The 72,089-nt window shown below is 43.9% G+C and overlaps 1 protein-coding gene across 1 annotated transcript; it reads left to right on the forward strand.

Annotated features, from left to right (window-relative positions):
• The first annotated feature begins 11,383 nt into the window (after positions 1-11,383).
• On the forward strand, positions 11,384-37,287 carry ISX (intestine specific homeobox). Its single transcript, XM_075087397.1, has 5 exons — positions 11,384-11,768; positions 18,110-18,352; positions 30,773-30,924; positions 35,386-35,502; positions 36,149-37,287. The coding sequence occupies exons 1-5, from the start codon at positions 11,606-11,608 to the stop codon at positions 36,383-36,385; spliced, it is 912 nt and encodes a 303-aa protein (XP_074943498.1). The 5' UTR covers positions 11,384-11,605; the 3' UTR covers positions 36,386-37,287.
• Positions 37,288-72,089: the final 34,802 nt, after the last annotated feature.

The raw sequence follows: 72,089 nt of genomic DNA on the forward strand, positions 1-72,089 counted from the left end.
GGAAGATGCTTGATCACGGCATTCAAATTCCTTGGCAGTAGAGTTTTGTTTATTTAGTGCAATTTCTAATATACCAATGCAGAATATGTAAAGGGATCTAGACATACTTCCTGTGTCACTATTGTTAGTCAAGTGACAGATTACATGTATTGTTAACTGAGCAGTGATTTAAAGGTGACAGATTTGCAGATGTAAAAATAATGTGAGTTTGCACTCCATATTCTTCACAGTTCCTCAAAGGAGTAAAAGAAAATTATTATTTAAAATAGGAAGTGATGGGTAATTATAAACTGATACTTAACTTCATCTCACCTCTACCATTAGTGTACTAGCACGTAAACAAAATTTAGAAAAGTATTTACAAAAAGAAAACACCGAAGCTGACAGTGACTGTCTTGTGTATTCACATACTCATGTCAACAGTATAGGGATGGCAATTAGTATGTCGTCTCTGCAGGGAAGTTCCTGTGGATAAAGCACATATAAGGCTGTACCTGACTTTGCAGAGCTAGAGAAACAAATCTACATGATGCCCAGGACAGATTAATGCACAGGCATGTGCCTGGGGCTCCAGCTCCACTTTGATGGCAACAACATCTCTGTTTTCATTATTGAGGAATGCTTTTAGCCCTCCTGGCCATGAAGGAAAGCTGGAAATGCCAACCTGCGTGTCACCGATAGAGCAACATCTGCATGAATCTGCTGTCAGCGTCCAGCAGAGGGAAGGACTGTACCTAAAGCTAAAGGGAAATTACAGGCACTTTTTTTTTCTAAATAAATAAAGGAGACAGAGGAGATTTTTCATTTTTTAAAATGTTGTTTTCATGAATTTCATAAAAAGAGCACTGACAATCTGAAAATGTTTTCATTTTTCAAAACTTGCTCTCATAATAATGCAATTAAATGGAACATTTCAGCCAATTAGTTTTATTTTCGGCAACGTAAACAGCAAATAAGCTTCAGTATTCAGTCAGAAAGGAAACTCACTGCCCCTGTTACATTACCACTAGTGTAGGCAGGGGTGGGGGAGGGGGAGAGACCCTGCACCAGCTAACCCTAACAGCCCTCACCCATCCTTGACCAGTTGTCTCTTTGGCTAAGCAAGCGGACTTCTCAGTGCCTTGCTTTGACCATGCACACCTCAGCTGCTCTACACTCTGTTGAGGTGAGGAGGTAAATTTTCATTTTTTCCTCAGGGTGGGCCATGGAAACATTTACTGGATCAGAAAACAGCACTACTTTGTAGCCCTTTTTCAGTGCCTCGCCAGCAGTGACTGACAGCTCATCGCCAAAGGAGGCTGAATGAGCCAGGAACAAAACAGAGAGAGGAGCGATTTACCTAGCAGCTCCTGCATAGAAGGATTAGCCACAAAACCCCTCTCTCCTCTGGGCTGAAAAATGCACTTTCATCCCTCTCAGACGTTGTCTGAAACAGGCAAACCTCCTCTGCCTCCTCCTCCTCTGCAGCAGACTGCAGTGGCATGTGCCACGGCCACCATGGCTTTAGTACCTTCTGGTTGTTACAGAGGACACAGACAATGGACCAAAATGAGCTGAGGAAAGGGGGTTGGGGCCACGGCTGAGGAAGAAAGAGTTCACGCAAATGAGTCACTTTTCAATTAATTAATCGGTTCTGCCTGTAAGACAGGTCCTCCCACCTTCTGCAGGAGTCCAACCATTTATAAAAGCTTTTAGTACGTCCTAAAGAGCATCTGTCTCTTAATGTATGAGCAGAAGCAATCTCAAGTCTGGCATTGCCTTAGCTTTCCAGTACTTGACTCTGCAGCCTCAGCTAATAATGTTCTTCAGACGGACTTTCCAGTATGTGATTTTATGGACAAAAAGCAGACAGTGCAATTGAAGAGAGGCCAGGTTGGCACACAACTACAGAAAAGTTGCTTTCCTACTACAAACTGCAAGGGAAAATAGAAAAAAAAAAACCCCATAATATAGCCAAACAATTTCCATAGTCTGTGGCAGCAGCACATCAGAAAATATAGAAATATGTTTAAAATGTCTGTGGTCATAAAACATGGGATAGCTTCCTGCAAATTTATTTGAAATACATGAAAGCGGCTATGTTAGGTGTCACCCAGGGGAACCACACCAGAGCTTTTCTGCCCCAAAGGCACAGGCAGCTTTAGCAGCTGGAGCTAACCTTTGGCTCAAGAGTGTGTAGTTGTGGGCCAGACCACAGAAAGACCTGCAGTCAGCTGCAGGTCAGAACTGTCCGTTTCCCTGAAGTCTGAGTTCTCGTGCCAATACGCGAGTGGAAATACCATGACTCAGAGAGCGCCTTAAGAAGGAAAAACACCCAAACCATACTTCTGCCCTGTATTCGGATGATTTATTCCTGTATGCATCTCGCCCCCCAGCAGAACCCCACATGCCCATGTAGCTTTGGAGATGTCCTGCCCTTAACCAAACCCTAATGGTGACTTGCTACTCCCCTCCAAAGAGCCTGTAATTCCCTGAGCCACAAGAGCCTCTCTCTTCCCCTGCATCTGCCACTTCAGCACTTAGCCCTTCTCTGGAGGGAGGCAGCAAGGAAGCTCTTAATGGGTCCCCATGGGACATCACAGGGAAGTCCAGGAGTGAGGAATAGCATCAGGCACATAATTCATGGCCTGCCTCAGGCAGAAGGGGGCAAACAACAAGATCAGCAACAACAACCTAAAAGCTCTTCTCTCTAGAGTGGATTAATAGGAGCTCCCACTGGAGCCTATTAAACAAAACAAAATGCTGAAAGCCTAGGAATATTGTGCACTTCATCATTTTCTCAGGATTCCCAGGGAGAGGATGGGGAAAGTTACAATGCTACCAAAGTGGAGGGAAGGAGCCTGGGAGAGGGCTGGCTCAGGAGCGGAGAGTACTGCCAGGAGAGAGGGGCTCATATCTCCTCAGAAAGTGGGTGAACATCTCCTTTGTGTGCCTGCAGGTGATATTTTTCCTTCTCTAGTCTGTACACAGATATCTTGTGCTCTCCCAAGATTTTGCAGGGTCTCCATGGACTGTTTGTTTGTTTTGCCATTCTGCCATCTGGCCAGCCTGACACGACTGTCCCTGGCAGAGGTTGAAATTGTCATGTATTGTCTAAATTTGGAAGTGACATTTTCCCCAAGTTTTGTAAGCAGAACTAACAAACCACTACAGTGCAATCTCTTACTCTCTCTTCATGGAGTTTGACCTGAATTTTAGCACTGACAAAGATGATAGGTTGACAGCACAGGTTGCAAGGATAATATCTCGAGTCTGCTCTGCTGATGTATCTTGCTCCTGCCCAGTATCTTCTCCTGCTAGCAAGACTTTTTTTCTACTTCTCCCACTCCTCTGTCAACAAAGAGTTTATTCTTCTCTTGGGATTCCCTTTGTATGCTCTCCTGCCATTCCTGTTCAGAACCTGAAAGAGAAATTCGATAATACAAACCATCCCAGTTCATCCTGAAATAATACTTCAGGTTTTGTCAGGCAAGATGCTGTTTGGCCCAGCAGGGCCTGGATCAGGATCAGTTCATTCCCTACACTGTGTGAGGTAAGTAGCATTTAGAGTATTTGACAGGAAAAAAAATGAATGATTGTCACTTTTCCTGTTATTAATTTTTTTAAAACTGCATGTCCAGGTGCTGCGAAGTCTGAAGTCTAAAGAAGGCAGGACAACTCTCAGCTTCTCTTGTGCTTTCTAGAATAAGTCACCTGAAAATAAGGTCTTTAGTGACCAACTTTTAACTGATTTTAATTTACTGGTTTTGTTTATAGATACTGTATGCTCTCTACAGCTTCCTGAGGAGGGAAAGTGGAAAGGGAGTTGCTGATCTCTTCTCCCTGGTATCCAGTGATAGGACACAAAGGAATGGTTCAAAGCTACAGCAGGGGACATTTGGGCTGGACATTAGGAAACACTTCTTTAACCGAGTGGGTGGTCAAACACTGGAACAGGCTTCCTGGAGAGGTGGTCAATGCCTCAAGCCTATCAATGTTTAAGAGGCATTTGGACAATATCCTTAATAACCTACTTTAACTTGGTGAGCCCTGAATTGGTCAGGCAGTTGGACTAGATGATCCTTGTAGATCCTTTCCAACTGAACTATTCTATTCTATTCTATTTTATTAATTTAATTTAATTTAATTTAATTTAATTTAATTTAATTTCATTTCATTTCATTTCATTTCATTTCATTTCATTTCTGTAATTCTTTCCCACCCTGCAAAGCTGGAGAAGCCCATATATGCAAAAAATCAAGGTTGTTCTTGGATTGCAAATCACGGGATTTACTGTGTCAAGTAACTGCAGGAGAATCTTTGCATGGAAATCAGGTGGATAAGAGTACCACTTAGCATTCTGTGACATCTTTTCACCATGCACCATGGGGATGACTCGAAGTGGAAGACAAGGATGAAACAATTTTCACTTCCCCACCCAAGCTGTTGCAGCCCCGGCATGGTGTCCCACAGGACGTGCTGCCCTCTCCTGCTTGGCTTTGAGAGGCAGAAATGGTTCAAGGAGTGATGACCTAATACTGGTCATTGAACATTGGATTAATTACCAGTAACTAAAGCACTGTTTCACAATACTGATTGCAAAGCCTATCATGTGAAAGGTGTGGACTGGTTAAAATCCATGCAGACTTTCAGAGCCAATTGGGAACTTTATGACACAGTAAAGCTTTTTTCTTGTGGAAATCAGAGCAATTTTAGAGAAAGTTAAGGTTGGCAAACCTGTACACACTGAAATCTGTGACCATCCCAGATGGATAAAAGCCCTGGTAAGTATGCAATACAGAATTCATTATTCCCACATAAATCATCTATGCAATAACTGCTTTCTTGGATACCTCACAGACTAGACTGCTGGATTTGAGAAAAATAGCTATGCAAATAGTGAAAAAGCCTTTGAAAAAAGTGGGTGTAAAAATATAATATGACTAGGTTGTTAACTATGCCTCCTGTTAATCAGAACAGACAGCAGACTTAGAAAAAGCATACAAAATATAACTTTTCCTGAATGTTTGTCAGCAAACAACTGATTTTTCCAGTTGCATCTAGAGGACCAGAAAACTGGGTCAGTGGCAAGCACATACATTTGCTCTGCACACGCAGAGCACTACACCACCAGAATGGTGGTGTTTGGATTCACTATTCATTTAAAAGAAAAACAAACAACAACAAAAAAAAACCCCACACACATACAAAAACAACCAACCAAAGATTATGAAATTCTTGAAACTTGTTGTTCCAATCATTTTAAAAAGGTACTTTTTCCATGTTTGAGATTACTTCTTTATTTAAAAATATATTAATTATGGTGAAAAAATAATTGAAAGCAATACAAAGCATTTTATTTTTATTAAAATGAAATGTTTTTCTTGATCTGAGGCCAATAAGCTGAAAAAAACCCTTTTTTGCAGTCCTTGAGAGTTTGACTTTTTCTTCTGATTTGGTGTAGGAGCATCTCTTGAAATCTTAGAATACCCCCAGTACAAGAAGGCAACTTCCCATGAAACTGTATCCAGAAGGTGAATGACTCTAGACCAGTCATCTCAGGAATGAGACAATGGTTGGCAGCTCCACCCCATTTAGTATAGCCTAAACGTTTCCCATACAGCCAGGACACTGATGGTCATCCTCACTGACTTCCTACTGCTAGGCTTACTTGGTTTGTGTGTGCTTTTTGTCATATAAGCACATTGAAAAAGCTGTCTATCAAAAAAAAAAAACCCAGCCCACTGCACACACAGTTAAGAACACATGACAAAAAAGGTCAGTCTCACATTCTCAATATGTGCATTCCATGGTCAATTTGAAGGCTGGGCAGGGTATTGTATTCTAGACACCTAACTTTCAGAAAATTAATATCTACACTACTTCTTGAGGCTTTCTCTCTTGAAAATGTAGACACAAGTGCCTCCCGAGGGAGGTTAGGAACACCTCTCTCAGGCATTTACCTGAGACTAGCTTGAACTTCCCATTTGGAAGTGCCAGCCTCCTCCCCATTGGCAAATGAGACAGTTTTCCATGTCACTGTTTAAAATATTAACTCCTGCCTGGCATCTCCATAATGGAAAATGCAGTGAAGGCCTAATTCTTTAATTGCAGATACTGCTACAAAACAACAGCAGTTCAGCATAGCACTAGCGATTCACGGGAGGATTCAGTGCCTTCTCCACATCTAGGTGATGAAGAACCATTCTGGGACACAAGAAGTTCACTTTCATGCATCACTATGTACACTTATTCACTACCAAACCTCAACCAATTTGAAATATTGAGCTAGAGGTCATGGATTTTCTGTTTTACCCTGTTATAAATTCCTGGAGCTTTTCTTTTTTTCCCCTGAAAAATTGTTTTTATTTCTGTACATGTAGCCTTTACAGCCTTCTTCAGTAGGTGGGGAGAGAACTGTCGTTCTTCCTATGTTTGCAAGGATGGGCTACATCAAGCACTTCTTTATTTTTAACTTTCTGTCAGCTGGACAGCAGATGGATCAAAGCCAGTTTATAGCCGTGCCGGACAGTTCTCCATGGGAATTGCCACTCAGAGGCCTGAATTGCTATGAAGAGGACAACCTTTGATCTCTCCAGCCCTACCCACATATAACAGCTCCTGCTCTGTTTGAAGCAAAGAGCCAGGCTCCCCATCATGGATTAACTAAAGATTTTTCATAGAAAAACCTCTACAAAGGTCTTGAGAGGCCTGGCAGGGGAGAGGAAGCATTATGAAATATAAGAATGGATTAAACAGAGGGTGAAGTTGCTAAAAACCACCTCTAAGCTGTGTAATCGGTGACCTGAACTCAAACTGAGTGTGTGCTTCCTCTCTTGCAGTCCTGCTGCTGCTGTTGTTATTATTTTTGGCCTGGGAGAAATATCTTTCTGAGTCCATTTCACCTTGATGGATTATGATGCCATTTTAAATGTCAATTGATAATAATTGTGCCATAAAGGAAACCATAATAAATGTTATCCGTTTAAACCTACAGTGTCCCTTTTATTAATTTTCTAAATTATGAGCTCGTTGAGAAATCTACGGAGACAACAGGGCTAATAAATCTGAGGTTAAAATTACTCCAGAAGGCAGGCTGCATGGGCTTTCTGCTAGATCATTGCCAGCTGTTGAACTTTGAGAAGATCAGAGCAACTCAGCTGTCACTGGGGAGATTGTCAGAGTCCAGTAAGGCATAAAGGACGGAAAACAACCCACAAGGACATGAGGCTCCAGAGGTGATGTGGGCAATTTGCAGCTGGACTGTTGCTGGCAACTGCTGGTGCACCTATGCACCAGAGCCCCTGACTGCCTGAGCTCATAGCCTTGCTCTCAACAGCTCACTGAGCACAAGCCCTTGGAGATGAGGTGTTGTGAGCTGCAGCATCCATGCTGTACATAACACTGGACAGCTCTGACTGTAAGTCACATACAAAACTGGGAGCTTAAAGATGTTTCAGAGGCATCGGGTGGAATGTCATCCCATTATCGTCTTTATCCAGAGGAAGAGACCAGTGGGGCAGGAACAGTCATGCTTCCTGACTGATAGCATAAATACAATTATTCTTCTTCTTCAAGACAAGCAATATAGGACAAAAAATTCCCCAGTAATGATCCCAAGTTGATTTCAAGTCCCCACATCCAGCATTTTTCTCTTTCTGAAAGCGCACCATATTTTAAAAACCTCACAGGCTTTACAGACCTCTAGATTTGCCTGGCACAGGCAGGACAAGTTGAGAAAATCAACACAGCATGATTTTGTTCTAGACAGCTGCCTTCTGGTGTAAAGAGTTGCTTTCAGAGCTCAGCAACCCCAGGGGAAGATTTGTTTCCTGCCTCAAGAAATTTATAGACTAAATTAGACAGGTAGCACAATAATTGTAACAAATGAGAATCATCTGCATTTCCAGGTCAAGCAGAAATGTAAAAATATCCCCAAACTACCCTACAAAAGCCATCATATTACAGCTTGGCAGAAAAATAACTTCTTCATCCTTTGGTAACTTAAAAGTAAATCAGTTCTTGTTTTGAACATAAATAATTTGTTACATTTCAGCAACTTGATCATTTTAAAAAGGGGGTCAACTGAACTATTTTAATTTGCAAAATGTTAATTTGTGTTTCAAGCTTCTATTTTTTGCCACTCATCTTTATTTTAACATAATACAAAGCAAAGAAATTCCAAACTAGTAGTTATTCCAAAGAAAGTACTTAATGTTTTTAGTTAATGAAATAGTATTTATCACTATTTTTCCATTTTTGTATTTAAAAAATTAAAATGTTCAAGTCTTTTAGTATTACTTAAACATTTTGATATCAAATTGTATTTTTTACAAAGAAACTTTTGTACACAAAACGTGGAATTTATGCATCATTACACTGCTGCTCTCAAATCCCCCCTTTCAAGAGTTGTCACTTATCCACCCTGTTTCCTACTTTACTGATTGTTGTGCTTTTCTATATAGAAGAACAAAAATATATTCCTTAGTTGGCATTGCCTTCAGTTTTAATAACAAGAACAATACAATAAGATGGAACAAAAATAAAGCCTTCACAAGGAAGCTTTCAAGCTGTAAATTTGCATGTGCACATCTCATTTAAACGCACACAGAAAATCAGCTTGTCCCTGTGAGCAGCAAGGAGGTTTAAAGTCACAGACTAGGACAGAATAGTTATACAAACATGCACGGTTTGATTTTCTGACATGGGACTACAGTGTTGTCTCAGCAGGTGCCTACGCAGAGCGAGTTGGTGGCGGTAGAGACAGGCAGCATATACCCTCTGAATATGGAGCTACTCTGGTTTCACTTACATCAATGTGATCATTTAATAAAGGTATTTCACTGAGATGAAAACTTGGAGTGTGCCTGTCTCAGGTCTCTTTTCTTCAGAAAATTTTTAGTGCAGAGGCACAGGGATTTCTTTGGGAGCTGGTGTGAGCATTCATAGAGACATAAGTGCTGGAATGTTGCATTTCTTGCTTTCAAAATGGTGTGTATTTAACTCAACAAAAATGGAGCAAGAGCAAAAAGGAGGGATAGGAGTTGTACTTTTTGCCCTGAAAGTCTCTAGGCTAAATTACCCAGCCAGTGACCTTCAAAGGTACGAGTCCTCTCATAAGGAGGGTTAGGGCCTATCAGACTTCCCAGTGAAATCCTCCTCCACCTCCCCCTGCAGCAAGAAATGAGCTCCTTGGACACAAAGAGGCTTTAATAAACCAAAGCCAAATCTTTCCACAGCAAAGGAAAATGTGTCTTTTCTTGGGCTTCACTTGGCAACTGAAGCAGACAAATCCATGGGCTCCACTCCTTCACCTACATAGAGCCTTTGGAAAAATGGACAGCAGGGGAGGCTTAAAAAACAGAGGCTCCTGGTCCCTAGAGCTCGTTGCCCTGTGCCTGAAAGCTTTCAGACAAACGGTAGCACAGTGAACATCAGATTGTCCAGGCACTGTCATAAATGCTAAATGAATACACTGGAGGTTGAGTCAAGGACGTTCAACTCATGACATCTGGGAAGTGAGTAAGATTTGAAGCCATTGCTTTATAGGAAGCCAGTAAAAGCAAGAAGAGTGGCCCTTTTTTTAGTGCCTTAGGCAAGTTGAGTAGGGAAAGTAAGGCATTTGTAAAAGAATGCGTCGAGTTTCTCCTTGTACTTTTCATGGGTTTTGAACCAGGAATCACAAGGAAAAGGGGAACCGTGTTATTAAACAGGCAGTTTTCATCCAGGGTGTAGATTCAAAGCATCTGTCTTTCCCTTCCCTCTGCATACTGATTGCACACTCACCTCTTCTCAGCCCATAAATTACCCAATCTCCCATTCTGCCTAAGCAGGGAAGGGGAAGACATCCCTCTTTGTGTGTCCAGCCAGAATTACGGGCACCGGCAGCAAAGCAGGAGAGGACAGCTTGGCCAGAGTGGCATCCCCCTGCGCACATAGATTGAAACAGAAAGGTATCCTCTTCTTGTGGAGAGGGCCACAAGACCTTTTGCACCCACAGAGCAGCTGCCACCTCATCATACACCAGGAAGGTGCGAGATCCTCCTTTACACAAACAGGTCCATTGAGCCACTAGGCAGAGGGATGCAAAGGGAACAAAGACAAGCACTTCCCAGTCTCTGCCCCATGCATTTCATCAGTGTGAAAGACACTCGCCTGTCTACCCTGTTGCCTGGGGAGAAGTGTGATTAATAAAATCAGATAATTAAATATTCTTCATCATGACTGGCTACATCATTTTTTACCTCTTTCATTGTTTCTTCCCCCACCGCCCCCACTGCTTTTCCAGTATCTCAAATCTCGAAAAAGCCGAAAGTCTTTCATCTTATCAGGTGTTGTTTATTGCCCCCTGGTTACACAGTAATTTTGGTTTCTGCTCCATGAAGAGGTCATATGATGGGATATCAGCTCAAGAACTGTCAGTTCATTGGACAAATAAGGCAGGGCCTGCCAATACAATTATAAGAGCCAGATAAGGAAGCCGCGGAGGAGAACCAGCAGGAGAGGGAGACGAAACTATAGCAATTTAAAAGGTGAGGGGCAATCCCAGAACAAGGCAAGAAATGCCAGTGGGGGCAGGGAAAGGGGAAGGAATGGGAGTGTATCTAACCACACATTCTTCCCAAAAGAAAAAGTAATGAGAAGATAGAAGTGGCTCAGGAGAGGAATCACTGGCATTCATCCACACTATCTGGCAAATCTTCTCCCCCTGTGGTGGATGCCTGACTGGGAGGCAAAGGAGGGTGGTGGTGATTATCAAACTAGCTTGCCTCATGGCTTAGGAGAGAAAGAAAATAATGTTTTACCTTTAGGAGTACAGGTAGGGGGTAGAGGGCACTAATTCCTATTCCTACGCATGTTGCAAGGGGCATCTCTTTTTCTCTTGTGACTGATAAGATGGGATGATGTTGAAAAGCACCTGTTTGGAAAGTTCAAAGGGTTTCCAAAGTAGAAGAAAAGAGAATCTGAACCAAAGCTGATGGCTGGGGCAGATGGCTGAAGAATAACCTGGGAATTGCTGGTGAGGGAGGTTTCCATGTGTGACACCTCATTGTATGTGAGAGAAGTTTACAGGGTGTCTCTCTTGCTAGTGAGTGGCACAAGGGACAAGTATTCATCCTGCCAATGATTTTCTTAACTCCATAATAGTACAAATCCAGTGGGCTTGTCACAGATTTCAGCCTGAAAGAAGAAATGGAGCATAATTGCCACACAGACAGGATTTATGAACAGCAAGCAACCCTTCCTAGGGCATTTTTTTGCCCAGATCTGTGAGGGGCACACCTCCTCCCACGAAAGCCATGCAATTGTTCAGAGCTCCGTAAATCTGTACTGGCTGGCGGGTGTTTGGCAGTGGGTGGGGTTGGTAAGACTTTTCACCCCCACTTCTAATTCTGTCTTCCCCAGACACGGGAGTGCAGGTCTTGGTCCCAAGCTGATAAGCAGAGAGGAGCAGGCACGTGTACTCACTCGTGGGTCACCTTTGTTTCTCCTCCCGGTACTCCTGCAGGTCAGCCAGGCACGGGTGGGGAGAGACACACACCTTCCCAGCTGCATGTTTCTTGGGGTGCATTGAGAGCTGGGAGAGCAGGAGAGGACTCTGCCCCGTGGCCACTTTGGCAGGAAGATGACAGACCCCCAGGCATGTGCCAGCCAGGGGAAGCCCAGCCTGTCCTTTTCCATTGAGGAAATCTTAAAGAAACCTTCTGCCCTAAGCAGTGAAACGAGGAAGAGAAGTAACTACGCTGAGAGACCTCCAGCCCTAAAAGCAGGGTCATCACTGGCTGTTGGTAAGTACCTGTTATATCACTTAATGAAAGTGCTCCTTTCTTTTTAACCCCTAGAGCTATCCCATTTCATTATGTAGAATTTTTACTCTTTAGCTTTTGTAGGAATCTGGGATTTCCCTAATCAGGCGCAAATCATTCATTATATGTATAGAAATAATAATTAAAAAATACTTTGCTTTCAACCTTGCAGTATACTGGGGTCTGTTGCCAGTCCTTGGTGAGATTTTGTACATTATGAAGCCCCAGCATCACTGGAGAGGTGGGTGTGCAACCTAAAGAGCTATTACAGGTAGCTCTCTTCAGTAATGGTGAGAAGTGCTTATCGTAAACAAATACAACATTCTGGTCTCTTTCGCTTTAAAAAAACAATACTCTTGTTAATTTAAAAAAAAAAAAAACAAAACACAACAACAAAAACACCTGTCATAAGGAAGGGCAGGCATTCAAACTCAGGAAGCTAGCCTGAATCTGCTGCAACTTAATGAAGTTTTTGGAGCTTCACTTATATCAAGAGCTGACTATTGTCTGGAATTACAGCCAAATCTCACACCAGTACTATTTTCTGATAAATCTGACCACTCTCCCTCAAGCAGGAGAAATGATCTGTAAGGGTAATGGTAGCTAAGGAGTGTTAGTACTCAATTGCTGTAACAAGAAAAGAGAAAGCATTTGCGTTTAATCATTTCTCCTTATGATCAGGGACACTAGGTCCTTTCATGAACTAAATAAAACCAGCTAGTAGAAACTAGCATGACTTCAGTCTTAGCAAATCAGCAAGTGTATGAGCCTTTTTGACTTGTTTCCTCAGTTTAGTTACTTTGGCCTTGAGTAAACTTTTACCTCCACAGAAACTCTCTTCTTTTTTCCTTAAACAAAGACCAATGGCCAACATTTTCTGGATTTAGTATTTCTTCTTCTTTTTTAATCTACATCTTCCATGAAAAGGAGATGTTTTCTGTATACAAACACATCCACTTAACTGAAAAGTGACCTGTAGTTTTGGCAGAAAATTTTCACTCACCTCTTTCTCAACTGCTTTCAACAAAGCTTAATGCTACACTTTATTTCTTGTAACACAGAGAGATCTTTCAATGGATCAGGATTCCATTTCCCAGGACACTGTATGAACCACACAGTCATAAGGGAGAGACTTTTTCCCAAAACCTGACAGTCCAAGTAACCATTCCTTATTCGCATAGTTTCAGCTCTTTTTATGTCCAGACTGAATACTGATCTGCACGGGAAAGCAAACAAATTGGGAAGGAAACTAGAGTGAAGTGAGCACCACACTCACTAGTGTAAAGTTAGTCACCAGTTGGGCTCAAGCCCAGTCCCACTAACGCTGCCTCTCAGCCATGCTTTGCACAAGATTCGCACTTTGTTGTTCATATCAGGCACAGGGTAAGGCCACTGTCTCTGTACAGAGCTTGTTTCCTGACCATGGGGCAGAGCCAGCTCACAACATATGTCACAGCCGTTGGACACCCAGGCATTGGGGCTGAGTATACAGCCACTGCCTTTGTGCCACCACCAGCAGCTTTCCAAGGAAACTTGTGTTTGGGGGAGAGGGATAGCATGCTGCTGAATTTTCACAGAACCATAGGATAACTGAGGTTGGATGGGACCTCCTGAGGTCATCTGGAAGTCCAGCCTGCTGCTCAAAGAAAGGGCAGCTTTAGAGATAGATGACGTTGCTCAAGGCTATAGCTAGTGTTGCTTCATTATTTCATCACTGGTACTGTTGGAGGACTGCCGCATTTAGAAGTTTCCTAAAGCTGCACGTGCAGCAGAACTAACAACAGCAGAATCAGGCCATACTTTAAATACTGAAACAAGCAAGAGCTTGGTGGTTTGTAGGGGTGGACAAGAACACAGCTGTTGCTGGTGCATGGGGCTTGCTTGCCAAAGGCGCCCAGGTGCCAGCTTGTCAAGGTGGGGAAATGCCAGCATGAGCTCTGTGGGAGCGAGCTTCTGTGAGCTGAAAGTCCTTTCCAGAGTGCCCATGGCAGTCACTTTGTGCCACAGGATCCAAAGTGAGACAGATAACACCACTGAAAATTAAGTCAGAACATGGACCACAGAACTGCATTTCAACAACATGAGTCTCTTCTCTGGGAACAGAGAAGCATGGCAGAGACAGGACCTTTTATATTAAGTCTATTTCATGATATGATATGTTGAAGCCTTGTTTCACTGTGTGTCTCGGCTAAGCATGCCGCTCCAAGCACAAGGTCTGGCAAATCAGTATGCAGGATGCGGTGGGTTCCTAGGATTGCATTACTGCACTGCCAGTACCGCCTCATCCCAAATTGCTCCACCTGAGAGTACAGTCACTTTTTCACCTTGAAAGCAATGCAGGCAGGACAGCCAGGCCTTGCCTTTGACTTCGTTTCGTCACCTTGCCAGAGAGAGATTGTACTATAGCAAGAGGATATAGTGACTCTTCTCTCCCTTAGTAGAAAGCGAGCTTGGAATAATATACATAAGGCATCGTAAAATGTTAACAAAAATAGTGTATACATATGAAGGTTCACTTAACTGTCACTGGAGCTGGGAAAACAGGAAAGATGCAGAGATATTCCAAAATGTCTTGTACGTTGCTTTTGCAATTGAGCAAGGATGTTTAAAATACAGAATGAAAATGAAGCTCTTTCACTGCTGGTTTCTTACTAACACCAAAGAGATACCTAAGCTTATTGCTGTTTGCTTTCCCAGCAAAACTGCCTATTTTTGCAGATAAGATTAATTTATTTCAGAAATGCAATACCCTATGCTGTACATCTTGGGATAATTGCTGTATTTCATCAGAGTCCTTCAACTTCATGCCATGTAACACTGGCATTAAACAAGCTGTGTAAATAGTCAGCCATATCTAATTTGGATCAGGGCTGGCCAGGGTCAGTGAACTGAAATGAGCTAGGGAACTTGTTGGAAATTCCAGGATGGGACACAAATCCAGCTGCTTTCCCGGAACAGTTCAGCAGCAGCAAAGAAGGAAGTACTACAGGTCAGACTGAGTAATATCTTATTATGGATTTTAAGAACATTTCCCACATCCCATGCAGTATGTATCTGAGCCAAGCCGTGATCCATATGAGAGCAAGAACGGACACCATGCACATACTGGTGGCTATCATAAGATAAATTCTCAGGCCAGAAATTATCATCCAGCTTGTCTGCTGATCTAGGCACTCTAGGTACCTGAATACTAAACCTACCCATTAAGAGCTGAAGATATGGGTAGGACCAGAAGATGCAGAATGTCAGAAATGAGGGACCTAGACAAAACTTACCCTGGAGTCCTTTCCCAAGAAAACCCTGGGGTGCTGGACCAGGTGACTTTTTGAAGTTGCTTCTAACCTAAATTATTCTATGATTCTTTGACAAAAAACATGTGTTGTGATGTATAGTGCCAGCCTCTCATGGAAAGCTGGGGCAGGACTTGAACATGTATGAAATATCTCTGGGCCTGACTCCTAAGTTTACAGGTTTTTGTGAATGCAATTCCAGTGCGACTTGGAATAAGGAGTGTGCAGTCTTCACAGGAGTGTGTGACTTCCCACTTGCAGTATTAGTCGTTTGTGAGTTTACTGCACAAACACAGCTACTAGATGACCTGGAACTGCAGATGTTGATGTGAAGTCTAATGAAATTTTTTAATTTTTGAAAGACTCTTACCAAGTTAAAAAAAAAGAATAGTTAACAAAAAGACATTTTAGTGTTCAGTCTATGCTTTCCCTCTCTTCTTTTTGTCACGGTGCCTAGAAAGGGTAACCACGACCTTTGCAAGGGACACAAATAAACACCCAACAAGTACTGATCTCCTCCCTAGTGCCAACTCTTTCCTTTTAAACAGAGAACACTATCAGGCCTATTTCAGAAGAAATCCTTCTTCTGAAATTCCTGGGAACTTGATTTCAACGCGCTTGAAAGTACATTTGAAATAATTGTTCATTACTCCCGTGATTTCTGCCTGTGAGGTTTCACCAACAGGAGGTCCTTTATCAAGTCAAGGAGAGCTTGGGATGAGGATGTTACACCTGGGAAATTAATAGTAAAAGCATTAACAGATACAGCAATTTTGTCGTTCTGCCTATGTTATGCCCCATTATGTTAAGGATATGCAAATTAATAGGAATACAACTGCTGCTTCACACACAAATGTCAATATGGTGATTGTTTATTTCACCTTTAGCAACACTCCACCCAGCTTTATTGCAAAAGAGGAAACAGCTGAAGGAATATAACTGAACAGATACCACCTGGCCAATATCACCAATTCACCCTGCTTATTACAAGGGAAAACAATCCACCTAAATAAAAAAAAAAGTATAGAAGCAAGAGAAAACCAGCACAATAAAAAGCTGCTTGCACTTCTCAGTGACAGACTCTTCCCTGTTCACGGCTTTAGTAAGCCTCTACAGTCATAAGCCTTATGCCTACAACAGGTCTGACTCTCTCTCCAGTGATTACAGAAAAAGGCTTAAATGGAACTATCTAAAGTAACCTCCTGCTTCTGAAAATAAATCTTACTATCTTGCCTGAAATTTCCCATCCTCTCCTACGCAATCAAAAGTCAAGTCAAAAAGACCATTTTGAGCCACAAGTCATTTCTGCGCATGACAATAACAAATATGTCATGTCATGCCAGACTGAAATGTCACTGCCATTCCTGAAAAAAAAAAAAAAGAAAAGAAAAGAAAACAGCATTTCCTAGAGGAAATTTTACCCCATGCCAACTCATAGGTATTTTCCAGAGCTTTCTGCTGGAGTCACATGAATATGCATCAAAAAATACTGGCTGGCCTAAAGAGCTACCACTTCAGAGAGTGCCCTTTCTTGTTCAGGACAGCAAGCACCAGAGAAGGTTACAATGCAAACAGGCATAGACCTTGGGGCTCCTAACTCTCAAATACGTGCTTTAAACTCAGTAGCACCTACCGTCAATCTTACCCTCCAGAAAACTTCCTTGATTTTTCCAGCATCTCTTTAAGGTTCATGCCACTCTAATGTGGTTCTTCGATCTCAATCAACAGATCCTTCCACTCCTTTTCACCAGTTCACAGAGACATTGGTATTTTCCCATCTGCTTAGGAGGTCTTCCATTCCCTCCTTGTTTTCTCTTCTTCAATTATCCTCATACATAAATTGTGCTCATCAGTGGGGTATGTGAGCATCTCAGACAAAAATTTTGGGGAGGAAAGTTGTGTACGAAGCATGAAGACATGTGAAAAGTCTTCTGTAAATTAGAAAATGCCAGTGTCATTCTTAGAAAGCTTTAATCACTGCCCGTAAAAGCATGTTGCTCAGGTACCCTTATGTTCTTCATTACTGCAGGATATAGGCATCATCAATTCTGTAACCATCCGATGATGGTGTTAGTAATAAAGCAATGCCATGGCAGAAGAAAGATCGTGGCTTCTGTGACCAATTCCATCACCACTCAGGGTCAGATGTTCTAGCACATATCACCACTAGTTACTGCTGAAGTTACTTCAGCTCCCACTGAGATTGTTTAAAACCCCCATGCTCAAATCTAAGCTAACCTTTAAGGCTGCACTTCATGAAAATGGGCCAATATACATTTCTCTTATGTTTGTCCTGTCAACAAGAGCGTGCAGGTGATTTCATGAAGATGAGTTGGCTGTCAATACCTTCCTAGATATCACCAGTGTCACCTGTCACAAAGGCAGATGCAAAATATTGGCAGCCTGGGCTAAGGCTGCCTTTAGAATTATCCAATGCCTAAATCTGAGCGTCAGGAAGCCCAGATGTAGAAGAAAGTACAAATGGACCTGAATTGGGGAAGACACTGACCTTTAGCTTATTCTCTGGCCCATCTTCCTGTAGGGTAGATGTACCTACAGGGACATTTAAGAAAGGACCAGATTTTTAAAAGCATTTGGCATCCAGCAAATTCCATGGTGATCTTGCTGACAGATTTTCAGAGCAGCCTCACATCTACTGCACTTCTGACTTCTTCAGAAAAGACAGCCACCAATTTGGTTACTGACAGGGAAGGTGAGCTTTCTTGATCATTTGGTTGTGTCTCCTTACTTCTACAGTCCTATTTTATTTAAATCTCCCACGAGGACAATTGAAAGTTTTAAGGTGGAAGAAAGCAGAGAACAGGCTAGATTTTGGGCATCATGCCCCTGCAACATGGGGTGATCCTGGCATTGATACACAGCACAGAAAGATTAAGTCCATTTCATATATGCTCAGGTTTGAATGGTAAAGTATCTAGACCACATCCATGCTTCTTTTTTTCACACAAACTGGAAGGTGCACTGAACGACAGTTGCTTTATTCAAAATTGTCTTGTGCTGTGTCCTTCACAGATTCCAGCAGTAGGAGTCAGTTAGACTGTGACTTACCTTCAGCCAAAACACTTCTCCCTGCCACTTGTGCCGCACCCATGGCCAGGGCAAATAAAGTGCAGGCAGCTCACTGCAGGAGACCTACTGACAGCCCAGCTGCCCTCCTCAGTGAGGACACAGGATGTGAACACCTGGAAAGCAAAAGAAAACACGAGGAAGAGGAAGATCAGCTATGTGATTTCCCAATGGACCATCCACTTCATGGTGAGTGCCTCTATATCCAAACTTTCTCCCAGAGTACCCAAAAACACAGCTGTTATCTTAAAATTATGTACATGGCAATACCTAGCAACAGACATCACAAATATTTCAACTGGTAAGCTCCTGACTGAGTCACAGGGATGGTTCTTCAGTCTCACTGTCAAAAACATGGAGACCCACCCTTCGAGCTCAGGCCTGCCAATCCTACCAATTTTAGTGATAGGGACTACTTTGGGTGTTTATTGCCCTCCTACTGGAGGTGGCAATTTACAGAGTTGCACAACATGGGGAGTGAGGCTGCTGAACATGCTGAATCAGCTAGATGTGTTCTGTACACCTTGGACCCACTGCACAGGTGATGAAGAGGTCATCAGCATGCACACACGCAAACCGTTGGTGTGCAATAGGTCTGGCATGCAGGATGTGTCAGGCATAATTTTCAAGCCTGGCCGTGTTGGTAGGTCTGCTAATTTCATTAGTTGTGAGCACTGGTAAACAGCATTCCATTGCTTAGCCAAAGAACAGGTCAATACCAACATACTTTGCCAATATGTTGCACAGAGACTTTAAGCTAAGCAGGATGCATGTTACCTGAACAAGACATGTTCCTAACACACTGACTGCAATTTATTAATAGCATGTGCCAAAAAGTGCTTTAGGTTCTTTGAGTTTTAGGAAAGGTTAGTACAGATGATCATACTACACTCCAGAAAACATGTTCTCAGTAGCAGCAGTAAGTATGTTTCCTGCATAGTTTGTTATTATTCACTCCTTTATGGGCGGGGGGGGGAAGCAATTTCAATTAAGTCCACTGAAGACTGCTGATGGGCTTGCATGACCGCAGATGCGGGGTTACTCAGCTGGCTTCACTGAGAGCCACACACCTTGCTCAGCCCATACACTGCACGTTGTCAGAGGAAACATTCCTTTCTGTGAAACACATTTGAAAGAAATGCCTTGTTCCTGCTGCTGCTGCTACGGTATACATGAGTCTTGTGACAAGCTGCTGTCACCTCCTCCTCCTGCACAAGATAGCAACTGTCTTGATGCAGAGAGAAGCCTTGTAAGATAACCAGATAGTTTAGCCTACCTCTACCCTGTAAGCTGCAGGCAGATGATGGCAGCTGGGCAATATCATGTTGCCTCCTCGCAGAAGAGCCAGGGCAGTATGTATCTGGTACTCAGAGCTGCCTGCGAGTGCTTAAAAAGAGTATATTTCATGTGGGAGGGAGCCCCCAGCTATGGGGGTCTCACCGAAGCTGGAAGGTGGCTTTCCCAGGGTGACAGAGGGGGCAGGTGGGTGTCCCAGCTCAGCACTTAGCCTCACTGACCAGCGCAGTGGTCGGTACCAGCCTCATCAGCAAAGCAGGGGGGAAAGCATGTAATTATCTGCACAAAACTGAGCTGAGCTGAGCAGGCCCTTTCAACGACAACTTATATTTTAAAGGCATTTTAAATAAAATCCCTCTGTTCCCTGGTGGCAGTGGGATTTTGAAACCAAGCAGAGGTTTAATGATCTGCCATTTTCTAGGCTACTGGTCCCCACAGTTGCTGAGCCTTTGATAGAAACTGGTTGAAGGAGGGAGGAGGATCCTAAAGCACTGGACTGGCATTTTCCCTGCAGTGTACAAACAATGATGTTTCAGATCCCGTTCACTGTGTCTTTCTTAGCAGAGAGCTGGAAGCCTGGGTTTAAAATCCTTTCCAACACCATAAGCTTCAGCCTCCTTCCTCCACTTCATGTTAGAGGGGAAAAGCTAGCATCTCTTTTTTTCCTGCCTCTGGCTGTGGCTGGAGTCACCTTTCCCAGATAAGGCTGGCAGCAGCACCTGCAGGAGAGGTAGACTGGCACCATCCTTGGGAGCAGTCTGTAATTCTTACAGCTCAAGCTGACAGCAAATGGACTTCTGTTTCCATGCCTATTGACTTTATGGTGCTTCAGATGTGCTTTTGGCATGGTAGCTATAGGCCGGTTATGGGTCCTCTAACAAAGCACGCGGGCAGTGCCAAATGCCCACAGCATATGCCATGGAGGTGTCCCCATGACCTCCCTCACACCCACACGGAGGATGCCTACAAGCACCCAGAGGAATGGCACCAATCTCAGCAGCAGGAGAGCTTTCTTATTTGAAAGACATCAGAAGTCCTTGGCTGGGCATTCTCTCACCCCCTTCTCAGAGCCCGCCTCTATCCATATAAAACACCTGCATAATTTGTGAGGAAGGGCACTAGGTTCCAGGTAAGCATACACATCTGTATAGTTGTCAGGGAGCAGAAGAAATCAAGTGTGCTACACAATCAGCTTGGAGGTGGGAGGGCTGGGGTTTGTCTGGTGTTTTTTTGGACAGGAGGAGAAAGATGGTGAGGAGGCTATGGCAATATGCGCGTCATGGGCAGGTGGTCTGTGATAGCAAGAGCACCCCGACTGTGACCCTGAGTGTGAGTTTGGAGCATATTTGCAGAAAACCCTGTAACACTGTAGTGTTCCTAAAAATTTGCTTTTTCCCACCAAATGTCTTCTGCAACTAAGTGGCTTAGAAATGCAGTGTCATTTAAACTAAATAGATTTATGCCCTTATCACAAACCATTTACAGGAAGCAATGCCTCTTGCACTTTGAACTTAGAGGCTGCATTGGAAGCAAAAAAAGAGAAAAGTCCTCATATGTTAGAGATATGCTGATAGTGGTATTTAGTTTTGCTAGGCCCCCATTTGAATTTGGAAGCCTTCATTCTGAATGTTGTTTGCTTTCACCTGTGGCCTTCTGCATGAAAAGCTCAGAACTTTTTTGGAACACCTGGTTCTTGGGAAGCAGCGCTGCTAAAACCCATTTTAGAAGGAGAATGTTCTGAGAGAGGCCTTACTTCGTAGCTGTGGGTACAAACTCTGCTTGGGCCAGCTCTCTGTGAAATGATTAATTGCTGCAATTCTGCTGTGTGCAACCACCATCGCTGCCAGGGTCTTCAAAACTTAAGAACAAGCAGGGAAAACTATTGTGGCAGCATGTGGTCAGCATCACAGCAACATGTAACACCCAAGTTAAATCCTGAGCTCCCACTTTCCTTTTAATTCCTTCTCTCTGCTCTGTGTGACACCCTTGAGCCTTGACCAGTTCACGACAGCCGAGCACTGAAGCCTGAGAGGATTACAGGCCCCCATGCCTGTCTGCAGCTCCTGCTGGAGACTGCCACACACAAGATCCCAGCCTGGTTCAGATCCTCATGGGCAATTCTTTTGCAATGTCTTTTACACATGCCGGGTCTGATCCTATACATTTGTGTATGTGCACTATAATTATTTACATCCAAAGGCAGTGGATGAGTGTGCCCAGCACCGCACATGGGTAACAGTTCCAGTCCTCTGCTCCAGTGGGGGAGCAGACAGTGGCTTGGCGAAGCCAGATAGCAGCATTACCTTAAGACACTGGCAGATGCCTGGTCTTGTGGGATTACTTCTCTGGGCAATAATTCAAAGGCAAGGTAGGTCAGGCTTCAATAAATGGAGCTGGCTCCTAATTCCACCAGAAACTGGGGTATTCAGGCCATGGGAACAACTGGGCAATGTTATTTCCTGCAGCTCATGTCTTCATTATTCACTGCAGAGGACACTGCCATAATGAGTCAACATCATCCAAATATTTTCATAGCAGAAATCCTCTGCACATTGCTGACTGGGAGCTCAAGGATCTTGTTGTTATTTTAATAGTTGTATTATTATGATAGCATCTTTGATCCTAAAGCATATTGACAAATTCTGGTGGCAATTATCATAAAGACAACAGGAAATACAGAGATGATCTCAGTCCAGGAGAACTTCCAGTATAAGTCATTTCCCCGTAGTATTGATGCCAGTTGCAGGCATCTTTAACTTAGTGTTTATGTTTTCTCTGAAGCCATAAATTCATTTGTGTTGTTAATTTATGGACAACATGGTCAAATCCATGTACCCCTGTAAAACAACATGGTTTATCTCTCACAAAACAGTCTTTTCCCCAATATGCTGATTTATCTTAATGCATTCATAAAACACCCAAGAGACAATGAAGCACTGTATAATCACAATCCCAGATAAATATCGGCTTCCCTGAATATGCCAATAGGACTGCAAGAAAGGGCATAAGCATCCCATTGTCCTGTAGAACAAAAGGAAGCAATTCTAAATGAAAAGGAAAAGCAGGAGGAAAAAAATAAATGCCTATATATATAATTTTGCTGCCATTATCTGTCTTTTGTTTGTCAGTGTGAATAGTCCCTGCAGTCCTGTGTCTTTGAAGTGCATCATTCCTATATACATTTAGAAATGCAACAGACCATTGACCTTGTTTTGGTGGGCTTACCTGAGGCATTGTTGAAGGCTGGTTCTTTGTTTTTCTCCCTCTTTGAAGACTGACTTTATAATCGTACCCTGGATATTAAATGAAAGGCATGAAACCTGAATTCTTTCCTCCCACCCTTCAGACTGTGTTCACATAGAAGTCTCAGTGATACAAGTAAGCACTGAAGAAAGCAAAGCTGTCACAGTTGGGGGACTATCATATTCTGTTTTTGTTGCTTCTTCGTGTTTGGGGAGGGGGGTGTGTGGGTGTTGGGGTTTTCTTTAGTTAAAACAAATGTTAGCATTCAATGCTTTCCTTGAGCAGCCCCTTCTTCCCTGGGAATTTTGGATCCAAAGGGTACATTACACAGGACCCAGAGGTTAATTTGTTCCTGCTAGTCAAATCCTGTATAATGTGACCACTTGTAAAGTTGATGGCACATCTTGATAAGTTTATTTCAAAGGTCATACAAGTACTTATTGGCCTCTCCTAAATTGTCTGAGAACTTTTCATTACATCCCCGGGATTTGGTGCTTTTAATTACTGTTCTTTAAAATTGAGGGCAGGCCTTTTACCTACTGCATTAACAAGTGCTTTTGCTGAAATGGGAAACAGCAAAGACTATGCACTAAAATAATGATGGAATTATGCTTTCTTGGAGGGAGAGCAGACTCTGAGGCAGTGATGTAAACAAGCATGCCTGACTGATGTCTAGAGGTTTGCAGGTACAAATAACCAAAAAGAGCAGGAATAAAGTAGAAAACAGGCTGTCTGTGTAACCTGCAATAAGCTCAGCTTCCTGCATGGGTAAATGGCTCGTTTCTGACAAAGGTGGTTTACCAGAAAGTGTGGCACCAGCAGTGGGGAACCTGTTTTCCTTGATGAAAATTATTATTGGATTGAGCTGGTCACTGCTCTCTCATCTTTAAGGTGAAGTTTGGCAACAACTGAACATTTTGAGAAAGTATGTTTCAAGCATCAGATTTAGCTGCATGGGGAAACTCTACATCAATCTATCCCAAATCCACTTTGACCTGAAGGAATTCATGAATGTGCAGGTCACTTAGCCTGGGTACAGACCTGACACCAGGTTTTGGAAACTAACACATGCCCATGTCAGTTGGGGTCCCTCAAACCGTGGCCTGCATGCTCCTTCCAGATATTTGGCTGACCACTGGCTGTGCCAGAGTTACACACAAACACCATTTCAGGGCAGCAGCATTTGTTAACACTGTCATCTCTTTGCTGGAAGATGGGAAGAGTTAAGAGTTAAATTCGCCTGCGGCTCTCAGGTGGATGGTGAGCACCATCTTCTGCAATGAACTGTCCACATGAACGGTTTCATATGTACCATCTACTCCTTGCCAACTCCTCTGACAAGCAAAGAAACTTCCCTGGCCACTGCCATGCAGCTTGCTTAAACAGGTTTCTGGCCTGGTATTTTTAGCATTCCTGCCCATACCGCCTAAAGTGTGTACCTCTCTGCATTTCAGCCTTGCTATCAGGTGATTAGGCACCACCAGGGTGGAAGCAACTCTCTGTCAAGGAGTTTTGGACTGAAGGGAGGGAAGTCAAGCCTTTAAAAGTTCAAGTCATGCTGCTCTGCCTTAAATTCTGCAATGCCTGAATGGCCAGCAGCTGGATGATAAACACTGCCTTTCACTACCAGGAGGCTCTGTCCGGAGCACACTGCACCTATCCAATTAGGATCAGTCCCACTGGCTATGCCAGTTCTTCTTAACAAAAGCTGGAAAACCACTTTAATAAAGATTAGCCACACTGCCATACTCCCACATAAATATTGAAGTGCAACCTCTTTTGAAAGCCGTAAGCCATGTCTTTAAGTAGGAGAGGGACTGCCACGGGTACATCTCTGTTCACAGACAAGCACGTTTTGTCCTGATGCCGACAGCACTCTATAGTAATTCTTTGGTAGAGTTGCAGTTGTTTTTTGCTGACGGGTTGACTGCCATGAGCAGAATGTCACCACAAGAGAATAACATTCAGAAAAGCCATGGGAAGGAACCAGCTGGGAGACCCACAGTCTGTAACTGGTTGAATTAAAAGGAAGAGAGAGAGGAACTTCCTTTAAAGAGGCTAAAAGGGAAAACCAGAACTTAAACATATATTATGAGGCTCTTTTTCAACCCTCCTGTGTTTCTTTCTGAGAAACAAATGATAGAGTCAACTATGTTACACAGAGAAAAATGCATTTCTGAAGATAAGTAGCTAAAGCCACTTGCTTGCTCATGTGACTGCTTTCTCTTTTCTTGTCAAAGAAGCAGCAAAATCTTTGAATCTGGTTATTGCATACCATGAGAGGGTGTCTGTTCACAAACAACAGAGGATTGCAGCAAGATAAACTGATCCCACCAGTTTTCATCTACCTAGATTAAATACTCCAAAGCAACAACATGCCAGCACTAACTTCCAGCCCTTCTCTTGGGTTTTTAGTTGCTTATCCCTCCCGTGTATGCAACATTGTAATAAGACCAGGTAGGCTTAATACAGTCTTAGACAGTTAATGGGCTAAGTGCAAATGGGAGACACAATTGCAGAGACCTCCCTGAGGCAGTATTTATCTAACTGGTTCAGGTATGAGGGCAGCCAAGAGACAGCTGTGCAAGGTGTACCATAGGCTATTTGCCTACTACAGACCACAGTCCAGAATGAATTTGCCCAAGTATGGTATTGCTGTAGCTACATATCTTTTACTTAGCAAACTCAGGTAAAAGCAGTATTTGGTATTGATTTGCTCATATGTCTAATATCTTGTGACTGTGTTATACTGGACAGTAGAAATAAGCCATAATATGCTAAACTAAAACCGAGTAAATAAGCAATTGTAAATCAGACTCCTTGAGCTTAAATTCCCTTACTTTTTAGGAAAGGAATGATGGGGGGGCTTCAGACTATGTGGATATTTGGAGGTCAGAGATCACATACTGAAGTAAGTCAGGAGAGACCTCTGGAGACCATCTTGTCCAACCCCAACTTGAGGCAGAGCCAGCTTAAATCAGGTTGCTTAAACCTTTGTCCGGTCAGGTTTAGAATACCTGCAAGGATGGAGACTTCTCAGACTCTCCAAGCCCACATCTGACTACCTTGATGGGGAAAACATTTTTTCCTATTATGTAATCAGAATTTTCCTTGCTGCAACCTGTACCCATTGATCTCATCCTTTCACTGTGCACCTTCAAGAAGAATCTGTATTTCTACAAAGTTCAAATGGTTCAACTTACTCCAAGTCTGACCTAGTAATAAAGGAAGATCTGTAGAGGACAAATGGAGCCTGTTACTGAATTTAACGGAGCTATACTGCTTTATCAGCATGGAGAATCTGGCCCTTCTAATGTCAACAGTAAGGCAATGTATAGACACCTGTATCTCCATGCACCTGCAAATTCTGACATATTTAGCTTCCTGGTATTTTCAGGCTTGGTTTCAGCAGTCAGCTAACCTGCAAATGACTTTCACAGAGCATAAAAGCACACTTGAATATCCCCAGCTTTTACATAGAAAATAGCTCAGGAAACTCAGACAGGCTTATTTCCCCAGAGACTCTAGAGCTACGTTTGCAAAGCCAATGTTACACTTCCAACACTTTCTAGTCTTATATCTTCCACCCACATTCTTTATTAGACTGTAATTCTGAATGCTGTTGTTTGCTATGGGATCTCTAAGCCAAGGTCCCAAGGCAAAGTGAAGTATCAAAGCTACAGTCAGAGAAAGTTTCATCTTGCAAGGGAAAATGTTAATATACAGTCCTAGAAGTTTTGTATTTTTATAGGTTTTTATTTTTAAAAAAAAAACAAAAAACACAAAACCACAAAAAACAGAATGACTGATTACTTATAGAAAAAAGTGCACTATTCTAGATTTCCTACTGGCAAAAGCCTTGATTAGTTCACAGGAGTCTATTTTGTTAGCAATTTAATTTCATTTCCAGTTGACATCAAAGCCTGTCCTTCAGTCTCTACTGGCCCATAGCTGACCTCATGTTATTATACTTTGTTTAATCTGATGAGTTTCAGCTTTGAAAAATCTGGTTTCAGTAGGATTGACACTTCTGAGCACTGTGTAGATCCTTCCCTTACATAAGAGTCTTGTCTGCAAATCAGTTCACCTTTCATGAAGGAAACAAAGTGGAGGGTGTAAGAGTGAGCTGATAGGGAGTTTCTTTTGTCTGTCACCAAGTTATCTGGGTCATTTTCATACCGAAGAAGCCAATATAAGATCTATTCTCTCTTAAGCCATGGTCTTTAATCCTGGACACTTCTTGGCTGCCAGTGGGAGACAGCACAGTAAGAGGTTATCTGGCAGATCCATTCCCTATCTCACCTCCAGCACAATTTAAAATACTATGTGATTCAAGTCAATGGGTCCAGCTCTCAGGTACCATAAGATGTCCCAGCTCATCTAAAAGTATCTTCCCAAACTTACACCAGCTGTGCACACCATTTGTCTTCTTATTCTCATATATTCTTTATAGGCTAGAGTTTGCAATTCCTTCTAGACTCATGATCTTGATTACTGAGTGTTCCACACCTTGGCCCTGTAGAGATGGTATTGCATGGCTTGTAACAGCTGATTTCTTAAGTCTGCCTAGGCTGACTAATCCAAAGGACTCTGCACCAGGCGTCCTGCTAGTACCCACAATTAGTTAGGCTGGTAACCAAGGATAGATATTAACGTCATTGTCTCTGCCTCTGGTATGTATGAACATACTCTCTATGGAGAAGTCCTGCAGCTAGCATGGCCTAATAATGGAAGCCATTCCTTTCTAACCTAGGTAGTATTCTCTGGTCTTGGCCTTAGCTTTGATTCCACATTACGAAGAGGAGGTGACGGCTGTCATCATCCATGCTTACAGGCAAGAACTAATGATTGCTGTTTGCATGGTGCCCACTGCAATGACATCTTATCTAGCTGGTCTTTGGCATTCACTTCAATCCCATCATGGTCCACTTCAGTCAGCCCATTTCTACAGAGCCTAGTTAATGTATGAAACAGAAGGGTTTATACTGGGCTAAATCGTTATTTGCTGTATTCTGATGGAATACTAAAATACCCTTAATTATTATTCTATGTGACATCTTAGATTTTAAAATGTAGACAGTTTCAATCTTGCTTTGCATAGTCATGAAATGATATTTCAGTTCATTAATCTCATACATCTGCTAAAAAAATAAATTGGGTTTTTTGCTAATTCAGAAATCTTCCAGCAGGTAGGCACGTTTGTTCTCTTTCTCCTGATGGCTTTCTGATTCCTAGAAGGTACATACACTGCCTGGGCATACAAAACCTGGCAGGGCAAGAACGTTGCCAGTATACCAGATGTTTATGTACAGTTAAGACCACAGGAACTCATTGCTCCACTCATTGGAGGTAGACTGCAACTTCTCCCAGGTTTGTGGAGCTAGTCTTCTACCCTGGATAGAGGCAGCAGCTCAACTCAGTGTTCATGGCGATGTACAGGACATCTTATGGAGGCCTCAAATCTCTGAGACCATGACAAGGTCAAGGCAAACTTCACTTATTGTCAGGGTCTACTACATGAATTGCCCTGTGCTAGAGAAATATAAATACCATACATTGTAATGATACAAATATAGCAGAAAGATTCATTACTGTATGACAGAACAGGATGTGCTGGACAAAGTATCACCTTCGTACTCAGTCTTACCTGTCTGCAGTATCTCCCAGGAGGATATGGAGGCCAGCCCCCCCGAGAGGTGTGAGGTGAAAATCTTCCAGACAAGAGACACCATTATGAACTGTTAGCTCTGTCATACCTACAGGGGATGTAGTGTCCTGAGATTCATATTCTCAGCACTGATATTTCCTCTTTAATCCATATAACAATAAATTCCCCTTGCAGCCATTTTTTTGGAAGGTTCAGGTAGATGCAACTTTGTAATCAGGGCTTCTTAGGAGAGAGTGCCCATTGCTATCTTCAGCATAAATGCAGAAGAATAGTTCTCATTTCAGATCTCTGTCCCAGTAGAGCCAGCAAGATTTAATGTAAATAATTTTCCCTTGGGACTGAAGCCAACACTGCAGTCTAATGAGTAGTACTTTGATAGGACAGTGAAAAGTCTAATGATATGGATTTAACTCTGTTGGACATGAGCTTTGTTAGGCTCTTTCTGAGATATGGAAGTATTGACAGTGTTTATGATAAATGATGCTTCTCAGTTATTCATGCATGACTGTTTTCCTTTCAAAGTACCCAGAAAGTTTAGAAAAGGCGGAATATTCAGAATGGAATATATTTACCTAGTGGTCCCCAGATATTGTGTCCTAGGCACCTTCCTACCAAACCAGTGGACAGAATTTTTTATTCCTTATTTTCTGTGTCAACAGAGTCATAATGAAGTTTCGATTACAGAATGAAAAATGCCATTTGCTGTTGGCACAGAGCTAAATTTATATTGGCGAATGTGTTTAGTTACCTTTTTCACTGCTTTAGCCGCCAAAATGAAAAGTTTTCACTAACAGTTGAACAAAGGGGGGGGGGGGGGAAGTACAAAACCTCTGAGGGATTAAGCTAACCTTCTCTGGTTAACTGTTCCCATTAGGAAGCGTATGCATCTAGTTACATAGTATGAACTGGTAACTGTCATCAGACCATGGAAGACCAAAACTAGTTATTCAGAAAAGTCTTATTCTCGAGCAACATAGTGTCATTGCCAATTACTTCAGGTCACTGAGTAGCAAGCTTATCATAGTCACTAGTGATATTAGAATCTTTATACTCCTATCTGGCTGCAGTTTTCCAAGCTCGGTCAAAAAAACCCCTGTGACTCTTGGGCCATGCCTTTTTGCGCTGCTCGTTCAATGTCAGCTGGAAGATACTCTACTTGTGCATCAGAGAGGATTCCAGCCTTGGGACGAGGCTGAACCCAACATTCTGCAGGTCAGCTGCCCTAGACCTCACTTCTGCTGCTCCATTCTCCTCCTCCTTGCAAGACATCGGCCCTTCAGCGTCATTTCAGAGCAACCTAGACCTTTCTCTAACTTACACCAAGCAGCATACAAAGTTCATGATACCATGATAAACAAAATACGCTGGTGTAGGAGGGCATTTTCAAAACAGTGTTGGGGTACTGAGAGAAGCATTTAGTGTGGCCACACCACAGCAGGTGAAGGAATGGAGCAGTGTAAGAGTCCTCTCAGGAATTCACAACACCCAAAGTTCCCCATATGCTGCTCCATGGGTTTTAAGGCCTTGTAGTTCTTAAGGTTAAACTTGTCTAGAAAGTCCCCATACCACAATGTTGCAGTCAGGAGAATACCATGACTTTTCTTTATAAGGTAACATTTTTAATGCCACTGTCACATTGCAGTGAAACTGCTATCGCTAAATACTGCCAAAGGAATGGTATGGGAAGAGTCAGTCAGTCAGTCTGGAATGGCTGACTTCCCTCCAAAGCATTCATGCATTTTGGGTACTCTTTGATACTGCTGGCATACCAGAGGAGGAAATTCATCAAAACTGATAGAGTGACAATGGAATAAAATAATACCTCAGAGCTTGAGAAAAGCTTAGTAAGACCAGTATGACAGGAAAGGATAGGGATTGAAAATTTATGAGCTGAAAGGTGGTGATTCATTACAGGCATGAGAACAGCACCAAGACAAAATGGTGTATCTACTTTTTCATTCCATTTACATTAAGATTTTCTTCACAAATAGATAATAAGGGATTATAAATTATCAATAGAAAGGTACATGCAACCAACAGGAGCAAAAAGGTGTCAAAGTTTGGTCCAACACTAAAATACTTTGATGACAAACTTGTTGCAGGGCCAGTGTGTTTAAAATACACAGGGTTTTGTAGCTGTTGACTTGCAGTGGATCAGTGGAATTAGAGCTTCAAATGGGCACTTTTGACTCACTCCCTGAATGATAAAGAAGTTCATTCCCATTTACTCCTGAGTCAGTAGACAGTCACTGTGGTAAGTAGATTTCTGGAAGGTGTTGGGACACCCGGTGCTATCCCAGCTGCATAGCAATCTACAGAAATTGCTGCATCTCTGAATCTTCTTGTGGCTCTGTGGCCTTTTCCTATAAAATGCAATAATACACCTTTTCTCATTCGCACAGTTGAGAGGAAAGGGAAACGGAGAATCCGGACAACGTTCACAGCTGAGCAGCTCCAGGAACTGGAGAAGATTTTCCAGGTGACTCACTACCCGGATGTCCATATTCGCAATCAACTGGCAGCAAAGATAAACCTCCCAGAAGCCAGAGTTCAGGTACACTGTGTCTCCAAAAGGCTATGCTTGCTGCATCAGTTCTTTATTCAGAGTACGTTCTTAATAGTTTATGCCTGCGTGACAAGGCTAATAAGATACGTGACCTCTCTGTTACCTTACAGAGGAGACTAGGATCACTGTTCTCCTTTTACAAATAGGGAAAAAACTATTTGTCACCCAGCTGAGACTAACCAAATGGGATTAATCAAAGGGTTAACAGGAGCCCTAAGCATACTAAATGCATAGCAAAGAGGAGTTACAGATGGTTATGAGCAACCTGTTGGACTCCGTAGAGGCAGAGCAGCCATTTATGAAAATATTTATTATTCATTTATCAACCTTTTATAGACTAATGTACATCCATTACAAACTATCATCCATATCCATCTTCTGCAGGGTCTCAAAAAAAAGTGAAAATAACTGCCCAAATGAAAATGCTTTCTTACTGTTATGTATTTTGATATCCCAGGCTATAAATGCCCTGGCTGTAATTTCAGTGCCTGGAAACTAATCCAGATTCCCCCAGCAGTAATGTAGTCTTGCTGACTGTGCTCAAAATTGACCCCAAATGTGCCCGCTTATGAAATCTGCTACATTAAAATATACATATTGCTGTGTATTGGAATTGGAATTTTGTTTACCAGGCACTGTTGTGATGGTTTTTGCACAAGACAGTTTCTGTATTTGCCATAATGCTAGAGTCATTAGTCTACTTCTATGCACATATCTCCCTCTCACAATCAAAGTTCAACACAGAGCAGTTTATTGACTACGACATGCCTGGGACTATCAACTACCCAAAATGATATGACTTCATAGTTAGGTGACAGGGAGAATTGGAACAGCATAGCCGCAATATGCCTGTTAGTGATATCAGTGCACTCACAAGGCATTTCCAATGGTATAACGCACAAGCTGGGCTACTAGTCAGTGTTCCCAGCAGAACAGCAAATCACGTGAACGAACAGGACAATCTTCTGTTTAAAACAATTATTTATAATCTGTAGGGGAAAAATTAAAAAGAGTTATCATAGGAAACATCAACCTGAGATGTACGTGAGGGAAGTGAAAAGCCCCTCACGTATGAATTGCAGATGTAAAATTCCCAGTTCAGACAGTGTTACACACAACACAGGAAATTCTGCATTTGACCTCACCTTGGCTGATAAAGGGAAACTGGCCACAGAACTAAAAATTAGCAGTAACTTAGGTATGACTTACAGGTTGTTAAAGTTTTGATTGATTGCATTTGTCATATATAAACCAAATACAGTGCAGAGAATTCATATATGCTCTTGGTATTTTGAAATAACAGTTATGACAAAGCTAAAAGCAGTATAAGTCAAATCACCTCAGAAGGATAATTTAACCGGGGAAAAAAAAGAGTTAGTAACCATTGGGTAACCAAGTGAAACATTTCATAACTGTGAAAAAGCTTGTGTACTCCAATCAAGAATCACAGGTATGATTGCTGTGAAACAGTTTAAGTGATAGATGGGATTATATCCCTGCATGTGTGCATGCCTACATGCAACACAAAATGAAGGATGCTGGATGAGTAAACATTAGAAACAAGAAATTATGAAAATGAATAAGCAAAGCTGAAGGATACAGGCCAAAGCTTTGATCAGAAAAATTAAGGATCATAAGAAACTCCATAAAAGTCCATTAAGAACAAAAACAAAATGAACAAGTATATTGATCTGTTACTTTCTAGAAACAGTGGGACTGTCAAGGATAATGCAGAAATGGCAAAGGTGTTCAGTCATAATTTCTGCTCTAACCTTGAAAATATGTCAGTTAAGGTGGTAGTACAACACAATGATGATGAAATGCTTTCCATAAGGACAATGTTGAACAGCAGCTGCTACAGATGGATATTTTTAAATCCAGACATCTAGGTGACTTACCTCCAGTAGTTCTTAAAAAGCTGCTTGAGAAGCACTTTGGGTCATCAGTGTTGATATTTAATCAGTCCTGGGGCACAAGAGACATTCCAGGGGCCTGAAGAAATCTAATATTGTGTCAGTATTTAAAAGGTAAACAGGACAACCAGATAATGACTGGCCTGTCAGCCAAACACTGATTTTTGGCAGAACAGTGATAAAGGCAATATAAGTCTCTGTTAACAAAGAATTAAAGAAAGAGTACTATATTTAATGCTTATCAATATTGGTTTATGGAAAATAGATGTCAAACTCATCATTTTATGATGAGATTATTGGTGACAGTTTTAAACTGATAGAGGTTGGATTTAGATTGGTTATAAAGAAGACATTCTTTATGATGAGGGTGGCAAGACACTGGAAGAGGTTGCCCAGAGAAGTTGCGATGCCTCATCATTGGAAGTGTTCAAATGCACGTCGGACAGGGCTTTGAGCAACCTGATCTAGTGAAACGTGTCCCTGCCCAGAGCAGGGGGGTTGGACTAGATCATATTTAAAAGGTCCCTTCCAACCCAAACAAGTCTATGGTTCTATGATTCTATGATTCCATTATTCTATGTATTTGGTTGATAAAGGTAATAAAATTGATAGCATGTCACTGTAAGGACCTTGTCTTGATCCTACACTCTGCTTGGATGAAGAAAACAGCAGCTCAAATGACATGTGCTACTAGACAAAAAGCTAGGTCTGTAACAGATGTCCGATTGCAAATGAGGACATTTCAAAGGTGGTCTCTCATAGGAACCATTTACTGACATAAACATTAATTTGAACTACATAATCAGTAAAATCTTTAATAATCGTGCTATGAAATGGTAAGAAGATTAGAGACTGGAAAATAATGAAAAGGCTGATTCTTTAGCACTGCAAGCTCCGGATCATTGGTCATGTGTCTACAAGAGAACCACAAAGGGGCAATCTTACAAAGCAACAAATGGGTGCCATTCCTGCAACATGGGGCACTCCATCCTCCTCTGCACTCTGTTTTAGAAGCACTTGTCCCTGGCTTTAGCACTGGTGTGACATTCGTGGACATGGGACATGGGAATACTGTGCTCTGTCTCAGTGCCATAGCTCAGGAACACTGGAAAAATGAAAGTTAGTAGTGTGCAGAGAATAAATTTTATCAGTAGCTTGATATCTGTGGTAGACAGAGCATCGAGGAATAGGTTTAAATCCCAGTAAAAGAAATTAATTAAGAGGTAAGGGTGTTAAAAGAGATGGTTTGGCAAAAAAGAGCAGTTCAGTCTCTGAACACAGCTTTGCCTTTATTAAAAAAAAAATAATAATAAATTCCTGAAGTGAGGACTTTATCCCATGTGTGGACTTTGGAAGGAGCACTTCAGAGGTTGAATTTTGGCTTTAGTCCTCAATCACTTCGTCAGTGTTAAAGAGGAGTAATTTCTATGGTGCTGTTTCACCATTTAACTTCTGCATGGTAGAAAGGGAATGGAGCAGTTCATACAGACTAAGCAATTCTCAAACCCATGCAAACCCAGATGAACAGGACTGTCCTTTCCATAACCTCAGATACTGCTAACTATCAGCAATATAACAGAGGGCTCCTGACTTTCCCATTACTTCCTGGGCAAGAGATGCACAAATAATTGAGCTGCTCATTATTTGGTTTAAAATACATACATATTTACATCCAGCAGCATCTGGTTTTGATCACTAACACCTTGTATTTATGTGAATCACTTGCCTAGAAAGAAATGTTTACATTCAAACTGCAAGTTCCTAAGCCAGCTAGAAACTACAACAAAAGGGGGATTCACCTTTTTACAGCAATGCAACAAGATGCACTACTGTGGCTGCACAATAAATACTTGTGTGCCTCAGCCAGAAGCCAGAAAGGTCAAATCAGCTGACAAATGAAAATCCCTTGAGAAAATCAGTTGTCTCTTTTACAGTGCAAAAGCGATGGCAGATAACAGACTGCTGAGTGATTTAGAAGGTGGTATCCCCTTGAGTCTTTTCCTTAGGTCCCTTACGTGAATTTCAAAATATTACCAGCTAAATATAAGGAAAACCCTGTTAGTAACATCTCCACTGGTGACTCATTTTTATTGCAGCCCAGCAAAACATCTAGGTGGGTCTTTTCCCAGTCTATTCACTTGGGAACAGAGTGAAGGAGCCCTGTCATGCAACAAATCACACCTCCTAGAGACAACAGGATGCCATGTGTCTTGACTGCTTTCCCAGGAGAGCCCTTGAAGACCTGCTGCACCCTGTGACACTGTCTTGCCTTGAACAGGGAGATCCTAGATTTTCTGTGAGCTGTGAGAGAAAAGAGGCTGCCATGATAGTCTGAACATCCCACATGTTATGCAAAGTGTGAAAGGTGTTATGTCGAACCCGATGTTTTCCTGTAGGTTCAGCCCGTGGTTCCGCTGAGCTGGCGGTCAATGTTTTCTGATGCTTATTTAGATAATAGGGAAAGTAGTTGGATGTGAGCAGTTCCTTCTGCACCTCCTGTTCATTTCTGTTCCTTTTCTTTCTTGCCTGTATCCAGATCTGGTTCCAGAACCAGCGAGCAAAGTGGAGGAAACATGAAAAATTTGGCAACTTTGGTGGCCTTCAGCATCTGACAGAAGTTGATTTCATTCCTGCTTCCAAGTCAGATATCACAGTGAGTATCAGAGGCTATGTATAAAGCCACGGAGGGAGACATAGGTATCCTTCAGCAGATCACCTCTTCACATGGGACTATCCCAGAGAAGGACTGGAAAAGACAAAAACAGCAATATGATGAAGAGAAATCCCAGCAAATATTGTCAAGTAACATATTTCTTCATGAAATGAAATCTGTTTTGTAAATATGTTGTTAGGTGTCTCCCGCAGGATGATTCTTCCTCATTTTACTTCTAAATCACTTCCCTGTAAATTGTACTTTGGACCAAAATATCTTTACCATCAGAAATTTCCTGAACAGGAAGAAACGTGACAAAACCATGTTTCTTTATAGACAGTATCTCTCTGCAATGTCCAGCCTTGTTAGGCTGGCCAGCGCTTTTTCCCATTGACCCATGTCCTTGCTAAGCCCAGGACAGTTAATATTATCTAGGCTGGCACACAGGCTCTTTCCCTGTCAAGAGTTTTTCCATGGCTAGAACAAAGGGCATTTCACCTTGCTCACTGGGTTTTAGGGAGTCTATTCTTCTAAACTTTTCTTCTTAATTACTGAGCACCAGGGAAACAAATAAGGTTGATCGTAAATTCTATCTAACTAAATGTCTGTATTGATTCACCTGAGACTGCATTTTTATTCTTGAAAGGCTCCTAGCTTGATGCCAAGAAAGCTTGCTGCTACCATCCCTGCCGTGGGATACTACTCACCACTGCAAGGGCAGCTGACAACTGCCTGGCTGCCCAGCACACACTCCTTCATCCCCCACCACTTGGAGCTGCTGCCCTCCCCAAAACCATACTTGCTCTTCAACGTCCTCCCCACTTACAGCACGCCACTACCCCACAAGTTGGAAAGGAGCAGTATCTGCGCCAGCTCCACATAAAGGAGGATACGGGAGAGTGGGGGACTTGGGGGCATGCTTTTCTTGCCCATGATCATTTTGGGGGTGTGCAGTTCCTCTCCTTGAACGAATTTGCCAGGATGATGAGTGGCCTGTGATGCAAGGCCAGCTTGCTGCAGAAGTGCTACCACAAGTCACCACAGCCTAGTGAATGTGGGAATGAGCCACCATGGACCGGGAAGGAGCTCCCCGTTGACCTAAGGAGCAGCATACTCTAGAAATCCAGCTGACCAAATGAGAGCCTGTCCCTGGGACAATGGTGCACTGAGCAGCCCTGCAAAAGGACTTGGGTTTTACTCAGCCCTGAGACAACACTGGATGACCTTATTGTGCTGATGGCTTGGAGCAGACAAGATGCTTGTGATGAGGTGTGTGTAGCCCCAAGGCCCAGCCAAAAGGGCACTTCTCCACAGGTTTAGGTTGCTTTCCTCATACCTTCTGGTCCTCATGCACTGGGGGGTGGGACAAAGAACATGTTTAGGTCAAAAATCAAACATTCACGATATTTTTTTCTGAGTAGTCAATGGTGGGGGTGGAGGGGGGAGGATGGGTTTGATTTGCTGTCTGTGTTTTTGACTTGAATCAAGGCACACAAACACAGTTTGAGCTTAAATATGACAGTCTGAGAGGGGTAGCAGTGCTGAGCTCTGGATTTGGTACCATGAGTCTCTGGGGGCAAGAGAATTCTTCAGCTGGTTAATTAAAATGCTTATGAGGAAGCCTCTAATTTTCTGACCTGAATTAAGAAAGCTCTAAAACTCCATCAGAAACAATAATGAAAGCAACAGCCTAACTGAATTTAATCTGCTAGACATAATAGGTTGGTATGACCCCACAGTTTGGTTTAATTGTAGATCAATAATAAGATCAGCCTGCCCGCTTACAAAATGTCTGTATGCCTTATTATTTACAAAATATTCATCTCCTTCCAACATATGGCAGGTTTTTTCCCCCTGTTTATTGAGGGTCCAATCCTGTTTCCACTGATGTCTCCACTTTCATGGGAAGTACTGTTGGAAAGCTCTGTTTAAAGGGTTGCACCATCTTCTGTCTTGCAGCCACAGCACATGTTGTACACTGACAGGGGAAGCTACTGAGCAAAGCCATTAAAATGTGGTCTCCCTCCCAGACATATCACTTGTAAAGGTGGCCATTCATGACACAGTCTAAAAGCAAAGCAAATTATGACCCAAAGGCTTGGTGGGGATGCTGTCCTGTTCACGTAGGAGTGCAGGTAGGTTAATGACTCTGAACAGGTTGCTTACTTAAGAAATTCCTCTGACCAGACTGCAGCTGCCAGGTCTTCAGCCTTCTAGCCACTAATTGTTAGTTAAATAGTGTATCCCAGCGAGTAAATAGCTTTCTTGTTGTCTGGCTGGTACCAGCTTTCCGTGTACTTCAGGTCTGAGAGACCTGTAAGCTAGGGAAAAAGATAAGTCCTACCCTATATGGGTTTCATTTCTTCAGGTCACAGCTATTCAGCAGAAGTCAGATACACTGTGCCCTTCCTCCTACAGGTCTTAGACAAGACCTCTTTCCAACAGCTGCTTGGATGTTTATATCCTCTTCATCCCTGGTATCTTATCTGTCATCTAAAGTACAGATGCAGGGCTAAACTTCAGCTCCAACAAAGGGGTTTAAGCACCTAACTGATTAAAATCAATAGGAATTAGCTATGGTGTTCACCTCAGGCAACTTTAGGTGACTGCATTGCAGCCACACACACCTGAATTAAGCACCCTGGGCCCACTTTAAAGAAGAAAAAATGATTATACTAAGGTTTGTAGGTTAGGTGAAGTCCACGCATTAGTGCAGTTTCCAGGGTGTGAATAGTCCCTATGCAATGATTAGTTTGTATATAGACACTGGTATTTTAATAATCTAAAGCTAAGGTCATCACTCTTTGCACAAGTAGACCAGGGCTGCAAGTCAGCACCTGCTTTGGGACAGCTTATCCCGGGGGAATATTGTGTAGCATAGAGGAGGTTCTGGGATGATCATAACATGACAATTTCTCTTGGTGAGGATATGGAGCGTTTGAATTTCACAAGTCTTTTAACAGAAACCAAGCAGCTTTCCAGGGTGGTTGTTTACATTCTGTCCACTCCACATGGCTGTCTGATAACCCTACAGGCAGGGCTCCTACACATCATGATCCCTGTCCAGAGTCTGGAAGATCTGCTTCATGCCTCTGAGGTCCTCCAGAAGCCCTGTTTTGGAGCAGAGAACTGAGAAGCAGAGCTGCTGAGCAAATTTCAACTTAATCTTGAAAAATCAAAGCCTTATAATTTTTTTTTTTTTTGCTAGCAGGTTCAATACTTGGAAGGTTTGTTTTGATATAGAACAATTTTGCTTGGGCTTTCTAGTGTGTATATGAAGTTTCAGAATTTCCCACCGAAGAGCATATCTAGTTTTCAGGATATGTGTAGCATCTCCATCCTTATGCAGCTGGTCAAATCCCAGAGTGACTTAATACTATTACCTTATTTTTCACCAATTTCATAATTTTATTCTGAGGTACAGTCAGAACAAATTCGTATGGAGTGGAGCAGTTTCTGGCAATGGTATCTTAGAATCATAGAATCATAGAATGGTCTGGGTTAGAAGGGACCTTTTAAAGATTATCTAATCCAACCCCCCTACTGTGGGCAGGGACACCTTTCACTAGACCATCTTCCTTTATCACCAGTATACCAACAGAAGCTTTTCCTGTTGCCCTTGACATCCCTGGCCAGATTTAATTCTATCAGGGCTTTAGATTTCCTAACCTGATCGCTGGCTGCTCAGAATATTTCTCTGTATTCCTCCCAGGCTACCTGTCCTTGCTTCCACCCTCTGTAGGCTTCCTCTTTGTGTTTAAGTTTGTCCAGGAGCTCCTTCCTCATCCATGCAGGCCTCCTGGTGTTTTTGCTGGACTTCCTCTTTGTTGGGATGGATCACTCCTGAGCTTGGAGGAGGTGGTCTTTGAATATTAACCAGCTTTCTTGGGCCCCTCTTCCCTCCAGGGCTTTATCCCACGGTAGTCTACCAAGCAGATCCATGAAGAGGCCAAAGTCTTCTCTCCTGAAGTCCAGGGTAGTGAGCTTACTATGTGCCCTCCTCGGTGCCCTAAGGATCCTGAACTCCACCATTTCATGGTCACTGCAGCCAAGGCTGCCCTTAAGCTTCACATTCCCCAGCAGCTCCTCCTTGTTGGTGAGAACAAGGTCCAGCATAGCACCTCTCCTCATTGGCTCCTCTATCATTTGCTGGTCCCCAGGATACTATTTTTGCATTGTTTTATACTCCAAGGTTTCAAAAAAATGCCAGGTTGGACACACCCAGTCTTTGGGACATGCTAAACTCCACAGTTCTTCAGAAAAATAAGATTGTTTTGGGCATAAATGTATCTTAAAGCTGCCAAAGGTTTGCTAGAGGAACAAGTCATCCAAGGAAGCTGACCACACACTAGCAAGACCTACATATAGAAATGCAGTTGTAGTTTCATAATAACTTCAAAGTAATAGTCTGTGGCATTCCCTGAGCAGGTGGCTGGGGAAAAAAAGAATCAGATTTCTCATAGATGGTGTATGGCTCCAGCTGTGCTGCCTCAGAGTGAACCAGTCCATCTGATCTCCCAGCACGTGCTACACTTGTTCCAGCCAGAAACACCCTGACGACCTCCCAGCAGACTCATCACACTTCTCAAACAAAAATGTGTGGTTGTCCTCTCTATCCAAAGGACCTGGCAGAGAGCTTGGGCTCAAATCCAGTCATGATAACATTTTGTCCCTTCAGAGGATCTGAATCACTTCTCCAAGGCAGTGGCAATGATAGGTGACAGTGTGGAGCTACACGCTCCCTGTTAGTGGACCTCCTGGAAGGCTGTTGCCACAGTCTGCTGGATCAGGTCACTTTAGCCTAGTAGCATCTCAGAAATAAGTGATGGGAGAGGTCCATCTTGTCCTAGTCCCTGACAAAAATGAAGGGTCATTATTTATGGTAGATGTTTAGAGGTTTTGCCTCACCTGATTTCAAGTGACTCAGATGACAGGGCTCACAGCCCCCTCAGGGGAGACACCTCTGCAGTCTCACAGCTCTCCATGACACTGTGCTTGCATTTTCCATGTAACAGTTTCATCCTTTAATCCTCCATAAAAACCCTTGTAACCTGAACAATTCACACACACACACACACACACACACACACGCCCCCATCTCATAGCCCTGATTTCCATTTTCACACTGACTTTTCTTAGTGAGCCAGGCCACCGATTTCAGGGAAATAAGTCCTCTTTGGCAAAAGGAAGACAGGATCCTGCCGATTATGTTTGCACACTGCAGACGTCTCTTACCCCTCAGGCTTCCCTGGATTGTTCTTTAGCTTGCCTAGCTATCTGGTGTCCTTAATCTTTCCTTGTAAATCCCTCTGGGAAATAGATATTGAGGGCAAAATTCTCGTTTGGATTAAAAACAATTAGATGGATGACCAGGGTCCAAGAACTGATGTATATTAGCACCGATCAAGAGGGCAGAGACTGGGACAAAGTCCAGAGGGGGTGGTAAATATGCATCGGGGTAAAGGGGATAGGGAGTGTGGCAAATTGGCAGGGCTGGGACCAGCTTTGCCCATGTACCAGCTATCTGGGAGAAGGGGCCCTGTGCTGCTGAAGAGGAAGAGGGCATGAGTGTACAGGAGGAAATGTGGGCCTAAAGAGGACCCCACACAAAAAATGGACGATGAGGCTACTTGACTCTTAGACAATTTAATATGAAAAACTTGCTGCATATCAGACTGAAATGTACACCAGTGGGCAGAGCAAGAAGACACTTGTGCAATGTTTGCTGTTTTGATCAAAAGCTCATTTTGCAGGTATTTTCTACACTTACCTGGAGTTTCCAGATTGGATGGCTTTTAACTGTACCACAGTAAGATAGCCCAGAAAAGCTTTAGAAAGGTTTTCTATTATTGTTGCTGCTGTTGTTTTGTGAGGGTGTCTAGAAAAGAGAGCTGGGGTTTGGAGGGGTTTGTTTACTTTTAAAGGTTTCTTTTTTTCTTTTTTTTGTTTTTATTTTTTTCCCTGTGATCACCACGTGCTCTGATCACACTCAGAAAGGGAGAGTGCAGGGAAGGTGCTGCCTGCTCTGCAATTCCAAACAGGTATGCACTAGACCTTGGGTCAAAAAAAGCTGTTATTTAAAACAGCCAAACATCTGTTTCTACATGCTTGTTCATCAAGCTCTCCATCCCTTTCCTGATCTGTGCTCTGCCCTGATTTTGCTAAGTGGCTACAAAGTGTCCTTCCTCTGTTACCTCACATCTCCCCGTAGACTGGGCAACAGGTCTCTCCTAACTGCCTACTTCTATTTTCTTGCTCTGCTCCCTTTTTGCCGCTTGGTAGTTCGGTGTGTTTCTGTGTTAGGAGAAAATGTTATTACTTCCAGCCTAGGGATCAAATGAACCCACATCTGTGGATCTCAGGGAGATCAACCAAAAAGACTGGGTGGAAATAAGAACTTAATTAAAAATATAATGGTCAGTGAAATAATTCAGGTGGGCTTTTATCTAACCAGGAGAGCTTGGCTCTTCCAAGAAGGCCTCTTGTGGCACTTCCTCCTTGCTCAGATCTTCATGCGAACCTGCTCTGTTCCTGGACCAGTTTCTACCCCTCTTCCATGACATGTTCATGCTTTTGCTGAAACCCATCTTTTACAGTGCCTATCCAAAGATACCTGCACAGACTAATTTTATTTTCAAGTGGCTAGCGATAAAAGCTCACTCCCTGACCTCCCGAAGACCAGGAGAATGGAGAGGGCAGGTAGGGAAAATGCCTTTCATTCCAGCAATTCAGAGCTGGAGCTTCTGAAAGGACTCTGGAGTTTGATCAAAAATTAACCTGGTGTCAAAGCCACAAGGTGGGTTTAGATTAAATGCTTTAAAAGGAAAGCCAAACAGATATTTTTTTAATCAGCTCAAAGAAAAAAAATCTGTGTCTGAAAGTAGCAAATAATTCATTACTCTGACAGGTGTTTTCATAGACATTTCAAGGACAGGACGTCCCCTCATGGGTAGTTTGCATTGGTGCTGCAGCCCTTTCTGGTACCAGCATATCAAACAGTATGTGTTGGCCACCTGAACGATCTGCAGCCTGTTAAAGAATTAAAGAGTACCAGCCAGCAACCGCGTGCCAGGAATTCATAGCAGCTGCCCTTTCTTCTGCATTTCAAAACGCTCATAGTCATGTTCTTTGCCATTGCATTCCTCATCTTTGTCACACCATTGATGTTGTGCTTAGAGGACAGAAATTTACTGAATCCTTCATCATCTTCAATTAAATAAAGATGCTGCTATTTACAGCCTTACAGACCCCAGGCCTTGTCAGCTTTTAATGGTTTTAAATGCTTCCAGTGGCAGAAAAGAGACATTTTGTCTGCTCCTCAACAATAGGAAAAGCCAATTCAACACTTTTCTTTCTTTCTGTCCAGGAAGCACATTCCTGACTCCGGGATGGTACCCTTTGCTTTGTTTGTCTCTGCTGAAGCTAGGAAAACGTTTAGGGCTCTCAGCATTATCAACCTTTCCTATCACTAATTTTCCACTCTCTGAAGCCTTGCTATTTTCTCTCTCCTTTCTTTTGTCTCCCACACACATTAACAGAACAAATGCTACTGTTACTTTTTATTCCTTCAGCTAATCTCTTTTTGCTGCTCTGAACTTAGGGCTGTCCCATACAGTGCTGCCAGGATTTCCCAGACAGGAATAGGTGCTCACTCTTCTAGGGGCACCAGGCAGTGCAAAGCACCTCCTCACTGCCATGAAATGGCTGCTGCTACAGGGAGCTACTCAGGAGAGGCTTTCTCCTTCCTTCACCTGGAGGACGAGTAGATAGGCGTCCAGTGCTCAGGGTCTACGATATGTTTCCCAGGTTACCCTTCGTATAGCTAAGGAAAAGCAAGTCCCCACCAAGGGGTCTTAAATCTCAGCCTGCATTGCAGGTGTTTGGACATTCTTTTATTGATGGCATTTTACAGCACTCCATAGTGCAATTCCCCTGGTCTCAGACACTTTGATTTTCACAAAATTTTAACATTCAAAATTGAACATTCTTCTGTGTTATCTGTCTGCCTTAGGCAGAATCTTAAGTCTAAGCAATTCAGTCATTCAGGCTAGTGAAAGTGGCCCCTTTTGTTCATGGTGACAAAATTCTGGTACCCTTTTGAGAACAGAACTTTGAGCAGGAGCTTGGAATCTGGCATGGAGGTAGCCTTTTCTGTTAGTTGTGCTCTTTGCTATCCTTGTCACCAGCTACTGTTGTCTGGCAAAAGTATCCATCTTTGAAAAGTATCAGTTTGCACAGATTTATTCTGTGTGCTTTGGATTATAGCCATTACATTCCTTGTCGAGTTGATGCTCCCTAGCAATGTTTATTCTGATGGCTCAGCATGACTTCCCCCACAAGTTAGTTCTTGGCTTGCTGTGAACAACACGTGGCCCAGACTCTCATGATAGCCACCAGAGCCCTTTTCCCCTGGTTTCTGAATGCCCCACCACCTCAACTGCAGGATCAGGACAGTGGAGCAACCTCCTCAAGCCTAATAGTGGGACCACAATCTCCAGGGAAGGTGCGATGGCAGGGAGGGGTTGTGGCTGGAGAGGGAAGACAGAACAAGGACTGGCACTGGCAGAAGAGGCTGGCTGGGTGGGAGACTCTGCTGAGGAGCCAGGGAAGTGCAGCCAGAGGTGATGCCAGTGGGTTCATGGAGCCAGGATGGGTGGGTAGCAGTGAACTGCACAGGGACAAAGAGCTGATCTGAGGTGGGGTGAGGGGTGAGGGGCAGGATTGGCTCTCTGTTCCTACGGGAGGCTCAGCAGGTGACTTGAACTGCAGGTTTCACTCATACAAGGCTCCTTTTCCACGTGCCTGGCTTGGCTGGATCACACTATAGCACTATTTGGCACTGCCTGCTTGCAAAAATAAGATCCCCAAAATCTGTCAGTGGCATGCCAAGCTAAGGAGTGCTCCCAGCCGTTGCCAGCCCATGTCCTGGTTCCTGTCTGCAATATAGGGACTGTATACCCTTGCAAGGCATGAGTACGTGGGGCTCAGACACATCTAAGGTGGAGTGCAGCAGAGTGCCCGGTGGGCTGGGAATACTTCTAACACCAGAGCAGGCAGCAGCTAAGGCCTGAAAGCTCACAATTAACAATAAAGAGAATAAAACAAGTCCTAGCTAAGGCCTGTGTTTCAGTAAGTCTTTCCATCCTGTGTATTCGATGAAGTCTGATCCCACAGGGAATAAAGCATTGTGCAATCATTTAATTAAGGACTCTGTCACAATGCAAGCACAAAAAGGGGCGGAGCTGAGGATTCACTCCACCCTCTTGGGGTTTCCTACCCTTTTCACAGCCCAATTTAGCTACCTTGATAGCTTTTTCTTTACTCAGCTTTTGCCTGTGGTGTTTTGCAGAGCACCACTGGAGAGGGGTGAATGGTGTGGAGAGTAAGAAACCTTTGTACCATGCAGAGCAGAGAAGTATAAACTCTCATTGACTGATGGAAAAAAACTTGACCAGGCTAGGAGGCATTTTATTACCTAATTATATCATAAATTACTAAAAGGCAGCAATAGAATAATATATAGATATATCTGATGAGTGTATGTGTGGTTCTAAATGCAGTTGTATATGTATGTGTGCATTTCTTGAATGAAACTCTTTAGAGTCTACTGGGCCAAAAGATGAAGTCCACTGATAAAACTGCTTATTTTATAGAAACTGGGAGTGAAAGAGCACAAAAAGCAGCCTCACTGGATCAAACCCCAAATGAACACACAGCCCAGTACCACAGAGTGTTCAGATGATCAGCACTGGATGTTTTCGACATGTGTTATTCCACGTTGTGTTGTGTGCATCAGGTTATTCCTGTGCATTCATCCAGTTCAGGCAAACAGCCCAACATGTTGTCATTTCTCAATGGCATCCTCTCTGTCCTTGGCATCATCTTGCGATGTCAAGGTGTGAGAGTTGTGTCAAGTGAGACAGCTGTGGTGTCTCCCCAACCACCAGAAACCCTCTGTGACTGAGACTATCCTTTGTCTCCTCTGCTCAAAACTCTCAGTCACAGCCTCCTCCCTATGCCTACTTCAGAACAAAAAAATCCTGATATCGCCTTATCCTGCACAAGCACCTGCCTCCCTGCGTAGTCACAGTCCACCCAATTTTCACCCTGATTCTTTGAGGACTGAAGTCTGAGGTGGATGCAAGATGTCTTACACAAAAAGTAGATCCATTTTCAAACCCCAAATATCCAAAATGGTCCACAGGTGTCATGAGCCTTTGTTGATTCTTGAAACCCACAAACTACACAAAAAGCAAGCCATTTCCCATGACAACTCACAAAACAAGTAGGGTGCTATGTAGCAAATGCTGCCTTCTGATCTATACCTTGTAAAAATCCACTGTTCAGCTCTTTGTAACAGCATGCTAGGGACAGCTCCAGGGAGGATGGTGAGTCTGGCTGTGGGAGTCTGTTTCAGTCCCTGTTGTTAGCAGCAGGAAAATAGGAAAACATCCATTGTCTTTGGCACAACCAGAGATCAGTCTATGCTGGGGGGGGAGGTGGGGGGAATAAACAAAAAAAAAACCCAAACCAAACCAGAACCCCAAAACTCTAAAACTCTAACACCTACTCACTGAACAAAACTACAGCCAGAAGCCCATCGATGGTACACTGGGAGTTGCTTCCTTACACTACTCAAGTGCAGACCAGCATTAGCACAGCGTTGCACAATTTAACATCATTCTAGGCAATTTATTGCTTTCCAGTATTAAAGCTGTTGTCAAGAAAAGAAGAGCGCGTGGTTGCATCTCTTATTTTCTGTGTTTAGATGAGCTACCTTAGAAATGCTGCTTTAATAAAGCTGAATTTGTACTCACGTTGCAATGAATGATAGTTCTGAAGGAACTATGAAAATTAGTTCCTCCTTGTATGAGCTGACGCAGGAACAACCACAAAACCACAGATGAAATTCAAAGAGTAAATTTATTTTTGTTACCTCACAAACCAGGCGCTCCCCCAAAGCAGCACCCAGGCAGAGGCACACAAGCGGAGATGCAGGCACTGTGGGGCTTGGTCCTTGATAGACGATTGCCAAACCTGCTGTGTTCACCTGTATATTCACGCAAGCGTAGTTTACCGCTGTGCTTTGATCTTTCCCACAGCAGGGCAGGAGTCTCAAGTATGTTCAATAGGGTGCCTGAGTCTATCACAGGCCCATGTTACCTAAATACAGATGTTCTAGTTGTCAAGCACACAGGACTAAACAACGATTAGTATGATATATGTGTTTCCCTACACGCCAGCTGCACGTGACTTGAGTGTGTTTACAGTCCTCCTCCCCAATCTTCCCTTATTTTCCCACATTCCACCCCCTTGCTCAAGAGACCACTTCTACTGGGGCTGGCAAAGCTGGATGTGTCCATTTGAGCTTGCAGGGTGTAGCGCAGAGTAATTTACAGATGCACACAATAAACACATATGGAAAAAGGAATAAACATATCTCTAGAATAATGCTTTGAACCAGGTGTCCCATTCATCCTGTCGGGAAATTAAACCACTCAGCCAGCCAGGCACCACCAGGAGATTGTTTCATTTGATGCAATAAGTCCTGGAAATGTTGAATGTCGTCCTCTACACGGCTGATTCATCAGTTATGTTGAAGCAACACATGCCTTCAAAACTGAAGCAGCGTTTATGGTGTTGAAGGAGGCAACAGCCCACCGCCAATCAATTTTGGAATGTTCACTGGCATTACAGCCGTTACCTACTGAGAAAACATAGCAATGAGAAACACCAATATCAGAAGCACTTAGCATAGTATAATTCTGTAATACAGCTACTGGGGTTGGCATGCCAATAAAATACGTTGTCAAAAGATCTCCAGCTGTTAATCTTCTGTTAATAAAAAAGGCAGATGAGTTAGTTACAGTAGAAGCTAACCAAATCCAAGTATTTACACACTGATCTTGTGGAATTGTATCCAGGGCATGTGTTTGTAGCACAAGACTACAAAGCACAACAAGCCAACCTGGGATAGGGGAGGAAAACTGGAGTGTCATCTCCTTCCAGTAATACATCACTGTTGCTCCAGCTCCTTCAGCTAGCGTTCTCTGGGTTTGATAAACCTGATGTGGGGTAATTGCCCACACAGATTGGAGAGCTACGGCTTGTGCTTTTTCAAACTGAACTTTGATGTTTGGTTTGCGACAGCAGCAACACCATTGTTCCAATGCCATCTCCTCCACGTAAGGCACACATTGCAGATACCTGAAATACAAGAACTCAGAATCTGACATCAACAAAGGATGTAAAAGAAGAGGAGCAGCTGGGGTACGGGACTGTACGCCATTCTCAGGGGTTATTACATGAATCTTCATGTCCAGACTAAGAGATTGTGGTCCCGCCCCACCCGCCCCTCGCGGCCGCCCCCCCTGGGGCAGGCTGGCAGGGGTGGGGGTCCTGCCAAAAATCTGGTGCCACCTGCAACACCTACTACCAAAGCCCCACGAGGGGTGAAGTTTCACAGCAAGATAGAGGGAGCCAGTTCCTGGGCCCCGACCACGGCCTCGACAACTTCAATTCCAAACACGGGCTGGAGTGCTCCAACCCCCCGCCAGGCCAGGGAGGACCCCAAATGGTGCCCGCCGAGACCCCCGCCCTGCGGGGAGGAGCAGGTGGGCGGGGCTGAGGCGGAGGAGACCCCGCCCCGCCACTGAGACCCGCCCCCGCCGGCTGTGAGCCCGCCCCCTCCCGCCCAGGTCCCGCCCGCCCCGGCGCCCCACCGCACCGCACCGCCCCACGCCGGTGGTTGCCCCCGGGGAGCTGCCCTCCGCCCAGAGCAGCCGGGCTTCCAGCGGGAACCCGAGGCCGAGGGGAAGGCACAGGACCTGGCCTCTCGGCTGGAGGAGAGGGTGGGCTCGGAGTTGGTGGTGGGGCCGGGGGCGGCCTGCCTTTTTGCGTAGGCACTAACCTTTGCCGTTGGCGAAACATTTCTGAGGTTGTAATATCATTTATTTCTCATCATGGGACACTGGCTCGTACAAGATCATTCCACATTTATTTCCTCATACCCGTGCTGTAACTTCTTTTGGTTTTGCCGGCTTTACTTTATTCACCACCTGCACAGATGGTCCCAAAATTACAGCCCCAAGTGCCCTCAAGGTATTTGTTAGGGCACCTATGTTACCCATAGTGTTTGTCAGTGCTGGTATAATCAAGGGTTTTAGTGGAGCAGGCACTCCTCTCAAAAACTGCATTTTGATAGTTCTCGTTCCTGTTGCCCTGTCCGGGTTGGATCCCGTAACCAACGCGTGAGCCATTGCTGCCATCAGAATGTTCCCAGGCACAGCAGAGTAAGATGACCAGCAGTACAGCAAGTAGGAAAAGCAAAAAGCAGCCACTAGCAAGCACTAGACTAACATACAGTAAGGCAAGCAAGCCCCGTGGCAAGCACAGAAGCCTGCTGATTAATAGCTAAACAGCAATAACAGCTATAAATTCAATCTAGCACATATCAATTAAATCTGTCGTTATCTCAAACCCTTCAGGCCCCATGTAGGGCACCAAAAAGGACTGACGCAGTTTAATCCTGGCTGGCAACAAAGCACCACACAGCCGCTCGCTCACTCCCCCCTGCCCTGTTTATTAGAAATACACGCTATCAACCATTCTATCTTGCAGCCCATGGCACCATCTGCCTGAGTAGTAATTACTTCTTGCATGATCACCTTTGCACCTTTAAAGCCCTGACTTCTTTTCCCAATTCTCTTATTTTACTCGACAATGCAACAACTTCATTGCCAAGAGCTCTAAGACCAGCAACTAATAACCATCCCCATGTCCCCACTAACTCACAAGAAGAACCTGATGCCACTTTCCATGGCAATCTGCACATAGTCATTTCAATTGTCTGGGGTGTAACCAACACACCATCATCTATTTCAGGCTGAGCCAATGTAGCTGGGAAAGTGGCCATGGGGGTCCAGTGCTCAGTACTGGGCCATCCCCAAATAGAGGGAGCCACCATTGTGGCTTCCTCAGTCCCCGACTTTTTTGCCAGCCATGGCATGGCTGTTCCTGGATCCTACTGACTATGCCAAACGTGTGAGCTAACACAGGCAGGGTGCAGGAACAACCACAAAACCACAGATGAAATTCAAAGAGTAAATTTATTTTTGTTACCTCACAAACCAGGGGCTCCCCCAAAGCAGCACCCAGGCAGAGGCACACAAGCGGAGATGCAGGCACTGTGGGGCTTGGTCCTTGATAGACGATTGCCAAACCTGCTGTGTTCACCTGTATATCAGGGATTCACGCAAGCGTAGTTTACCGCTGTGCTTTGATCTTTCCCACAGCAGGGCAGGAATCTCAAGCATGTTCAATAGGGTGCCTGAGTCTATCACAGGCCCATGTTACCTAAATACAGATGTTCTAGTTGTCAAGCACACAGGACTAAACAACGATTAGTATGATATATGTGTTTCCCTACACGCCAGCTGCACATGACTTGAGTGTGTTTACAGTCCTCCTCCCCAATCTTCCCTTATTTTCCCACACTCCTCTCTCCTCTTTTGGGAAGCCAAGTCTTCTCAGCACTTGTAGGATCTGTTGCAGCACACAGCACTAGCCAAAGAAATGTTTTATTGCACTGTTATGTAATAACTGTTCTTAGTATAAGTATTTACTAGAAGCAAAATTAATCTTGTGCTTCCATTTTCCATGGAGAGGATGCTGATCCAGGGACACAAACCCCAGCCCTCCTTCTCCCAGCAGAATACCCTGACCACTAGGTCCTGGTTGGGCTCTTTGATATTTGCTCTCCTGGCCACACAGCCTTTGCATTCCTGCCTGCACCGTGACCCAGCCTGAAAAGGGATTACCCTCATACCCCATACCAGAGCTGTGCTTCCCATCTTCCTCCAGGCAGAGAAAACTTAGGGTACAGATCCTTGTGAATAAAAGCTGTCATCAATAGGCCTGAGGTCCAGCCATGGCTTTTTGCCTGGGAACTGCAGCAGTAGCAAATATCACACCCTCAGTGCTGGTGGTGGCAGATACCCTCAGCAATGCTGGCTGCTCCCACCTCTGAGATGGAGTATGTACCATGTTTAAGTGGCAGGGGCTCTTGAACATCAAGCTTGCCTAAATCTCTCCATAAAGTCTATAGGGAGACTACCTAATTTCAGGCAGCCCAGATGTGGCCACACAACTATGGCTCCGCAATACCTATAGCAGGCGTGGTCTGGATACTGTCCTCAGTGTAAAATATACATCTTAACAATACCTATCTTCTTAGAAGGCTGTCTTCACCATCACCATGGTAAGCAAGGGGTGCAGCACTATACCTTTTCATTCAGGCTCACAGAACACCTGCTCCTGAATCACACATAAAGAAAAAGGACAAAAAAGTCTTCTTAAAAAATTAAAAATCAGATGAGGATAGCTTAATTAAAAGATAAACACAAATTAAATCAAAACAAACAATGGTAGTTCAACTCTAATTGAATTTTATGGTCAGCAGAGCTGCTGTTGTTTTTCCATTCCTCCCAAAATGAGAAGCTCTGAAGAGGAGATTTCCCTCATCAAATTTCACATTCAGTTAAATTAGTCTGGGAATCTTTTTAATAATAATAATTTTTAAAAAACTACCAAAAAAACTAAAAAAAAAAAAAAAAGACCTTGAAAGAAAACTCTTTAATTCCAGCCAAGGCTCTTAAGCCAACCACGCTGTGCCAGACTGTTCAGTGAGGGAACTGTAGGGTATCAGCACTAATCATCTGCCCCTTTTTTCTGAGGGTAAATTCTGCATGTGTCTCAGAGCTGGCGAGAAAAGGCTCTGGGGTTCTCCAAGGAATTGGATTGTAATTCTGATGTGATGGCATCGGCTAATTAGCAGCTCTAACAAACCTCACCTCCAGCCCCTCTCCAGATTTTTCTCCAATTATGGGTAAGAGTGAAGCCTGCAAGAAGGGCAGGTGAGGTGGGAGGCATTGTCCATAGTTATTGAAGGTTACACAGCTGCAAAGAATAAAATGACTGCAGTATTTAATAACACTCCTGTTTAATTCTGACAAGCAGGAGCATTATCATCCTGCAAATAGGGACAAATTAATGTGGAGGATACTGAGCAGAGACAAGCCCCAAAGCCCCTTCTCTGGCCTTTTGCACAAAGCTAAATTTTACCATTATTGATGTAAGGGACTTGGCAGCCTTTGAATGTGATTACTCCTTTACATATATATAATTTCCTTGAGGTACTGTTTTATTAAAATTCTTAACTACAGAGGTTTTCTTGCTGCACTCTTTTCTCATACATATCATGCAAAGCAGCAAGTACTGTTTACCACAAAAAGAATAATCACTTACATGCCAAAGGCAGAGAACACTTTAATTGCTGCTGTCCTTAGAAGAGTTTTCTGCTATGCTCAGAAAGTTTGGGTGTGTTTTTCATCCCTCGGTGGCATTGGAAAACTCTCCCACTGAAACCAGTGTAGTCCATTTTTCATTTAAATCACAGCACTTCCCAACTGCTGTAAAATGACGTTATTTTACAAACACCATAAAATTGCATAGAATTTTACAAATGCCATAAGTGTGGCCATGCAAAGAGTGAAAAATGCTTAAAGTGTGGTTCCACCTCTCCCAAATAACTGTGACACCCCTGTCACAGTACAAAGCTTTGAAACTGTTATATCACTGTACATAGCAGTGTAAAGTGCAGATGATGACACCAACAAATGCTCAGTGCTGACACTTAAAAGAGCAGCTGTAAAAAATAGCAGTCCATGATAAAAAGCACAGCATCAGCCATTGACTTTATGCAAAATATTATTTACTGTACAAACATACTGGGCTGCAAAATATAGCTAATAAAATAAGTGATTTGCCTGCCTGCTGCTTCCAGAATCACTCACAGTCTCCAGTAGGCATAGTTCCCTAGGGGTGATGGAAAGTATTTTCTAGCAGTAGACAAGAAACTCTTGATGAATTTTTTTCCCTTTTGCTGGCAGTGAAGAGCCACCCTTGAAAATCTGATTTTAACTCATTCAACTCATTACAAGTTACCAGTGTAAAAAATTTAAAAGCAAGAGTGCAGGTGCTAAATAAATCAAATATATTACATCTCCCAGGCATAGGGCCTGATCCTCCAGCTCCAAAATAGCCAAATGGCATGCTGACATTTTTATGCAGCATGGAGCACAGGCACTGGTCGTGCTAAATGTCACCTCACAGTAAGCTGGCGTGGCAGTCGAGGTATGCTTAGTTTTGGCCAATGCAGAGCAATAACCTGGTGAGACACCAGCCAGGTTCAGCCTGCAAGCTACTTGGGCACACTCGCCCAGGAGCTGCACCTGAGCAAAAGCATCCTCCCCTTGGCTCAGGCAGCCCACGGATGGCTCCCTGGACACTGCCTATGCATGCCTGTGTCACACATACATCCTTTCTTACTCCCCTTTTGCCTGTACTTGAATCGAATAAAATCTTTTACTGCACAGGCCATCAATTCTGAGATCTATGTGCCGATAGAGAACAACTGGAGAAAACTCTGGGAAGTCAGGCAGGCCTCAGAGCTTCTCTGTTGACAATGCTGAGTTTCACTGCCTAAATGCAATTCAAGCAGAAAACCGTCTGGTGGTGTCCAGACCACACTAACTTCTGACCAGAAACCAAAGTCCTTTTCCTTGGCTGATCCCCAAAGGATCTTGTTTCTCAGCCCTGAGGCTGGTCACCTGCATCCTGCTCACTTCAGACGAAATCATCTAGAAAAGCTTAGGAAAAGGAAAGATTCTCCAGAAATGCCAGCAACCTCCGTGCCCAAGAGATGAGTAGCTGGTATATAGATACTACAGGGATACAGGTTACTCTGCATGTACTCAAAGGAGAAGTAACCGGCTGTACTCTGGTCTATTAACTTCTTAACAGGTTTGTATGCACTTTCATGGGACATCATCCCTTTGATCAAGGAAGCCTTTCACCAGAGATCCAAGCCCCAGGCTGGGAGGAGTGGTGGGCCTGTTGGGAAGAGCTTCCCCCCACCAGCTTTTTCCTATAGAAAGGCAGCCCACGTTCACCCAGAAAGTCAACCATCTACACAAACTTGGAAGCATTTTACACAATTTGGATGCGGGGCTCCCTTCCCAGTGATCTCACTCTGGCACCACTACGTGGGCAAGGATCCTTGAAAATGGGGGACAGTGTCTGCCGAGTGCCTGGGCTCCCCAGAGGTGCACAGCACATCAGCTGTGGACTACTATCAATCCCTCTGCGCCTTCTTACACAGCACCACTTCAGCTCAGCTTTTCTCCACAGAGAGCTGCCTCACCTAGGAAAATAATTGAAGTACCCGAAACCCACCAGGGCACTTTCAGGGTTTCCTACAAAGCCTGCTGGAATTGCCCTGCTGTAAATTGACCTCTGGCATGTAGGGCGGAGTCTCCTGGAAGCACTGAGGTGTTAGCACAAAACAAGAGGACAACAAAGCATGTTTATGGCTTGACAAATCTAAGCAAAAGCAAAGCAATGTACTTTCTGGACGGTCTTTCTCAGCCAGCCTCCATTTTGTCCACTTGGGGTTTCTTTGTTGGTTGTTATTTATTTTTCCCCTCTCCTTGTTTTCAAACGCCGACACATTGACAGATGCTTCCCATATATTTCCATCCTATGGTGTATTAAATCTTGCTGCTGAAGCAGCTACAAGTCCTTTCAAGGGATTATTTCCTTCATTGTTACACCTGGGTCATCTGGAAATCTGAGGGGAGAAAGCAACATTCTCTGCTGACTCTGTGATTAAAATGATTTATCTTGCCAGATCTCACAGCATCACAATGAGCAGAATGCCACCACCCTGTGTGAATGCCAGCTCCCATACAAGACTCCGCTAATGGCTTCTTTTACCCATGCAGGAATGGCTTCAAAACCCCATGGTTTTCTTCTGAGGCTAGAAAAATACCTGACGCTCAAAGCCAAACTCAGAAGCAACACATTAGGTAGGAACTATGCAACCTTATTCTCCCTTATTAGTTGGGTAGTGTAAAGACAGTGCCTGGGCTGATGACAGCAGGAATGTATTCATTAACCGAAGGCATCACAGCTGCCTGCCTATTGCTGAGCTCTGCAACTGCATGCAGTTCTCCCACTCAGAATCAATGCTGCTTCGGTAATATGGTTTAATCTAAGCATTGTCCCATTTATCCTATTATAGACTAAAGTTTTATCTTACTTTTTACATATTTTTTTTTCCCTTGTGACAAAATTCAACTGAAAAACCCAGTAACTTTAACTTTTGCTGTAAGCAATGGTTGCATTGCCCAACACGGAGGCAATGCTCATGTGCCAGTCAAAAATTCCATGGAGAAATAAAACAAAACCATGGCCTTCTGAGTGCTGGAATTTTCCTTTGCGAAATAGATATTTTACCATGCGTTGCCCCACATCTTGAGTTTCCTGCCATCTGAAAGGCCATTTGATCTGGTATTTGGCCCTCAGTGGAAGCAGAAGTTGTATGCAATACATTTGTGTCTCCTCACATACCAAGAAACACAAGCCAAACAGCCTCACCCATAGAGATCCTACCTCTCAAGAGATGCTGTTCCTAAATATCCCGGTGAGGCAGAACACACACGGGGGACTGGCAGTCATTGGGGAAGTTTGGTGCGAAGTCACACACCTCAGGCACTGCCAGGAACAGCATTATGAGAGATATACACCCCACCAGTTCTTGCTTTTGCATTCCCTGAGCAGCACCACTTAGAAGATGTCACCCTGCCTTAGAGCCTGGCTTCACTCCTGCAATTTTTTAACCATTTCCCTATAGTGAAAAGGGTAGATACACAGGTCAGTGCATGGAGCTGGACATCTAGTTGCCCCACTGCTTCCTCAGGAGGTGTCTGCTCCTGTAGCTGACAGCAGTACCCTGCTTTGCCCATTAGGTGAGAAAATGGGGAACGGGGACCTCATTGCATCAAATTGCTCTTTGCACTTTGCAGGCTTTACTACCTGGGACCAGCTCAGGAGGATCCCATTTCCCACTCAGCCCAGCCAGCAGAGCAGGTGCTAATAAGAAGAAAGTGCAATTTAGCAATGACCTGCACTCACCACACCCTCCACGTGCAGCTGTGCTTAAATCTCCCTGGCAGTGCCAGGTTATCAGGAAATAAAGGTTACAGAATACAAATAATGTGGATTTCTACAGAGGCTGGGGAGCATGGCTGAGCTGGAAGGAATGCCTGGCATCCATGCTCTGCTCTTGAAGGTAAGCATCTCCCAAACCCACTGTGCAGCACCAACCTATTAAAAAACTCAAGAAGGCAAGTTAGCTCCACAGACTGGAAACAGGTATCTGACTGGCCAGGCAGGCCAGCAGCCTTTGTGTGGTTTTTTTTCTAATTTTAATTAGCCCCCTGCTACATGAGTCTAGTCCTGCAGTGTACACATGGGACGGGAGCAGAGACACCTTCCTGCTATCTGTATGAGACAATTGAGTCATTTAGCAGCAATTAGGCTTCAGACCAGCTTAACTCATTTACAATTACAGGACAGCTCCTAACAGCTCCTGAGTTCCAAGACATTATTTGAGGGAGGTCATAAACCAGTCGGGGTGTTGGCGGGATGAAATGGAGCATGGTGCTAAATAAGGAAAAATAAGGTGGCCCATAAAAAGGCTTAACCCTCAAATGCCTCAATGGGAACCACTACTATACCATTTCAGGGATGTGACAAGCGTTACCACAGTTATCATCCCCTTTCCAGACCAAAAATATAGTGTGAGCAGCTGACTAGCTTTTTCCAACCTCTGCTTCTGTGTCTATGCAATAAGAAAAGTCCCTTAATGAATAAAGAGGTGATTTTTTTCAATTCCCTAAGAAGCAGAACTGTATAGTGCATGCTTAGCATTTCATATAATTGTGATGCTATTTGCATTCATCTACCCAGTATTTTTAAAGTATCGGGACACCAGGACCCCTGGAGGTGCTGTGGCTAGCACTTAACCTCATGTATTAGGTACAACTTCAGGCTCTCTCAACAGGCCTTGCAAAGACACGGGCTCCATTTTTGTTGCTCTAAACCACCCCATACAGACTCGTTCTTGATTGCAGGGGGAGCTAATTTTTGTAAGGTAAAAATGACCCATCACAAATTGCTTCCTTGGGAATCAAAGAGACAAACACAAAGAGCCTTGCAGACAAGGGGATTAGATATCTGCTCTCCCACCCATAATATTTTCCTGTTTTCTCCTTGCTAGTGTGTTCTCTCCTTGTATCTGACATCTGCCATGCTAGGAATTAAAGCCCTTGCAACAACATCAGTAGCCCCAGTGCATGCCGCTGACCTCTGCCTGAAGGTTCAGATGTCCATGGTGATAAGAGCTACTGCTGAGCTCGTAAGGTCTGATCTCTTGTGCTGTCAACAGCTTGCTCACTGGCTCATGATGTCCCGGTGGACAGTGAGGATGTGGATAAAATGCTGCAATCAATTGTTAATCTGCTTGAGTTGTCAGTGCTAAATTTGTTCTATAAACATTTGCCCTGAGTGCATAAGCCATCGTGCATGTGGTGCTTCTTAGCTGTTTATGATGCTGCAGGAGGTGTTTTGACCCAGTTGCCTCATGCAGTAGTGCTTACAGAATGGAGCTGTTCCCCTGGGGAAATGAGGCTACCTGGAGATTCCCAGGGGGGATGCAAATTGTGGATGGCTTTGCTTGTCTTCTCCCAGAGTACAGCCTCAGGGCTTCTGACTGCACTGAGAAATCTTATAGCCAGCTGGAAGGTTTTACTGAAGGAGGGTAAAGGCATATATGACAAAAAGAGGGCAAAACTACAGGTAGATAATTAATGTCAGGAAGCAAGTAGTTATGGGTTTAAACAGATACCCAGTGAATGCAAGTCCAGGCTCTCTGTTGCTCCATTCTGTTGGTACTGGCACAGGTCAGTCTGCTTGGGCCCCTGAAAAATGGGCTCAGGATTTTTCCTAGAAAACTGTCCTTTCTAGATTTACCCTTCTGCACCAGAAGCCCAACCTATTGACCTCCCATCCCAGGCAGGCAGTGATTCTTGGTCTCCGTGTTTCTCAGCCAGTAATCCTCTCCCAACAAGGCTCAGAGGTGCTGCAGCTAAGGAGCCCTGGCATTTAACAGAGGACAGCATGCAGAGGGAGGGACCAAGGTCCTCCAGGCAGCTGAAATGCTGACTTTCCCTGCCTTCCAAAGAACTGTCCTTGCAAGCTTACTCTGTCTAGCACCATTTCTCTGCAGGCAAGACTGCATAAACTCTCAGAAGAGGTCTCTGTTGGGTGCAGCATGGGGACAATCCACAGAGATGCCCTTTTACTCCAAGCAGTGACCCTGTACTTACTTTCTGTGACCTGTCCTTGAGGAAAGGGCCGGGCTGAGGAAAAACAACTTGCACCAGGAGTTAGGACTAAAGGAAGAAAGAAACAGCACAGAGCATAAGAAAGAAAGAGGAAAGGCAGAGGGAGTGAAGCAGGTAGAAGAAAATAAAACTGCTGATGTGTTAACTGCCTCCAGAACTAAGGCTTCCCCTGATGTTTTTCCAAACAAACCAAAAATGGACAGCCTGGCCATGTGAGAAACCCCTCAACTCCTCCCAGCCTCCCCCAAGCAGAACAGGGATGCTGTCCCCACTTTCACCAGTGAAATGTTCCAACACCTTTCTGAGCCGCTGCTTGGCCACGGTGTCCTCTAAACTCCCCCAGCAGCCCATCAGAGAGCTGCCCTGGGCAGCTTGTTCCTCACCACTGTGTTAGTGTGGAGGACAACGCAGGAAACAATAATGTGTTTGTGTGCACGGAAAGACTAATCGGCTGTTTGCTGGGAGATTAGCTGTTTGGCTGCCTGCTTCAGCACAGCAGGTGTCCCGGGGTGTGGAAATATCACAACAACAAAATGGCAGCCTGTTTCAATAACAGCATATGCCATTTAGGTAAGTTTTACGTAGACTGTTATGACAAGGAGCCTCTTAAATTCTCAGGAAAAATATAAGTGTTTGATTGATCTCGAGGAAATGGCAGTATTTCTTCAGATACGCCAGTAACTGGGGCTTGTTTGGGAGCACAGCCCTGATCCTCTGTAAGTAGTTTAGATTGCTAAGGTTAATTAAGTTAAAAAGTGACAAGGACCAAGAAATGCTAAAGTTCTTGTGTTGCATGTATCATAGCTATCTCCTTTCTGCTAGCCTGCTGAGAAATATTCCCTGAGGCAATTGAGTCCTTGTTTATTGAGAGAAAGTGCACTCTGTTTATTAGCACCTCTCACACCTTCTAATTTCTTTTTTTAAATATAATTATGAAATGAAGCATAGGGCAAAGTTATCTTCTTATCCAGTGAGCAACCTTATAATTCATTATCTGCCTCCATCATTAGGGCAAAGTTCAGGTGGGATGTTAAATAATACAGCAGCAGAAGCAGAACTAACAACAGCTGTGGGGTTCCTGCCTCAGTTCTTTGGGCTGACACCACATGGCCAGTGGTCTCCATCTGTGATGTACTCTGTGTGTTCTGTTTCAAGGAGAAAGTTGATTCTGTCTTCATAGGGCTGGAGGGGCACCATACAGAAATTTGGATTCGTCTTGTCTGTGCAGTGACCTTTTCAGTCAGTTCTCCCTACTACCTCTCTGAACAGCCTGACCTGTAGAAAGTGCGCTTGAAAAGTAATAAAACTGAATAAGCCGTGAACTTGAAAATACAAATGGAGCAGCTGAGAACAGTTCTGGGCTTTTGATACTGGTACCATGTTAACAGGGCATTTTTTGTTTGTCACAGGAAACTGCCAGGAAACGTATTTAGGTGCTGAACTTCTGAACTTCTCCTTTCACCTGTATTTGAACCCTGCTAAATGGTTTTACAACTATTATTGCTTTATAACCCATGACTGTAAATTCTTCCATTAGATTTTATTACTTAAGGATAAAAATGTGTGCCTGGGGTTTGTATTTTTATTTGATAATATGTGTATGCACTCACACACAAAGTGACTGATAGATAAGATAGAAGGGATGAACAGTGGTTTGCACCAGGGAGCTGCGGTGTCCCCCACTGGGAGCCCATGTCAGGGCTGCAGCAGAGAGATCTGAGACACCCAACCCCTAGTCACCTCCCCAAAAGGCCCTTGGAGACCAGGAACCCCTCATGCTGGTAAAGGAAGGAAATAGCAGTTTTGCCAGCCTCAAGCAATAAGAAAATTGTGAATCTGGCCCTATAAAATGCCTGTAATGTTTAAAAATATCATTTGAAACATGAGTCTCTATTGGTTTTGTTCTCTTCTCTGAGGTTGTAGGGCTAACAATTTCAAGATTTTCTCCATCATCTGAAGGGCTAGGCTCTCTTTTCATTTTTAACAAACCTGAGACTATGCTATAATAGCAGTACTCAAAGGGCTAGGGCTTTATGAGGAAAAATAAAGAAATAATAATTGTAAAACAACTGTGATAAATTGATATCATTGGGTCCTCAATGCCTGTTTCTTCTATATGTGCTCACAGTCTCTCATATGATGAACTTTGGAGGGACAAAGATGTTTCCTTCCTTTGGTTTCTTTATTCCAGATCATTTTTTGTGGGTTGCTTCCAATTAAAAAATATCAGGAAAAGGTGACGTTTTCTAGCAGTCTCTGGCTAAGGAGTCTTCAGAGCGCTAAAGTACAAGTGGAAATTTTCTTCCCCCCTCCCTCACTTGGCAGGGAGTCAAAACCTTGCAGGGTACAGATGGGAGCCTCAGGCAGGAGGAGCAAAGGCAGCTGCCTGGAGCAAACTGTGGTGTCGCAACTGCAGACAAACAAGCAGGGTGTGCACAGAAAGCACAAGAAATGGACAGCCTGAGAAGCAGACAGCCAGACGCACGACAGGTTTAGCCTTCGCTCATCTGACAGTGATTTTGCCACTGCTGGGACAGGGCTAGCTTTGCCTCAGGACAGCTTGACATCTTTCAAAGGCCTCTGCTTTGCCTCCTTAAAAGGAAGCCTGCAGGCGCTTTAGCCAAAAATACCCACTTCCAGTGACTGAGGACCAATTGTTCTCCAAAGGTCTCAAAGAACTCATTTGAGAGGGAGGACTAAAGCACAGAGAAGCTAAACTTCAGCCTGAGAAATAGGTAGCTGTGAAAGAGGAGGATTTCTGCTCTCCCCAGAATAGTTCTTTTATTTCTGCCAACAATTCTTTAAGATAAAATCAGGATGAACAAACGAAAAGGGTTTCCCTACAAGGCTTAAAAGAGAAGTGACTCCAAGAGAGTAGGGAAACTCCACTCCATGCTGGACAAGAAACACTTAAGAAAGGACAGGAGACTGGATGAACATTGAAAGTTTCAAAAGTGCTTCAGGGTATTTCAAATTCACCAGCATGGCTCCTGTTTCAGATGATACAGAACTTGTATTTTGCAGTTTGCTCCCTGTCTCTCCACCTCATCTGTCTCCATTACTCAGTTGTTCCAAGTAAAACTCTAAAGGTTTTACTCTGCAAAATGAAGAATTGGTTTGCAAGATCCCAAAAGACAAGAAATGTGCATTGATAGCATTTTTAAAATGGTATTATCACTCTGTTTTAACAAAGTTTAAGGCAATTAACTCCCTAAGAGCCTCAGGTGGCTGATTTCCTGATTACTCAGCCAGAGGGAATGTCATTGCAACTGCAGCAATTAATTAATTAACTCACACCAATTGATTGGAAGAGTCACTCCATTATAAAGCCCTTGCTTCAGCCTCTTGTCACTTTTCTGACACTGCTGGGAGTTTTTTTAAGGATTTCCTGAGGTTTTGTTTCAGCCCAGAGGCAGATTCCTTTTAACAGTTACAGTCAAAACAATATGTCAACTTTTTCCTTGCCTGAGGATGAAAAAGGCGAGCACTAAGTATGCTGAGATAATGTGACTAAGTACTTAGAAATTAGGAAAAGCCAACTGTGGGGTTGCATATCCAGCTGAGATCGATGGTACTGGCCTGTGATCTCTCACCATTAGATAGCAGTGCAGGGAGCAAAGCAATGGCATCGCTGTCAGATTCAGTTCTGCTCCTGGAGGCATTGTCTCCTGCAGCCACTGATTTTGCCAGAGACAGCAGGGTGGAGAGACAGAGCTCCCCATCCACTGCTGGTGAGGATTGGAAAGGGTGGGCAGGCAAGCTGGTCAGATGTGCCAGTCTGGGTGGCGAGGACATCAGTTTTCCCTCAAGGGTCAGCAGAAGGAAGGAGCCTTTGTCTCCAAGCTCCTTGCTCCTCTCCGCTGAGCTCTGATAGTACTTACTTTCTCCAGGAAGTTATCTGAGATGCACAGGCACTCATCTCCTGCCAAGAAATAGCTGTGTCAGGACTGTGTGCCATAATTTTTCTCTTTGTTCCTTTCCCATGCTGATGGCGGATTTCAACTTTTTGGGCTCGTCTCCAGCTGCTGTCAGAATTCTTTTGTTTTTAAACAGATTTCTTTGGTTTTTTACCCTGCAGAAAAGGGCAGTGCATGGAGCATAGGCAGCGGGGTCTCCAGTCCTGATGCAAGTAATGTCCCATGGACATTGCTAAGCTGAGGTGTCTTCAGGCTGGTCAAAGACTATCGGTAAGAAAAATACAGTGCATTTCCACTGGCTTTGGGCTCGAGTTTTTTCGGGTTTTTTGGTTTGGTTTGGTTTTTTTTGCAAGCATGCAACCAAAAATATTTCCCTCTAAATTTTCTGCAGATGGGTGTACTTTGTACATGGGTGGTGTGACTAGAGAACCCATACAGTCCTGCAGCACCCGCTCCTCTTCATCTGGCAGCTGGAACCTGCCTCAGGGTCAGGCAGCACTGTGGGCAACTTGCACAATCGCTGCTCGCCATCTCCACTTCTCCCCACCTCAGCCTCATGCTTCGCTTCCACCCCCACACCCTCCTGCTGACAGTGAAAGACATGGGCAGGGTTCACCATGCTCTTGGCAAGGCCATGTCCTCCTGCGGTCACCAGGTCCTCCACGGTGACCCTGGTGATGAGAAGATCCCGCAGGCTGCCCCAGCATTGCGCCTGGGGCTGGGGCAGAGTGGGATATGGTGGTGATGCTGAGAACTTCACAGACTGTGCATCGCATACCAGGCAGCCCTAACAGTGCTGGTTACTGACTTCTAAGCCTGCTCTCTCCTTTCATTTCTCTAGTCCTGAAACTGATGGTATGTAGCATATTACTGCAAGGATGACCGATCGGGCTTTAGCTGTCTATCAAACAAACACCAAAGATTTTCCTACAGGTCTCACTATAGCTTGCAGTCCAGAAGTGATTGCATTCAGGTGATTGTCCAGGGTGACAAGGTGGACTAGACATGAGAGCAGCAATTCTGCACAAGTTCTCCTCTTGGCACAGCTGGGTGTTCCTGTCTTTGATGGAGCCACCAAGGTCACATTCAGCTTTGGGGGTGGGTCCCCTTCCTTACAGCCCTGTAGGTATCCAGTCAGGAACCATACCAGAGCACACCAGGGCTCCTCTCCAGTCCAGGGCTCCCCACCGTTGGGAGCCAACTACAGCGGCAAGGCTATTTATACGTTTAGGGTCTCAACCCAAACTAAAGCCAGGAGATGGCAATGACTTCTGAGTCCCAACGGACAGACATAGTCTCAACCTACCCCTGCTGCAGTTCTCTGTCCATAAACTAGGGACCTTGCTTCCTCTCTCTGTGCCAGACCAATAAGACATGCATAAGTATGAAGGACCGAGACAGGCATAAGGGGGATGCCTCAAGTAGGTGCCTAATGATGTCAGCCCCAGACTTCACACAGGGTATTTGTGATCAGTCCTGTATGGTGCTACAGCTGTGGCAGTAACGATTCACAGCAGGTTTCAACCCAGGGTGCTTTATTGCCATCCTGTGAAACTGTGTTAAGCTACTTGGAGCTTAAGTCTTTCCTTGTAGACAGCATCAGGGACTAATTAGTCATTTTAAATGTAACATGTCAGTGAGTGCTGAGCTCCTTAGTCATGACTGAAACAGTCCTGAGAGATGCATGGAAGTCTTTCCCATGAAAGCAGCATCGGGCACTATCCGAGGTTGCACTGACTATTGCTGGTGATGGTCCCTGCTCCACAAGGCAGTTCAAGCTTCCCCGATTCCCTCCTTCCTCAGTTGCCTGTATGGTCACTAAGTCTCCAGATTGGCCAGTCTGCATTTTCTGTGCCTGTTCCTAGTAAAAACTCTGAGGCTGTGTGAATGAAAGTGACCTGCAGTACAAGAACAGCCTATGAGGGATAGTCAGGCAGAGGCAGTGACATGAATGACTTGAAGTAACATCAGCCCGGGAATCTCCATCTCTGGCAGTGACCTGTTGTGTGTCCTTGGACATATGTGTCTCTACTTCATTTGACATGCTTTGTCTCTTTTAACCTCAAACTCTTTAGGGTTTACAGCTTCAGGCTTGTAAAGCTCTTAATGCAACTTGATCCTGTCCAAAGCTTCCAAGCACTCTCATTTAAGTAATAATAATAATCTATTCACGGAGCTGTATAAACATTAATCATTTTTCTCCGTCCTTTACAGAAGAGTGGTTGCCAGAGGAGGGTTACACTTCCCACTTCGAGGTAGGGTTATATTGCAGGATGCTATCACTATACTTAATTGATCATTTCTTCAGCACCACAGAAAAAAGGAGTCTCTGCTCTTTTAATCTCACCCACTGAATTTGCTATATTTGCAAACCCTGTTTGCTGCATTGTCAAAAGCTACATTTAATTTTTATCTTTCCATACCATAATAGCACTTAAGAACATCCATTACAGAGCAGGTCTCCTGTGCTGTTGCATGAGCACAGAAAAAAAAGCAGTCTTTGCCCCAGCGAGGGATATAAATGGTTATAAAACCAGCGATAATTCATTCTTCTAACACTTTTGTGAAGTAAGCAAATATGATTATCAACCTCATTTTACAGATGGGGAAATATGTCACAGAAAGGTTAAGTGATTTATCTAATACCATGCAGCATGTCAGTGACAAGAAAAGACTAGAACTCTTGATCCCAGAACCAGATGTAGTTCTCTATTCTGTAAGGCAGGTCTTTAGCAGCAAAACCAGAAATAGGGACCAGAGTTTCTGCAACAACTGTTTGAAAAAATGCCCATCTATTTTTAAGAGAGAAAACTATAAAAGAAGAATATCCCAAGATTATTTTAATCTTTTGTCAATAATTCAAGTCCCTGAGCTGAGAAATCTTGATTTCCAAAAACTATTCTCAAACAAATAAGCCCGTGTCCCTGCAGTGTGCTGCTTCTTTCATTCCTCAGTTTATCTCATTTCAAAACATCACATCTAAAAATATTTACCTAAAGTAGCAAATATTAACCTCCCCCAGATATTTGTTTCTCGTTTTTCCTGGTAAGACCCAAGCAGCCACATGTGCTCTTAGCAGAGTTTCTGAGATGTGTCCCCAGATGGGGCCAGCCAGAGCCGGTCCCCAGGGCAAGCCAGCCCCATGCATGTGCCTGCGTGGAGGGAGGAGGCCCCTTCCCACTACTGCCACAGGTAGCCTGGGAGAGGGACAAGCTGGTGCTTAGCTCTGCACCACCACCCCTTTGGTGGGACATCTTGAGGGTCCTGTTTGAGGTTTAGGACCTGTGCGCAGTTGGCTCCAGACCACCATGCCAACATCCGTTCAGGCAGCCAAGTCCCCTGCACCATGGTGCTGAGCTGTTCTGCAGCCTCTGTCCCTGCAGACAGGCTGTGTGTCCTCAGCCTTAGGTGTGCCGCCACCACTTGGGAGGGTTATTTGTGCCTTCTTTTTCCTTGCAGCTGGCTGTCATCCTACATTCAGCTGGCAGCATGGCTGCAGACAGTCTCCTCCAGCTTCAAAGAAACGTTTGTCAGTTTCTGAAACTTGATTAATATTTAACTTGCCCAAAGTAACTTCCCACTCCAACTAGCAGATATGAAACCTCAGGTGTGGCCCTGACAAGGCACCCTGTCTAGCCTCCCAGCAGAACGAGGGCACACGCTAGACCTGAGGTGCCAGCATGCCTTTCCTGTACACTCACAGCTCCCATTCCAGCTGGAAAAGTTTCTCTGGGAAATGGAGTCCAGAAAAGTCTCCTCTGCCATGTCCCCCAGAGGGCATCATCGTTTATTCCCTCTTTACCTTTTCACCTCTGCTTGCCCTGTTTGTAATGTGGAGTTTATGATGTAATTATATCTCACACAGCTGAAATTGTCCCCTTATCACCAGACTGATTACACTTAACAAGGCATAAACTCCCTCTTTCGTTCTCTGCCAGGAGTCCAATTTTAAGCTCTAATTGTTTTATAGGCCTTCTGCACTCAAGAGAGAAAAAAAAAAAAGAAAAATTGGTTGCCGTTTACATATGTTGTGTAAGGCACATTTCTCACCCTCCCATCCACACAAATGCCTCAGGGACTGCCCAAATGACCAACAACCCAACAGCTTATATGCCTCAGTGCTTTCCTAATGATTGCTAGAAGCCTCAGCTTTTTTCCACCTCAAGTACAAACTATTTCTTAAAGGTGAGTGGCAAAGGCCCCTTTCCAGGGCAAGAGTTTCTGCTCAGGGTCACCAGCAGCTGCCTGACAGCACACAGGGCTGGTGGCAAGCCAGACAGCACCGAGCTCTGCTCAGACCTCCATGTGCAAGGGCTCAGCAAGGGCACTTTGTCTCAAGCTAAGAGAAGGTATGTGGAGAGTTACTGTGGCTCAGCTAGGACAACCTGAATGATTTCTGGGTCTCCAGGAGAGTGGCCATGGGATTTCACAAAGAGCGGCTAGGTTATGCACTGGGCAGCCCTGACATCTTTTCTGAGCATTTTCCCTTTGGTGTGTTTTCCTGCTTCTCATTTTCCTCCCCCAAAAAGGAGGACAAAAAGTGATGGCCACAGACACAGGGCACACTTGTTACCATCTTCCTTTGTGGTAACTAAACTTAAAAGTTACCAAGTTACCTGGTGACTTAAAAGTTACAAAGTCTGGCCAGCCCTTTGGAAACATCTTGATTAAAGGTGATGACAAATCATGGAAAAGTGCTATTGCCATGCAGCTTTGCCTTCCAGAGGTGTTAAAAGATGGTGACTTTTTTTCACATGCTTATTCAGTTTGGGGCTTGTTTAATTATGGCTTATATGTATTCCAGCAGCACCTATGAGACAGTTGAGAAGAGAGTTCTTTTGGTAGGTGCTGTACAAATCCAAAGTAGTAGGTAATTCATGCTGCACATGGTTCACCCAGAGTCTCTGTTGATACCACTTCTGCCTACAGACCCCAGCAGAGCAGGCAGGCAAAGGGCAGGGCTAATCCGGAGGAATGCACACACACACACAAGCAGGGAGCAAGCTAACAGCAGCAAATGTCAGATCGGCATCACAGTATTATTTTTACTGTATCATTCTGGGGAATAAATCCTAGCAGATCGGTTGTTTTCAGGAGGAGATTCACTAAAAGAAAAGGGGCAACGTGAAAAGATGGGACCTGAGGAAGGAAGGGAAGCAGGTAGAAGAAGGAGGAGACCACAGGGGCAAGTTTCCCAGCGTTTAGGGACCAGGATCACAGCCTATCAAGCTGCCCATGCTCTTTTTTGATAGTAGTACTCTGCTCCCAGCTTGCATCCACCTGGGGCAGGTGGTGTGCATGTTTCTAGGATAAGTTTTTGGTCTTTTTGTGCATGCATAGCACCTTGCACAGTGAGAGTCTTCCTACCTGAGCAGAGATCCTGCTGCAATACAAGAGAATGGGAGGTGACCCAATACTAAGAAAAAGGGCTTGTGTAAGGACTAGGTGGACCATCAGAGTAAGGAGCAGAGAGACCTCTGCAGGGGGGACACTAGTGGCGTTTTCAGAGTACAGAATTCCATGCTAATGGGTTTCTGTGCCTTGTCTGGCCCTCCTCCAGGTCCTTTGGCTGCTAGAGCTGGCTTATTCTGCAATATCTTTTTTTTTTTTTTTTCTCCTTCATTCCCCATGCTCGCTTGGCCCTAGGGATGTTTAATGCCCGATTTGCAGTCCAGGCAAATGGCTTTTCATAAAATCCAAGCCAGATGCCCAGCTGGTGAACAAATCACATAGCTCAATTGATTTCTGTGGCGCTATGACAATTTATAGCAGCTGAGGCTCTGGTCCTATAAACTGCAGTGAGCTTGGAGGGGAACCTGGAAGGGCTGCATACACCACAGGTTAAGGATGTGTATTGGTGCATGGGGAATTGGGAAAGGTTTTGGAGATAAATGCTGTAAAGTGACGCTGAGGAGCACAAGCAAAGCAGGTGGGCTGCCAAGCAAGGAATACAGAGGAGCACCGTGGGTTAGGAGTGATGGGAAATGATTAAGCACACCAGGGCACACTGGCTCGCTTTCCTGACACACTTGCTAAAATTATGATGATGGAGAAAGAAAATGCACCAGATGCAGTTCTGCCCACCTGGTAAGGAGGGCAATTTGTAGAGCAACTTGTGAATTCTTACTGTTGCAAAACAAATTCACAAAGGCATAGATGTGCACGTGACAGAATGTGAATGCTGGCTGCAGGCCATGACTGGTGGTATGTGCCCAGTAAGGGGAGCGTCAGGAGGGAGCAAGCCTGTTATTGTTCCATTGTTTATTCTGGTTTCATTAATATCTTCATTAAAGATCTGGAACAGTTGGGAGGAACGAGCAGAGAGGATGTGAGCGCCTGCTTTCAAAGGCAGCCAAGGAGGAAAAATAACAAACTGGGAGCTGGAGAAATTGAAACAACAGGAATAAATTACCCAAATGAAACATTAAGCTTGGCAAAAAAGTATTATCAGAGGAGATCAGGGAGGGAGGAGGAAAATAAACCAAACCACAGGTGCTTAATGGGAAAGAGAGAGCTGCAACACTGGAACACTAAGAGTTGTAATAGAGGCCAAATTGCATATGACTTTGGCAAGGCAATGAAACACCCTTGTCCATGCACAGAAGCACTGTATATGTTATGCAGCATCCAGCCCTGCTCTTCTTTCTCTACAGATGTCATACCTAAACTATCGGCTTTTGTTCTGGGCACTTTAATACCCAAAAGCTATTGACAAAGCAATATACATTGATCACCAGAATACAGACATCCCATTACAAGGAAAGGTGTCAAGGGCAAAGTTTGTATCAGTTCACTAAGCCATGACTAAAAATAAGGAGGATAATTGCTGACAAGTAGGCAGACGTAAAAGAGGAACAGCAAAATTACTGGAAGGAAGAGAAGCATAACAAGGGATAAAGAAATAAATTAATTTATAAAGTCTAAGAAAACTTTATGAGGCAATGATAGTGTGTTACTTTATGTACTAGGTTTCCCCAAGGGAAGGCAGTGCATCTTTGGGGCCTGGGATATTGAAAGGTGCCATAAATCACTTAAAGTGTTTTGCAGGGAGCAGAGAATAGAGAAATTGATAGTTGCATTTGCTAAGTTTTCCTGAAGTTTTGCAGATATTTCTCTAGGCCTGTGGGTTTTTTTGCTTGATGCAGACCATCCATACTTTCTTCAGGTGCTTCTCAGAAGGAGGAATGAACTTATTCTTGTCAGCCATGCTGCAAGTGGCCTCTTCCAAACCCCAAAGCCAGACCTACCAGGCCCGCCTTTTCACCATCAGCCTGCACCTGCTGAACTGCTCTTTTTTCAGCAGCATTAGTTTCCCAGCCCATAAATTAGAGGAAGAGAGGAAGGACATCTCATTTTACCCTCAGTTACACAAGATAGCAGAGAGTTAATCTGAAAGTGGAGTGAATGAGAGCAGAAACTGGCTTTATTCTTCCCTTTGTACTTCCTGCTCTCTTCATTTTGCTATTACAGGAGGCCAGGACAGAAAAGCCTATATATTTCTTTCATTCAGTTGATATGATCTGCCCCCAAGGGATTCCTCCCCTTTGTACAACCACAATTCCCAGGCCCTTCTTCCTCCGGGCTCTCCTTTTCCATTATTCCTCAATTATTGTGTCTGATAAAAAAATCAATTATTCCATTCAGTCGTCCCCAGACAGCTTCAATTCTGAAAGGAAAGCACATGCCTAACCTGTTACCAACCTGCACTAAGCACTGCTGCTAAAGAGAAATCTCTTAAACCAACCCGGAATGTGGAGCCACACACCCTCTACGCCCCCCATTTCACAGGGGATTGCACATTTTTGTAGCAGGTAGATTTATTTTTCCAAGTGCAGTGATCTGAAGTGTCATGCGTAAATATGAGCTACATTTCATCTTCTCTTGGTCTTTTTTTTTCCCCTGCCCTTTTGTTTCATCTTTGTCTGGAAATTTAGTGGTATCAGGGTGCTCTGTCACAGGCAGAGGAGGGAACTTGAGATTAACTTAGCATTAACTCTGGCACTCTTAAGGTAGCTCTGATTTGCTGCAAAGAGTAACAAATTCAGCCCCATTCTGCTAATAGGACTGTGGGTACAGCACATGATCTAATATGCAAAAGCATTTTCAGAGAAACGGGAAAGTCATCAGGGCCATTTTAAGGACATGCTGGTGCTTCAATGGCTGGGTCCCATCTTTGATGCTGTCTTTGAAGAATACCTGGGACAGTAGCAAACATATCCACAGCCAGCACTGCAAATAAGTAGCAAATAATGAGTGTACACCCATAAAACACAAAATGTACCTCAGTCTTGACTCTTTATAAAGCACTAATAATTGCTTTGATTAAATCTTAAAGTCTCATTTCATCATTTTAAAAATGCACAGAAAACTTGGAGCACCAGCAGCCGTAACATATGTCGTAGTGCAGAGGCTCTGCAGCCCACATCTGTCTTTCCACAAAGCCTGCCCTGCATTCTGTCACTCACTGAGTGACACTGAGGGAAGCAACTTAAGGTGACAAAAATCCGTGAGGTCACGGAAGAGTACCAGGTCACCCAGGACACCTTTTTCTCTATTATGGAAATAAAGGGACAGAGACTTCTACTTTCCACAAAGAAAGTGATTAGTCAGCCTGCCTCACAGGTGAGCATATATGGCTTATAATTTTGCATATGTGTAATTTTGCACGTGTTTAATTTTGCATGTGTGCATGCCTGTGCACATGTGTGCACTTACATTGCCAGTGAGGGCCCATCAAGGGACTGAGAGTCCTGCAAGAGGACACCAGTTAGAAGATAAACCACCTCAGCTTACTTCAACAGTATCCTGGTCTGTGCAGCCCAATCCTGTAAGCACATGATAGCTGCTGTGACAGTCAATAAGCAGCTTTTCCTGTGTTCCCCATTATACCACTGTTTTTAGGCACTGTTCATCTTTTACTTCATCACCCTGTTGACCACAGAGCTGGGTTGGAGACATGCTGGTTGCAGAGGCAGCTGTACCATCCCTTGTCCTGGGGACAGCCACCCACTGTGTCTAAGGCACAGCGTCACCTGCCAGGCAGTACAACTGAAACCTCCTCAGGCAGCAGGCATGATGTTTTTTGGGTTGTCTGGGAGACCTTGGGCCTAGGAGGCACTTGGTGGGGTTTGCCAGTGTTAGCAGGAGTGCAGCTGGAATGCAAGATTGGAAGCTTAGTAGAAGGCTCAGGGACAAACATTTGGAATACAAAATGAATCTTTTAAAATTGCCAGGGAGAAAGACTTGGAAGAGCCCCACCTACCCACCACTTTTTATTAGAGGCGTGCGTTTCACAAAGCAGCAATCATTTGCAACCATAACCTGCAGGGAATATTTCCTTGAGATACAGCCATCCATAAAGCTTTTGGATTAAGAGACATGGATATTTGCAAATGCCATCTTATTTTGAAAGCTGTCAAAACATCAGTGGCAGATGCATTTAGTCAGAAACTAAGCTTTCAAACAGCCACCCAGCACCTCCAGCTTCTGCAGCTGGATTTTTCTAAAAATATGTTTCAAACTGTGCAGCCATAGGCCTGACCTTGTAGACTTTTTATGTCCTCTCACAATGGCCTTTAACTAGAAACATTTATTTTATGATGAAAAACATTTCACAGAGCTTAAGCAGACAAGCTACAGTTGAGCACCCCCACAGAAAGAGACATCATTACAATTACATCATCAACAGACCATGATGGTACCTCAGGAGCCAAGGCTGTGTGCTGTGCTAATGTTGCCCAGTATACAACAAAACCAATCTTTTAGCTTCATTACTCTGGCCGTGTCTTACCGCCATCCTGGGGATTCTCCCTGACTACTTATATTTCTGCCTTTTAGGTCCTGAAGTCACAGCTGCTGCAAGTAGCAGAAAGGTGGGAGAGAGAAGAAAGACCATCAGACCTGGAGAGACTGATCTGGAATGAAAAAGAAATTTGTTTCCCCTGAGATGAAAAATGCAAGGGAAATGTGGAGGGGAAAAAAAAAAAAGTGATCTGCAACAGATATACAAAGGGAGGGAGGAAAAAATCAGAAAACAGTGAAACTGAAGGAGGCTTGGCAGTGACAGAAAATAAATTCATATGCAAGCAGGCCATGAAATATGACATGACAAAAAGCCGGAGGAACTTTGCCTCTGCAGGCAGGCCATGGCTGTTGCAAAGGCGACGAGTCGCTGCTAGCAAATGCAGGCTCATCCTCTTCTCCTCTGGCCTCCCTCGCCAGCGCTGGCAGTGGGATGGGGCTGAGCACTAGTGCTGAGACAAGCTGTGGTGAAAACCTTGTGCGGCAGCAGTGGGCAAGGCAGTTTTGCTCTGTCCATGGCACCCTGGCTCAGCTGGTAAAAGGAAACCTGTTAGATAAAAGC

This window comes from Phalacrocorax aristotelis, chromosome 1 (genome assembly GCF_949628215.1).
Source record: "Phalacrocorax aristotelis chromosome 1, bGulAri2.1, whole genome shotgun sequence".
Classification (NCBI taxonomy): Eukaryota; Metazoa; Chordata; class Aves; order Suliformes; family Phalacrocoracidae; genus Phalacrocorax; species Phalacrocorax aristotelis.

Bases quoted from the DNA above. Each gene is read 5' to 3' on its own strand.
- ISX (XM_075087397.1), top strand. From the start codon at position 11,606: ATGACAGACCCCCAGGCATGTGCCAGCCAGGGGAAGCCCAGCCTGTCC. The intron at 18,353-30,772 runs GTGAGTGCCTCT...TCATTCGCACAG, and splicing joins AATGGACCATCCACTTCATG to TTGAGAGGAAAGGGAAACGG. The intron at 30,925-35,385 runs GTACACTGTGTC...GCCTGTATCCAG, and splicing joins TCCCAGAAGCCAGAGTTCAG to ATCTGGTTCCAGAACCAGCG.